This window comes from Plectropomus leopardus, chromosome 5, assembly GCF_008729295.1.
Source record: "Plectropomus leopardus isolate mb chromosome 5, YSFRI_Pleo_2.0, whole genome shotgun sequence".
Classification (NCBI taxonomy): domain Eukaryota; kingdom Metazoa; phylum Chordata; class Actinopteri; order Perciformes; family Serranidae; genus Plectropomus; species Plectropomus leopardus.
This window is the reverse complement of record NC_056467.1, coordinates 31,136,097-31,208,185: the sequence shown is the minus strand read 5'-3', so window position 1 is coordinate 31,208,185 and position 72,089 is coordinate 31,136,097. Positions and strand designations below refer to the sequence as shown.

General features: G+C 39.9%; 3 protein-coding genes across 3 annotated transcripts; 2 read left to right on the top strand and 1 right to left on the bottom strand.

The window, feature by feature from the left end:
• Positions 1–29,125: 29,125 nt before the first annotated feature.
• On the bottom strand, positions 29,126–32,539 carry polr1g (RNA polymerase I subunit G). Its single transcript, XM_042486450.1, has 3 exons — positions 32,354–32,539; positions 31,710–31,854; positions 29,126–30,383 (listed from the first exon to the last, which is right to left on the bottom strand). The coding sequence occupies exons 1-3, from the start codon at positions 32,436–32,438 to the stop codon at positions 29,708–29,710; spliced, it is 906 nt and encodes a 301-aa protein (XP_042342384.1). The 5' UTR covers positions 32,439–32,539; the 3' UTR covers positions 29,126–29,707.
• Positions 32,540–32,696: 157 nt separating this feature from the next.
• On the top strand, positions 32,697–37,833 carry irf2bp1 (interferon regulatory factor 2 binding protein 1). The gene is made up of 3 exons (XM_042486448.1): positions 32,697–33,991; positions 35,084–35,430; positions 35,855–37,833. Exons 1-2 carry the CDS (start codon positions 32,976–32,978, stop codon positions 35,388–35,390), a joined length of 1,323 nt encoding a protein of 440 aa, XP_042342382.1. The 5' UTR covers positions 32,697–32,975; the 3' UTR covers positions 35,391–35,430; positions 35,855–37,833.
• A 7,868-nt stretch (positions 37,834–45,701) lies between these two features.
• foxa3 (forkhead box A3) lies at positions 45,702–50,138 on the top strand. Its single transcript, XM_042486689.1, has 2 exons — positions 45,702–46,133; positions 47,455–50,138. Exons 1-2 carry the CDS (start codon positions 46,062–46,064, stop codon positions 48,769–48,771), a joined length of 1,389 nt encoding a protein of 462 aa, XP_042342623.1. The 5' UTR covers positions 45,702–46,061; the 3' UTR covers positions 48,772–50,138.
• The last annotated feature ends 21,951 nt before the right edge of the window (positions 50,139–72,089 follow it).

Sequence of the window (72,089 nt, the reverse complement as noted above, 5' to 3'; positions counted from 1 at the left end):
GACAATATCCACAAGAATACACATTGCATCTTTGACGGATCCTATCTTAACATAACTCCATGAACGGACAAAATTGGACCTTATGGTAGTATGGGTATTGGAACGCACAGACAGCTTATGGTGAAAACCAAAAAGAACTGAAGTCTTAATTGCTTGAAGCGCTCACTATGTAGCAGCTCCATCTCTCTGACATCACTCTACAATTATTGACATGCCCACAGGTCCTGTGTGTTAATGTGTGTATTTTTGGTGTATCTGTGTATGTAAGTATTACAAGAGTGAAAAAAATGAATTTCCCCATTGAGGGATTAATAATTACAAATACATTATTGTATCAATATTGATTCAAGCTAAGAAATATAGAAGCATAACAGATGGTCATGGCACGGCGGCCATACAAGATGATTCCAAGTGATAAGTCATCAGCGGCCAACCAAAACACAGATTTTAAGAAAATTAAAACTCTATATTATCTTGTGCGAGAGGCAAGAGAGATGAGACACTGTAGGGTGATATATGGAGGGACTAAACAGACATGTCAGCACGCCAGCCATGACAGATAACTAAACAGATCGGTTCGGCAAGGCGGTCAACCAAAAACACAACACAAACATGAGGAAAGAAAGGCACTTACTTTTTGTAGACCTTGCTGGGTGGCGATAGCTCAGTCTGCAGGGACTTGACATGGAAAATGGAGGATGGTGCCCTTGAGCAAGGCACTAAAGCTCTAACTGCTTGGAGCTCTGAGTATGTGTCAGCTCCATCAGTCTAACATCTCCCTGCAACTAATGCATGTCTATAGGTCCCGAGTGTGCATGTGTGTATGTGTGTGTAATAAAAAATAATAACAGAGTGTAACATTTTGACAATTATTGTATCATATAGATCTAAACTAACAGATCCAAGCAGATAGTCATGGCATGGGGGCCATGACAGGCAATCAAACCACCCAAACACAACACAAATAGCTACCTTAGCATTATGAGGTATTAACACACTGCAAGGTGTTTCATAACAGTTATATGTATTTTGAGACAAAAAAGAAAAAGAAAAAAAGATTCTTATAATTTTTGCAATTATGAATGCAAAACTTTGAAGCTCAATATCTCAAAACTGCTCAGAAAGCAGAAAGAAACTCATAATTCTAAGGCGGCAAAATGTGAATGACGCTTATATCTCACAGCAGATAGAGAAGATATAGAGAGATAGTCAGGGCATGGCGACCATATAGATAAAGAGGGATGAGGAATAGAGATCAACAGCGAGATAGAGAGGTAAAACCAGAGATAAGGGATAGTTCCAGAGATGAGAGATGGGTAGTCATGGTCTGACGGCCACGATCAATAACCAAACCAAACCAAAATCACAACACAGACTTAAAGAAAATAAAAATGGCCCTTACTATTTGTAGTAGCTCAGTCTGGTGTGGAAACCGAAGGGTGCAGGGTTGGAGTCCAAAAGTTCCGCGCGGACCACGTTACAGGATGTGGACTGGTGAAAAGACAAAGAATAAGGAGATATAGAGGGATAGTCATGGCACAGCGGCCAAAAACACAACACTGACATAAGGCCCATTTGCATGGACTGTTATTGCCTCGGGACCTCATGTTATGTCAAAATTGCCCCACCTCTACATCTGTGTTCCACAGGACAAGCAAAGGCTGTGTTTTTTGTGTTGAAATACTCACCAAATGCAAAGGATTAGAATTATTGCTGTATTTAAATTAGGACAAAAACAGAAAGTCTAAACAACCTAATTTTTAACATTTATTTTTGGGCTACATAAGGACCAAGTCAGACAGTCTAAACATGGACGAATTTTCAATGTCTTTTTTGTGGGCTGAATTAGGACAAAAAGAAATAGTCTAAACATAGACCAATTTTCAACTTCTTTTTTTGGGCTAAATTAGGACCAAGTATCAAAGTACTGTAATTTATTGTATTCCCTTCTGTGAGGTATTTCTATAGGCCCAGTTAAGTTTCTAACTTTTTTAATGGTGCTAATAAATAACTAAAATAGAAAATAAAATAAATGTCAGAATCTAAACACAGCCCAGTTGTTAACGTCTATTCTTGGGCTAAATTAGGTAAAAGTCACATCAGTATTTAAAGTCTTTTGGGGGTCTAAATTAAGCTGACCAGATTTAGCCAAAAAATGTTTAAAAAAGTCTAAATGACATATGGCTCTCGATGGGTAGTCCTGTGTGAAAAGGGCTTTAGAGAAAATAAAAATGACACTTACTCTTTGTAGATCTCGCTGGACGGCAGTAGCTCAGCTGTCATGGCATGGAATCCCCCAGCTCACTTTTCAGCCATCTGTAGGTTAGAGATGAAAAGAACTTCTTTTAATTGAAGATGAGCATTTGAATGGATGTATTCATGAATTATACAACAGTTAGTTACAACTAAGTAATTTGATTGGTCGAGAGGCATTCCATGAGTGCTGATATAGGAGTACAACATCACTGGGCCTGTTAACTTTTAACTCTGCATGTATCACTCCGCTTCACGGGTGTTCAAAATCTGTTAGTGTAAGAGTGTAAGTGGGATATGTTTATAGCATGGTGTAAGCTTAGGTTCAAACAGCTAGTTGGCGCTGTTCACGTAGCATTAGAGTTACTAAAAGTTATGAGGAAGCCCAGGAGGGGGCAGCTGTGACGTACAGGTTTTGGTGAAGTGGGAGTAAACCAGCTGTCACAGATGTTACAAGGGTGTGCAGTGAAACAGGGACACACTTGTCAGACACTAACCGCAGCCCGAGAGACGCCGACACACACATGCTGTCTGTTACTGGACTTGAGGTGACAGAGATCACAGCAGTGAGTGGACACACACTGCAGCGACGAACTGTTTGATCAAACTAACTCATCAAAATCACACAGGCGGCCAAAGTGTCTGTTAACAGACTGATTTCACTGAAAATAGAGATAAATGTTCATGATACTAAGCAGCTGGTCTGTGCATAACATGAAGACCAAGCTAACACACATTAGCAAGCAGCATGCAGGAAAATGTTTATATGTTGCTAGGCAACAGTTGTCATGTCCAGCACTTGCAGAACTATTTGTGCCGGTGGATCGAAAAACATCATTAATTCAACAAACAATTATAATCTGTTGTCACTTGTTACTATTAACACATAAAACATGCTGGCAGAACTGTTGTATAAAAGCAATATCACACTCGAGGTCATGTGTTGTACTGTATGTGATGATATACAGCACAACACATGACCTCGAGTGTGATATTGCTTAAATATACAGTATGACTGTATATGGACAATATCCAGGAACATATGCAACAGATGCGATATTTTCCAGATATCTATGGATATGTGAAAGATAAAATTGTATACCACTGGATCTTTCTGGCTATCTGTAAACTCCTTTTTCTTTGTAAGATTTTTGGTGTAAGGTACACCTAACTTTGTATTTCCAACAGATTATACTATAGATAAATATTACAACATTAGCATCTTTGACAAATTAATTTAATGTTAAACAAGTAATCCCTAACATGCTTGTGTAACGATCTATACTCGAACACAGATGATCTGATTTTTTGGCTGAGAAAGTATTGCAGATCCGTGAATATGTCCATCAGATTTCTTTGCATCTGCAGTTGCCTGAAAGATGGTATTTTTCCAGATTTGCAAATGAATATGTCACAGATATCATATACGGAAAACATCATATTTATGGATCTGCTACAGATCAGATCTTCCAGGATGACATATTAAGCTTAAGTTTTGTGCAAATTTCTGATGAAAACCCACCCAGTGTTTTTTTAAAAACAAAAATCATTTGAAAGATGTTATAACAAGTTTAAAGTATTGTGCAGCCTTGCTGGAGTTACTGGCTCTCAGAGTTTTCTAGTTTAACCATGTTTAGTGAAAAGAGAGTTTTTTTACTACATTGGATGAGATAAACTCCATGGAGGTTTAAGTACTAAAGCCCAGTTTAGTACAAATAGAAATATAAACAACTAAGCCCAATAGTATCCTGATAGTCAGACTACAGAATTTATTTTCTCATTTGGTAAGTTTTTATGACCAGAAGAACCACTCACGGGTAGCTTACAGAGTCATTTTTAATCACAGTGTACCAGCCTCTCGATACGTTCAGCTCTGCCCAGCGGGGCGGACTATCCACCTGTCTTTGAGACCCCCAAAGCATCACGCCAACCTTGTCGGGAGACATTAGACTTTCCATGCTATGTGGAAGTCAGCCAGAGAACAGAGAAGCCACAGCAGATTGTCCTGACCGCCCCAGGCTGCTACACATCACAGTCACAGAGGAACAGCAAAACACACACAAGTCACTTCTTTCTCTCACAGTTACTTCTTGTTTTGTTTTATCATTAGTGTTGTGATCATTTCTTTTCCCATCTGCCACTGAGGGACAAACAACACCTAACATTAATGGACCCAAGTATGTATGTTGTATGTTTTTCATCTACATCCATCTCAGTGCTGCATTTTGGCATTTTCTGCTTTTAATTGTTTGTCAGTTTGACTCATACAAATATAAAGCCTTCAGGGTTAAAAAAAAAAAAAAAAGGGGGGGTCAACACAAGGATGACAAGTTTCTCGGCTCTAAGGGAGCCTACACTGATCCTGAAAGATGACATGTTTAATGTTAACACAAGTGGGGAGTAGATAGGCGGTTTGGGAGCACAATGTTACATCCACGGATGATGTAAAACTGAAGAACAATAAGGGGCATTAAATGAATAGCTAAAAAAAAAACAAAAAAAAAACGAGCACTTAGGTCAACAGTGCAAGCAGTTTATTAGCACACATGCTTATGTTTACTGTAAGATGGCACCCTCTAGTGGCTGCAGTAATCATTACAGGAGCAGAGAGGGAAGTGACATGACGCAGCATAAAAAAGGTTTGCGTGATGTACAAATACTGAAGAAGCCACAATATGGGTAGAAGGGAGTGGTGGTTGAAGAGTCAAACAAACACAGGACTTTCACCCAGAAGACCAGTGTTTACATCCTTAAGTCAACATTGACTTCTTTTAATAAAAATGTAGACTAGTATGTAAGTATGTGTTTCATGCTACACAAGTGACATATATGACACGTGTTGTATGGTGTTGTTTGTCACTACTTACTTTAGTGAAAATGTGACTTATTTAATGCATAACCATTATATTTTTCTAAGGAAAGTATTTCATTGCTGAACTGATTTTTTTTCATAAAAGAAGGATGTCTTGTGCTGTAAAAAGTCGCTAATACTTTTGAAATTGGTGTCCAGAGAAAAAGGAAACCTCTTGCTGGTCCACAACCAGTATCATGTACTACACATAAATGGTAAGCTAAAACATGTTTCAGATAACATTTGAGGCGAGAAATGCCCAACTCAGTGCATAAATCTTATATAATATATTTAATCAGTGCTGCTAAGTTTTACCGTTTAAACTCTTTTTTTCTAACCTTCGTTTTCACAGTGTAAGAAGCAGTATGGTGTCCACTTTCTGCTGATAAATTCTGGCTATTACAGATAAACAGGACATTCAAATATGTCTTTAAAACATTTTTGGTGAGAAATAGCCGGTGCAGTAACATTCGGTCCAAGTTTGGGGGGGTTGGTATGTCTCTCGGTGAACCTTTAAACTCTTTCTGACCGTGGTAGAATCATGGGTGGCAGGAAAAAATGAAAATGTGGCACTACAGCCTGTAGTTGAGTAACAATCCTGAGTGCCAGAGAAACTCTGCTGAATTACATGTTTTACATCAATCTGTGTCAACCATTTGCCACGGGGGGGATATGGGATATCTAGGCATGAGTTGGATGGAGGGAAGTTTACCATAGTTCATCTACACATATTACATACATTATTTTTTCATACAAAACTGGTTGAAAATGAAGTATCCCTTTAACCCTTACCATGTAATTTTCTTGTCTAAATGTAATTAGGAAGTTTTGGGTTGGAACTGAAACCATTTCATGACATTAAGGACGTATTTAAAAGTGAGTCGGAGGGGTAATCTCTTATTTTGGGACCGGTCATACAAGTTGTTTTAGAAGTCAGTGGAAATCTACCTGTTGTTTAGGTATAAGAAAGCATTGGATCCCAACTTAAATATGAAATTAAGCCGACAAATGGCATGAGAACACTGGAGGAGCGACAGTAAGAAAAGTCAGGTTATAATAAAAAGTAACTTCCTGTTGCTTTTCTCACTTCCTTACCACTTTCTTACCTTTCTTCTTCTTTACTTCTTTTCTTCGTCTTCCTCTTCCTTCTACCCCCTTATGTCCTTCCTAATAATGGACAAAGGAGGACAACAGAAGACGCAGAATGAATGTCAGGACTCAGTGGGATTCAAGACAGATTTAGTGATTTGGTGACCTTGACGTAACCTTGTATGTTTGCATTCCTCCGCTCTGCTTTTAAATTATTACGGTCCAGGGTCATTTCATAACTGAATCATAATCTGATCAGGCTAAGTGCTTAGAAATAAAGAGGATGAAATGCAGTTTTCTTTATTCCTTTCGGCCAGACGGACAGTTTAGGGGTTTCAATCCAAAATGCAATGAAACAAATTTCATTGGGAAAATTCATCGCTTGTTAGATTGAGAAATAAAAATTCAGCCACAGAAATGTCCGGAAAAGTAGGCAAGGTCTTTTACTAGCTTGCAACTTAAATGGTCTATATCAGTGTTTCCTAAATATCTCTTGTACCCCTTGTCTTGCATGTTTTATACCTCTTCCTGGTTGATACCAAAAGAGCGAGTCGGACGCCAGTTTGTGAAAGTGTCTCTCCTTTTTACCAAAGTGTGGCCAAACAACTGCTCCTTTGATCGGAACACATACCCTTGATTAAAAATTATTAATGGAAATGATCTTTAGACTATCTGATAGTCTAAAGATCATTTCCATTAATAATTTTTTTAAATTGGATCCTCTGCCTCGGACAATTTGGGAAATACCACACTCATGCAGCATCATTCTTTTAAATTTATCTTAATTTTTTTGGTAAGAGAATATAAGAGAAATCAACTCCCCATGCAACAAATGCTCTTAACCACCCAAAAGGCTATAAGAAGAACTTTTTTTTAGGTGTTAAGTAATCTTAAACAAAGTAAATGTGATTTCAGGGAATTGTATTGAAGTATTAAAAGTAAAAATAACACATGCACAAGGGTTAACATGACTTTAATAAATCAAAATAATGAAAATAATCAGAAGTCCTCATACATACAGTGTATATGAGAAGCTGGAACCATTAAAAAAATGCAAGAAAAATGACTTACACAATTACAAAATTAGTTGCTAATTAATTCTCTAATGAATCAACTGATTATTTCCCCTGCACTATGTGTACTTTCATATTTTTGGTTTGTACGCAAAATACTTAACGAGTAATGAGCTAGTAATATTAGTCAGTCACTCAATCAATCAGTTTTATTTATACAGCACCTTTCAAAAAAATCAAATGCAATTCAAATTGTTTTACAGTTTGAAGAAACAAAAACTAGAACAAAATAAATAAGCAAAAATGGATCTTAAAAAATAGAATAAGTAAAAAACATAAAATGTTGACAGAGCGACACTCCATAAAAGCTAGACTAAAAATATAGGTTTTTAGTTGATGTTTAGTGGAGTAAAAAGTACAACATTTTCCTCTTAAATTTCGTGGATTGAAAGTCGAAAGTGGCATGAGATTAAAAGTAGCCTCAGATTTGTATTTAAGTACAGTACTTGAGTAAATGTACTTATTTGCATTCCATCACTGGTGAACAGGAGGATGCAGTAATTTGATCAATGTAGCCTGACTAAACCTGACTAAAGGAAACCAATTCTATCCACCAGGACCTCTAAAGCTCATTAGCTGACTGTAACAGCTGTTGTGTGTGTGTCACGTAACACAGTTAGGACTCAAATACAGACAGTGCGAGCTGACTGGTAGGGTTTAGCTATCTATTGCAGCAGACATATAATGACTTACCAAATTGTGAGGCAAGGGTCAACACCAGGCAGGTAGTCCAAACAGGCAAACAAATCCAGTGGAGCAGACAGGCGGGAGGGCTAAATCCAGAGCAAGTGACAGGAAATAAAACAGGAAGAGTTTAGATTCAGATACAAATACTGTGCATATGGTTGGAACTCAAGTCATGAGGCACAACTTTGATGCAAAAGCAAGCAGTGTGTGGCAAAGGGCCAGTTACAAACTGGAGGGCTGACTGGGGAAAGTGGGAACAGGTGGAAGAGTAGGTAGAGAAGGTCAAGGCTACATTCAGCACCAACAAAACGTAGCAAAGCATTTATCGCTACTGCCCAGACTCCAGCTCTCAATGGCATCACCATCACAAGATGGCAATGCCAGTATTGCAGATATTTTAACCTCACTTACGCATAGCAGGGTATATCGGGGCTTGTCATCCATCTTTATTTTTAATCTATGATGGAAAGGCAGTCATCTCACAATTATGTTTTATTACCATTTAGAAAATATTGCTTAAGTTTTGCACAGATCTGTAATGGAAACCCGTGTAATGATTGAGAAATAAATTAACTAAAATCTGAATTAAGTTCGGCAAACATTGTCATTTAGTTGCCTGAAGTTAAGGCACATTCAACATTTTTTGACAAGACAACCCTGTTTCTTTGCCATAGTCCTATGTGTTAGGACCCCAACTAATACCACAGAGTAATCTCATTAAAAAACAAATAATCAACTGGAACAACTGAGGCCAACACAGAGTGTTTTCGGGTGTAAATCCTTGGTGTGAACTCAGCAGTGTCTTCATGTTGTTCAGTGTCTGCTTCCAGCCCAATTCTTTAATCTCAAAGCTTCCACTGCCTCCTTCTGTTCTGTTTTGGGCCCCTGCCTGTGTAAAATGCCCGTGCAGAGTCCTGGAACGTGGACAGCTGGCTGGGCAGCACTCAAGAAAAATGAAATCATGTCAGGTCAGGCGGGGTCACTTGTTGTCGAGGTCAGGGGTCGAGTGAATGTACATGAAAACGGAAGCTTGGAGGAGCGGGAGAGTTTTCGGGATGGACAGTTGGAATACAAAGGGACTATTTATGCAACATACTGAGCGTCAGCTTATCCCTTTTACATAAGTCAGCTTATGGAGCAACAGATCTTCTCAAAGAGGTTCAGCTGACAAAACTGGAGTGCACTGTCATTATAAAAGAGGAACAGAGTACACCGGTGCAGGTAAATAACATTAAATACGTTTTATTCTACCATATTGCCTCTATAAAATCGTTTCATATCTTCCGACTGTTACACAAACAATTATGTTACTGTGCTGAAAGTCTTTTGAAATAAAGGGAAAGGAAGATATTACTTACTGTATGAAAGTGAGCGACACTATTACTGTTATGCTGACCCATTTCTGTGAGTTACATAACATATAGAACACAGTCCCTTTTTGGATAACTGCAGACAGCACATGATTTTTTTTCATGTGCGAAGATAGATGGAGGTCAGAAAAAGGGGGGGGGAGTACTTTTAAAGCTGTTTTATACACATTTTATTATCTAATTTGTTCTTCCTTATTTTGATTTAAAGGTAATTTGATGCAAAAGTGAACCCTTTTAAAAATCTCAGTTAAATGTATTACACAAATAAGCAGTACCACAGCACAAACTCAAGTGAGATATTGCTTTCATACAATACTTCAGTAAGCGTGATTTATTAGTTATCAATAATAAACAACAACATGATTATGATTTGTTTTTTCATGTAATGATTTTTTTGGCTCCACCGACACAAATAGTTCTGCAACCGCTGGAAGTGACAGCTGTTGCCTAGCAACACTTTTTTCCCCTGCAAATTAGCTTGCTACTTTGTGTTAACTAGGTCTACATTTTATGTGCAGACCAGTATCATGACCAATTATCTGTGTGTTTCCAGTGAAATGGGAGTCTGCTAACTGTAACAGACTGTAGTATATTGTGTGTACCTCTTTAGTTGCAAGAAGAAAGGACCACCAGCCTGTAACTGCCTCACCCAGCTGAGGAAACTCAAACATTCCCCTGCCGGATTTAAAAGGCTCCTCCTCTTCGTGCCACATGTTTGTAACGTAGCTGTGCACAGTCTTGAAGCACCATGCAGGGTGTAACAAGCCTGCAATGCAGCTAGCTATATAGCTAGCCAGCATAGCTAGCTAGCCCGCTGAGCTAAAAACAACAGCAGTGGTAACAGTTCCACATGTACACAGAAAAGCCCTCACAGCGGCTTGTTGAAGAACACCGCTGCCAACTATGAGGAGTGCACTGGGTTGACCTAACTGGATAATTCATAAAACAATAAATGGGACAGAAGACGATGTAAAACTTCCTTCAGATAACTACTGACCTTTTTGTGGGCCTAATTAACCATTTAGAACAGCTGTGAAGCGGAGTAATACATGCAGAGTTAGTCTCTTTGATGTTGTACTGTATATCAGCGCTCATGGAATGCCTCACAACCAACCAAATTGCTTGGTCGGAACTAACTGTTCTATAATTTGCTTTAATCTCAATGATTTGATGAAAAAAACTGCAGCACAACAATGTAGGAGGCGCAGAAGATAAAGTTAATATATATAGTGAGTAAGATATAGTGAAGGTGGCGCCAGACTGTTTCACACTTTACAATTCCTTTTAAATGATGTGAGAAAAATTGATGGAACAACTTTATTAATTAACTTAATTAACTTCAAATGTGTTTATAAATATGGTAATTAAAGAGCACTTTCGTTTCGAATTTCGTTTCGAAAGAATTTCGTTTCGATAATGTGGAAAACTTACATTTTAACTAAGCTTAAAAACGTGCATTCATAATTATGCTATAATACAATAATAACAAATTCTAAACTCGACAAGAAGTCTGTGGAAGTAGGCCAATACTTTCTTCTTACAGTTATAAGACTCGCGGCTGCATTTTGTACTGACAGGCAAGAAAGAGATAACAGTTTGGATCCTGACTTGCTGAGGCGGAGTCTATTCCTGCAAAACAGATTTGGAGGTCCTGGAAACAGGGAGAAGTTATGCTGCATTCATGTGCTCCTTGGAAATATCATATATACAAGTTACAAGCATATGAACGACCATCTAAAGTTGATATTACAAGTGGGAAATTGGGAAATGGGAAATTTCAATGAGTTGCTGAGTTGTGACGTTAGTGTGATGTTCCAGGGTGGCAGCAATTGGAGGAAAGCATGGAAAAAGTGTCAACAGTTGACATTAAAAATCGTTATTTTGTTCCTTGCAGCTATCTTTTACTTTTTGTAGTTGGACAATTTAGTTTATGCATCTATTAGCTGTAGCAAGCATGCAAACTTTTAATTATAAAGCATGCCAGGCAAGTATGCTAACATTGATAACAAGTTGCCAACTTGACGTCATAAATGCATAAATGCATAAACATAAACAACACATTATAAGTCAATGTTCGGTCAATGGTAAGACACATTTTGTTAATTCACATATTAAATATCCATTTTTGATCACATGTGAGGTGCATTATGGTATTAATGTTAACTGCTGTCCGTGTAGAGTGACCTACATTAAATATAAAAATACATACAAAATAAGATAATATATAAGAATATAAATAAACTGGGGACAGCTATTGACCTCTTGTTTGAATGTTCTTAGCATTAAAATGCAACCCGTCATCTTTGTAGCTTCAATGCAGGTCTCACTTTATCACCTCAAAGCACATGAACACAACAAAGTCAGAAGTACTTCCAAACTAAGAAACTCCAACTTCCTACATCTCATGAACACAGCAATATCCAAAAAGGGCAGGTCCATGGATCAGTAGCACCCTTTCAGCCAATTATGTAGTTGTTGGACTTTCATGTCATGTTTATAACATAGAGCAGGCACTGGACCTGAAATGATGCAGTGCCTGCTGAAGTCCCAGAGAGTTTCAATCAATGTCATGAGCTTCTCTTTCAATTTTTCTGATTTCTGAGCAGCAATGATGTCAACTAACAAAAGAGGCAGAGCTGTGACGACAGAAGAGTGCTGGCTGGGAAACAGGAATTAATGTCCAGAGCTTGTGCACAAGGACTGCAGATGGTTTTGGAAGAGCCATGGAAGAGCCCACAGTGAGAACTGAGGAATCACTTCTGCAAGAGGAAAAAAGCAGGTGGCAGATCCAGGCAACTGGGCGGCAAGGGGTGATCGTCTCCCCAAGCAATTATGCTGTTCCAGAGAGGCTGCCACAACTTGATCCTGGAGAACAGGTCTAATGTCCCTCACCAACCCCTGGAATCTGTTCTTGTTTGATGGTCTCAGGAGGATAAGTGGAAGCCTTCTGTGGGTGGTTTTGGAGAAATCCCATTTGAGAAATCCCATTTTTCGCCTGTGACATGGTGCCAGGGCTGAGATGCAGCTGTGTAGAACAAGCCAGGTTCTCAGGTTTGGCAGTCAAATGCAGCCAGAAATCATCTCCATTTTTGGTAACAACAACGCTATCAATTTCTCATCACCTCATTGATTTGGTGGAGGATTACAGTTTTTTTCTCTATGTCAGCGATCTTCTGAGTGATGCTGGTGAGACTCGGCCAATCTGTGAATTGAGTGGTGATACACTAAGTTTATAGTTTATCTAAGACCTAAAATGTGTTCTCAAGTGTTTCTTTTTTTTTTTTTTTTTTTTTGTTTTGTTTTTTTTTTGTTTATCGTCAAATTTCGTCTTCTTTTTTTTAAACCCTCTATCCACCACTTAGTGCATACATATAACCAAATACCAAGTCAACAAAATTATGATATGGGATTGGATAGTGGATAGAAGTCAGAAAGGAACAATCATAATGAACATAAAGATACTTGAAAAAAAAGAAAAGAAAAACAAACAAAATGAATACAAATTAACAAATAAAATGTTGATTTCTTGGGTTTAGTTACAGTTACATTTTCATGTACCCTTTTTCTTTTTTCATCTTCTGCTTTCCTCAATTCCTTTCCCTTCCCTAGCCACGAAGTTGTGTTTTCATTTATAAATGTACTGTGGCATCAGCTCACCGGCAATGTGATGGAGCTGAGAATAGTTTTAATATATTTTTGGAGTTATTTAAGATGGTTTTTCTGTAGAGCTTATTGTTTTTCAAGTGATATCTCTTGAGTTACGAGATCTAACCATTGTGAAATATTTTTTTCTTGTTTTTTCCAGTGTAGTGATACTTTGTTCCCAAGTCTGATTTAGTCAGACAAGATGATGATAAAATGATCTCACGTCTTAGTGAGAGAGAGTGTTGTTAATCCACTTTGCGGGCCATAACCGTTTCCCATGAACCATCCTACTCAGCCAAACCCCCGGTCTCGAGGACTCTGGGCAGAAGGACTCGTCTGCCTCAACCCGCAGACAGATGGCTGCTCAGCAGGACTTCAGGGCCAGCGACAGCCCTCCTTCCTCGGCCAACTCATCTCTGATCCAGCGGCATGAACTCTGACCGAAGTCTAAATGAGGGCTTGCATACACAACACTCTGGGAAGGCGGCCCTGAGAGTCATCAGGACATGAGAAAGGAGAGGAGAGACGTGGACACACATGTTTACTGTCCAGTGGGCTTTTAGGAAAGGACACTGTCGGGGTGAGACCTAGCGCCGGGAATAATCCTGGTCTGGATGTGGAAATCACCTCTTAGATAAAGGAGGAAGTCGGTCCTGAACCTACGTCAAAGATTCCCGCAAATATGGAGAAACAGACGGTTAAAACTGTAAGCATAAAAAACAGAACATTGCTCTTGGTCTTTCTGGAGTTTTTTTTTTTTTTTTTTTGCACAGAGTTAGAGTATAATTTAGTTTCATTGGCATTTCTGAATTTTAGTTTACAGTAACTGACAGAAAATGTGTTGTCATGTATAAGTCACCTGTATAGAAATACAGTAAGTATATATACACCTAATGGAAAACATCAATCTCCCCATTTAGCACAAAAAAGTTTTTATGCTCCCGTGAGGTGTAATTTCAGGTAATTCAAAAAAGCCATATTTCAGAAAATTTCAAAAACTTTGCAAAACACTTTGTCACTTTTATAGGTCACATGATGCTATGGCATGATGCAGCAGGTGCTAGTGGGTGGTGCTATTGCATCGCAACTCTTCAAAAGTTGAGCGGATCATCCAGAAGTTTTGAATCCAGGACTCTGTGAAATCGTGGCTATCACCTCCCAGAAATCCCTCACATGTGGTCACTCCCACGTATAAGGGGCTTGCCTTTCCATTATCACTTGCATAACATGCCTACGTGGCCTTGGATTGGAAATAATTACTGTTAGTGTGGTGGCTGCAATAGAAATAAAGCTGCTCATGTTTTGAACATCGATCGCCATGCTTCTTGGAAAGTTTATCGCAAAAGGGGAAGTCTCATAAGGAGGAAAAGACTCAAGACACTATCTTTAAACCAAAGTCTCAGATGAAAGCAAAGCCACAGTCTCTTGATAAAGTTCTATCCTACAAACACATCAGAATTGAGAATATGAGGAGGTAGGAGCAACCCAAACCCAAAACAGGTTAGACAGTTTGCAGATGCAGGCTGGTTTTAAGACCTGTAGCCTGAAAAAAGGTAGCCTATGCTCAGCATCTGCTATTCACCATACAGTTATATCAAGCACTATGGTTAACAATGAACATCTGCACTACTCTGACTGAGATGAGGATCCTCACTGCACTGCAGGCATTGCACAGCCAGGGTGTACGTTTACTTTTAATTACCTTTGTTTTGACAGTCCTCTGACAACTGCAAATAACTGAGCTTGGATGCAGAACCAGTTTGCCAAAGTTTGCCTTTATTTCCTCCTTCTGCTGACTGTGTGTTCATGCCACCTCTGTACCAGCTCACTCACAGTGAGATAGACCTCCAGCAGTGGTCTGTGCAGCTCCCTGGGCACCCACCTCAACCAGCAGGGTGACAAACCGTGGCCACCTACAACTCCCTTGTTAACCAAGGAGAGCACTATTCAGCGCAAAGCAGCGTGAGCTTTTAGCATAAAAACATAGCAACTGAAAATAATATTTAACACTTTGAAACCTGACTAAAAATTGGCTTGATTTCTTACAAAACCATGTGAAGAGAGATAAAATTAATTAAAATTATTATTATATTATATTATTATTATTATATATATTATATATATATATTATATTATATTAAAATTATATTAATAATAATGAGAAAGTAAAAAAAACAAAAACAACAAATTGGAAATGAAAAAAGTGAAATGAAAAGTGCTTAAAAATTATAATAATTCAGTATAAGAAAGATGGCTCCAGGTTTCAAGGGGTTAAGAAAGGAGACTTTACAGGTCTGAGAGCAAGCACTTGCCAGCTGAAACTTGCTAAGATTAATACAGTTTACACTTTACTGCACTGCAAACTGCAGATTATAGAGTGGCCTTTGTGGTATGTGTGTTATGATGCAGTTCAATCAGCATCTTGATATGCCACACCTGTCAGCTGAGGGGTTATCTTGGAAAGAAAGAAGTACGCGCTAACATGGATTTTAACAATTATGCAACTAAAAACTGTGAGAAATAAGTCTTTTTTTCAGTTCATAAAACAATCTTAAATCTTAAACCTGAAAAAATAGGACCGAAGACAAAAGCATGAGTTTAAATGTTTGTTCAGTGTAATTAATACCAAATTACATCGCTCTTTCTGGGAAACTATCTCGGGAATTATTTGGAATTTATTTGGATTGGAGAGCCTGTGAAATAAAGTGTTTTGTGTGTGTGTGTGTGTGTGTGTGTGTGTGTGTGTGTGTGTGTGTGTGCGTGTGCGTGTGCATTGAAAGAGAGCACTTCATTGTAACTTTAATGTTAATAATTATTAATTTACCTCTGAATTATTAAAATGCATCAAATCCCAAGGGAAGGTGGGCTTTTATGGTACCAGGTGTTGATTCTGAAGAAGATTTAAGGATTAAAAGTACTTTGGCTACTTAAAAAAGAATAAATTTATCCTACCTAGCAAAAACAACAAGACAAATTAAGATCTTTATTCATCTCTTGTTTATTTTCTCATAAATCCCTCACAGCTGTGGTAACAGAAAGCAGCACAGACTCAGTCCGTGTCTTTATCTACTGTGAAGGTCAACTGAAGGACGTCTTCCTTTGTCACTGCCTCTGAAAAAGACTGAAGTTGCTCAAACACACACACACACACACACACACACACACACAAACACACACACACAGGTATGCATCATTGAGTATGTGCACACATGCAGTCACAAACTGAGATACTCATGTACACAAACATCCTGCACCTACACACACGTACAGAATTATATTATTCATTTGTGCAAAAATATGCACACATAAGTACTAAATATATATGTACACATCAACCAAACCCAGCTCTCATTGTTGGTCCTCCAGGCTTTAATAAACCAGGACTCTGAAAAAGCTTTCGGGATATCGAGCGGTCCAAACAATGGGGGGAAATGGCATTGAGGTTTCCATGGCAACTGCTGCAAGCTGCTAAGAGGGCTGCTTTGAAAACATATGTCAGACTTGACTGGTCTGTTCACAGTGAGCCTAGCAACAGATTCTCTGTGCAGCCTATCACACTGTCTCGCACAGCGTTCACTGTTCTAACATTTGACTTGCTGTCTGTCAGCGGTCTGAAACGAATCAGGCAAAGAAAACTCCCATTACCGAGAAAAAAAAAGGAGAAGACAAGTTTGGGCTTCCTTGCTGAAAGGCAGACATGTATGTTAGACCAAATTAATTGGTGAAAAGATCATGTTTTCCTTTTTCAAACTCCGTCTTTTAAAGATTTCACTGACGCAAAAAGACAGAAAGAGCAACGGAGCCCCAAATCCTAAAATCCATAACGGCTAATCTCTGCCTCCGAAAAGCAAACGCTCAACATTCACTGGGCACCAAAATTTTAGCTCCAGCTTCCTTATATTGGGTAACAGACATCTCACTTCCCTAAAGGCAAAGTAATCCATGTCTCATCTGTCTCCTCTCATCTTTCTTTCATACCTACGGAGGATTTAAGAGGTGTGAGTCAGGGAGCTTTCACCTTGATTCAGCTGTACAAGCACAGATCCCTTATGCAATACACAGAACAGAGATGATTAGTGGATTAATTGGTCAATAGATCAACAGAAAATTAACAATTCAACAACTCAATCTTCAAGTAAAGCTGCCACACATTCATCCGTTCCATGCTTCTCTAATGTGACGATGTTCTGTTTATATTGTTTTAAATATATTTTTGGTATATATAGAAAAACAAAAGCATTTTGTTTTTTTCAAACACTTTAAATAACCTATGTTTTCAGTTTTGTGTCCTACCCAGTTGTATGGCTGAGCAACTGACTTGAGCTGCATTCGGTCTTGTTTCCACTTCCGATCAAAATGCATTCCAATGCCTGTGTTAGGGAAAACATGGATACTCGCAGGAAACTCATGTTTGATTGGCTAGTCTCTGAGCATCAGAAGCATGCACTGAGGACCTATATGAGCTACCGCAGCACCATCAGTGAAGTGAAACAGTTTATGTAGTACAGTGAGCTCCATGCAGATTCATTGATATAGCTAAAAGGTAGAAGAAGTAGGCTACTACATCCTCAAAGATCTCTATCACACACAAATCAGCTGAATGAAAATGGAAATGCCACTGCGAAGTTGTTACAGCACATTTCACAACACAAACACGACATAAGAGTACAAATTGGCGAACAGGTAATTCTGCTTTCCTTTAACCGTCTATGCTGACTTGGTCAGCATGGACATTGCCCGAATTTCTGGTTTGGAATTCTGACTTGAATGGCCATTCCATAGCACTTTTTTGAGTGGGAGGTAGTTTTTTCCTGTGTTCCAAGTACAATGCAACATAGCATTTTACTCTGCAGAGCTGCCCTCATCTCATCTCCATTCAACAGTCAATGTTGGTTTCTTTAAAGCTCCATTATGTGATTTTTGGCCACTTGGGGGCAACAGAAACAAGCCGCAAACAAAACACCAACATATTAAGTTCAATGGCTAATGTGTCAGCCTCCAAACCTCTCCTCGAGTACTTGTCCTGCATGTTTTTGATCTCTCCCTGCTGCCACACAGCTGAATCAAATGATTAGCCCGTCATCAAGCAGCTTCAGGAGGTCACAATGGGTTGATTATTTGAATGAACTGTGTTACAGCAGGGAGAGATCCAAAACATGCAGGACAAGTGTTACTTGAGGAGAGGTTTGGGGAAACTCTATGTTAAGCTTGGTATATGCTGTGTGATTTTGGGCAGTCCCAGACAAAAGTTGACCATAATGACAGAAACATGGCGATATCTTTGGTCATGGCTCTAAAACAGTGGTCCTATGTCGCAGTGAGAGAAGTTCAAGGATGGCCATTGTCATGGATCAAAGACAGCAGAGTTAGAAATTTGGGATAATCATTTCATTGTGTTACCACTTTTACAACCTATGTCTACTAACCAACCAAAACAAATGCAGCATTAAATGACGCACTGATCTTTACCACACTGCTAAATATTAAAAGCTAGTAGATACAAATACTTAATCCGAGGTCTCTTGGCAATGCAAGTTGACCTCTTTTCCCCAGCCACAACTGCATCCACATTCCCCTCCTCCTCCTCTTCTTCAGGCTTTTTACTGACACACATAAATACCACTATAGTGGGGGCTCGATTTGTTTGTTTACACTTTGCTCTTACCACTACAGTGGCGTGGATTGATGATGCATGACGATGACATTTTTGCTCATGCATATGAACGTCAATGGACTTAGGTTGTAGCCTGCTATTCAGTAGGTGATGTCATCGCACATACTGCATATATCAAACTTGATGTCATACCCAAGTTTATAAGATCCATGTTGAAGTGTCGCTAGACTAAACTTAAAAGATTGCAAAAAACTCAGTCTGCAGGAGGCTTCAGCCAAACAGAGGGACTAACCATTGTTACAACAGCCCAAATTTTTTAATGCAGTGTCTGAAAATTGTCCCATTGGACCAAAACCCATTTCTCCGACAACCAGTAATCCCAAAAACAATCACCCTCTTAAGTCCTGTTGCTTCAAAAAGACACTCTCCCTGCGATTAAACAACCCAGTTGCCAGAAAAAAATGTTTGTATTTTATGTTTCTGTGAACCATGAATATGTAACATTTGTCAACAACGCTGATGTGAAAGTGGTGGTTAGGTTTAAACACAGGAAAAGGAAAAAATCATGGAAAAGATCATGTTTTGGCTTTAAAAACACCCATCCTTGAGTGGCACCAAAAGTTGCAGGAAAAGCAGGGTTGGGTCAGTGAAAAACACCCAGGTTCAAAGGCTTATATGCCGCTGGGAAACTGTAACTAACTGCAGGGAGTGACTTCAGAGCAATGGCTTTTTGTTTTTGGGATAATGGGCTGTTGGAGAAATGGGCTTTCAGTCTAATAGGACATATTTTGGACTAATGGGCCTTTTTGGGCTGTCTAAACAATGGGAGAGCATTGCAAACAACTGCCTATGGACACATGCAGCAAATAAAAAACAGCATATAATTCATTTGGTTTTGCATTTATGGCCACCTGATAAATATAAGTTTAATATTGACTCTTAACTTTGTTTTGCCCTCCACCCACACTTGAAGGAAAGATCTGCAGCTAAAGGCTCCACTACTATACATTCACTTCGTCTGTCTGCTGGCTGACATGACTCAGGTATCATACAGCCGGTTTATGGAACTTTTACCACGGAAAACACCTGTCTGCTGCAGCCAAGCGCAAAGTGAACCCAAACAGTTACCAATTTGTGGGCCTGTGAGCCAAAACAATGAGCTTAAAGGTGTTTAAAAAAAGAACCAACCAGACATGAATCATAACCAAGTGGCAACTTCAAAATTGCTCCAATGAATAATTTTTTAACTGGCCGTTTGATTTTGGAAAACACTGATAATGTGCTCCTGCCACAATGTTATGGAGCTTTGAGTGCCTGTTCTTTTTTTCTCTCTAAGAACAATCTATTAAAAAATCTTCAAAATAAAAAATATTGATATAATAATATGAATATTGACTAGTTTAGGTCAGATCTGCCCGTAAAATCCATAAACACCGTTCTTATTGCTACCTGTACACATTTTTCTTCCCGTATGTCCCATGTCCTTACATTTGTGTTTGTCGCTGTAGCGGTGGTGGGTGGGTTGTACCAGCAGCAGCTCAGTGCCATATCACTGCCACACAATGTGAAGAGCAAGGTGGGAGGGAGGGAAAGAAGAAAGAAAGAGAGAGACATATGAAAATAGATGGGAGGGGGGAGGGACAGAGGGGAGATATGGGCAGGGGAAGGAATTGGAAAAACAGGAAAGGAGGCTGATTAGGGGGGAGGAAGAGAAGAGAGAGATGCGTCATACCAAAACATTAGTATGCAATCAAGTTGCTGGTGCAGTAAGGATTGTCGTTGTCTGTCGACAGCTGCCGCAGCCTTTCAAATCTGCACTGCAATGTCACACACACACACACATACACACACACACGCACACGCACACACACACACACACACACACACACACACACACATACACTTACACACACACACTTGCCCAGTGACACCCCACTAACAACAGCACTTCTACTCCCTCCATTGTCTGAGAGAAAATAATGGAAAAGAAAAGAATTAGCATTTTCATGTCAGTTTGTGCAGAAGAGATTCATATATCTGGTTATTGATCCATGTCACACTTTCAGTTTCAGCAGAGGGGCTTATTAGAGGGCTGGAGCTGGAAATGAGCCAGTGCTGCATGCACACGCACACACACGCACACACACACACACACACAATCCATGACTCCCTGTTCTTACAATAGACTGATTTTTTTGGGGAAGATGGAAGAGAAATAAAAGGTTCATGTAAAGGAATGAAGAAGATATGCAGTGAAAGGAGGATAGATAAGCCTAATGTGGATGGATAGTGGATTTATTGGGTTTTTTCAAAATAAAAGCGAATCTGTGTGAAGATGGAGAGTACGAGGGGTTGGAAGGAATTCATTGTTTGTTTATTCAGTTCTGGCGTAAACAGAAGCTGTTGAGGTGTTTGATTATTGAGGAGAAGTAAAGTAAAATGTAAAAATGTGTGGAGCAGGAAGGGAAGTGAGGAGCCGCAACCGAGTTTTGGTTTCTCTGCGGCAGATTTCAGGCTCGAGCCCTTTGTGATGTTTGTTCTTTCAACAGCATGCCTGAAGTGTGTGTGTGTGTGTGTGTGTGTGTGTGTGTGTGTGTGTGTGTGTGTGTGTGTTTGGTGGGGGAAGAACAGGGGGGTGGACTCTAAGACATTGATGAGCTGCACCCCTTCTCTCTCTCTCTTGCTCTCTCTTTCTCTCTTTTTCTCTCCATCTCCGTGGTCCTTGGCAGGTCCACGTTACCATGGCAACGCTCACATTGCCGCAGGCTGGCTGGAGCGAGGCGCGCTAGTTGAAAAAGACAGCAAGAGAGAGAAAGAGAGTGAGCAAGAGAGAGAGAGATCACTGCAGAGGGAGGGGAGGGCAGGCGAGTATTGGTTCTCTAATTCATTACCCCTACACCCCCCACTACACACACACACACCAGCACACCCCCATCCCATCTCTCCCTCCCTTCCCCCCCAAATCTTATCATTGGCATTGGCTTGGCTGGGCCGTGGAAAGGCCTCTGCTCTGCTCAGTAGTCTGAACACGTTGGATCCAAACTTCAGACTGCATTTATTATTCATCCTTCCTCCTCGGCAGGCAGCACCGCAGCCTAACGCCCAGCGACACACACACACACACACACACACACACACACACACACACACACACAGAACCTGCGCTAAAACCAGACAGAGAAAAGCTAACGCATATGCACACACGAATTATTACACACAGCGTTATATTGCATCATTCTATTACCTTTGGATGGTCTAATGCACTACAGCGGAGACATGGCAGGTGTAAGATTACTGTCTGGTGGAGGTTACGGTGACTTACAGGAACTAAAGACGCCTTGCAGTCTCAGCTCACATTTGACCTCTGTGACCTTTTAGTTGAGCCTCTGTATTGTGGGTAACTGACCAGTACAGAGGCGATGAAATTTTGGTAAAATGTTGCTCTTGTCTGTCAAGATCAGGAAGTGGTCCTCTTTGAGGCAGAACGTTTCTTAATTCTTATCTTCGAGTTTTGGCAGATTTTCCCTGAAATATAATTTTTTTCTTTTTTTCTCCAAATTTTACATTTCCACACATTTGAAAATCGAAAAAATTGTTTTCTCAGCTCAAAAAAAGACACTCATCAGTTTACAGCAGAAGAGATCCTTTGGTCGATGACAGCTCTGAATATTCATCATGCAGTAACAAGACAAGAAAAAAATAGGGAAAAAACACATGAAAAAAACGGATATGTGCAGTTCCTTTACAATGACAAGTGTTTGCACTGCAAATGGTATTTTATCATCAGATTTTCACCCAAAACTCATTTATGTTCTTAAAAATGTACTGATTTCTATTTTATAAATACAAGCAGAAAGGCATCTTCACAGTTAAATCTCAGTCCAGCTGCAGCGCCTCTCCTGCCTCACTGCCCGAGCTGAGCTTTGACCTCCTGACCCATCAGCAGCGATGGTGAGCTGTGACAGTGGTGCATTCAAGGGGACTGACACGATCAGTCGGGGTTGCTAAGATACAGTATGGCTGATAAGGTCTGGAGCTGAATCCCACCTTGAACTTCATAACCAGATCCTCCCGACCTGATACTATTTCTCTTTCCTGCTGTCTCAGTGAAAGGATCAAGACAATCTACATCCTCAACCTTTAAAAAATGCGAAGACTTGTTGCTTGAGGCTGCTAATTTTAGATGTATAAGTACTGTCACAGTTGCACAATGATCAGAACAACGGATCAGTCATGAGCCTCCCCTGAGAGAAGCACTGCACCTGTAGTACTACATTACTGTTGTGTCCTCCACTGCTTCTCCACAAAAGACACATCCGGAATAATGATGCATTTACGGCTGCGACAGAGGCAGAATGGATGGGTATAAGTTAAGAATATACAACACAATTTGACAATATGAGTGGATAAAATCCAAATAGCAGATGATGCAGGCGCAGTATGAGTATAGTTATGTTAAAATTAGGTAAAATTGTCCTAAAATCAGCGCTATTTGACGAGTTCTGAATGAGAACAGGTTGGGTTGTCCAGTCCCCGCTAGCTGCCCCTCTTTTAACTCTATTCGTGGTCTATTTAAAGGTGATGAAATTGGACAATATGCAGATATACCACCAAGAAAAGGCAACAATCAATAACTGTTGAACTGGAGGTTAACTTCATTGTCAGACCTTGGCAAGCCTCACTATTTCAGAGGTCAAAGTTCAGTCTGGTTGGACTCTTTATCCGACATACAGTATATGCATGCATTTATAAAGAATGTGCCATTTATTTTACAGCATGCACATGTTGTTTTAAGGATGTTGAGCCTTTGCAAGGAAACAACACATAATGTGACACGACAGCCCGGTGAGAGAAGTGTCTGTTGGCATCCACAGTGATGTCTGCTCCATCTTTACAGAGGAAAGTTTACCTGTTTGTTTACACACCTCACTGAAACACAGAGCGTCCTCCACGGCTGGTGTGTGTGTGACTCCATGTGAAGTGCCACTGCAGTGAAGTTCTGGAAGGGAGGGACTACAGTCATTCATCTTACATAATCTGGTTGATATGATTAGATGTCTCCCTCCCCGTCTACTGCTGCACTCAGGGGCTAATTCTTTGCATGATTTTAATATGATTTTTCCTTTTTCCTTTAAACAGGTGAACATTCACACCTGAAGGTTGCATGATACAATTGCATTCTATTGGAGAAGTATGGGGTTAAGTGTCCGGCTCAAGGGACTTCAGTAAACATTAGCCACTTTCACACTGCCTGTTCAAAGCGTGAAATATCACGCTGTTATGCCACTTCACCATTCTGTATAAAAGGTATGATCACAGGATGGGGGGGACAGAGTCGTCTCACCTTTAAGCTGCCATGAGAGGTAGTAACCGCGCCGAAATGGTCCCTGTATCAACACAACAGCCAGCAGTGTGGGATCATGCACGGTATGGGTGTTACGTTTTGACAAAGTGTTGTGTGTGCACTGCAAGAGATTTTAAAAGCTGCAGTTAACATTTAATACACTTCAAATGTGCAATAGGATTTTTAAGGTGCAACAATTGTTCATATCACTGTCTTGACAGCAACAGCCCTGTGCAGTTATTCAAATGTGCAATATTCTTCCAACTCTTGAATGTAGGCTATATTTAACATGTGACACATATTGTTATTGTTATTCTTACTTATGTGTATCTGTGTTGTTTATTGTAGTATTACACACATATTTATATTGTATATTTATAACTTACATACTAACATTATAAATTACATTGTAGCATAAGGCACAGTTTTATATTTTACACACTTAACACACTCAGCACATTATACATATAATAATTTAAATATTCACATACTTGTGCTAATTGTCTATTATTGTATTTATTTCCATTTATATTTTTACAGACTTGACATACTTAGCACATTATATATATTTTTATTTTAAAATATTTACATACTCACGCTATTACTGTATTTCTATTTTATATTTTCACATACTTGTACTGGTACTTATTTTTACTTGCTATAATTCTCTATGCTTGGAATCAGAAAGACTATAACAAACTACAATTTCCTACCGGGGATTAATGAAGTATTTCTGATTCTGATTTTTATTAGCAGCCAACTGAAAGAAGAACAGCGGTCTTAAAGGTCCACATATTGGGAAAACAACTAGATTCGGGAGCTCCTTATATTCCATGCGGAGGGCAAGATCAGCCACCATATAACAGATTGTCTATATTTTATAAAGCGCTGCCGACATATATGTTATGTGTCAAATGAGAGGTCGACACTGTTACGTTAAATGTCACACCCATCAAGCCTCTTTTGGTTGCACAATGCCGGATGCCATTAAAATCTAACATTGGAGCAGCATGATGCCACCATTGTTTGGTTATGTCTAAAAAAAAGCAAACGAGGCATGAAAAAGGGACTTAGTAGTGGCTCAGCTGCACAATCTCTTTGTAAAATGGCTATTGTTAAAAACGCAGAGACCGATTCACTCCCCTACCTGCTCATAATTTCCCCAGCAGGTGTGTATATTTGAACCTGCTTGTTATCAACTTTCTTTTCTGAAAGAGAACCTAATTATTTTTTTGTTCCAAATGTAGTGAAAGAGGTGTAATAGCAACTCAGTCAGAGCTCCTGTCAGCAGCAAAGAGAAACAAACACAAAAAGAAAGGCAGCAATGGCTGTGAGAGCAGATATACACAGGGAAATTTAAATTCTGGTGACTGGTGTGTTTCAGATGAAATTTGGCTGAAAGTGAACTCTAAATGTGACGGAAATGAAAATCTGTTGCATCCTGTTGACCACACTGCCATGCACACGCACACACACACACACACACACACACACACACAGAGTGAGACTCCTGATGCAACCTTGATGAAATACTCAGAAAATGGCAGAAATGCGTAACAACATGCAGAAGTGTTGTTCAGAGCTGGCTCATTCATACAGTGTAGCTGTGAGTGAGGGTTGTTTTATACTGCCTGACATACTGTGTAATGGTCATCGTGTAGTCCTCAGGGGGTTGATAGAGACACAGTATTTGCAGATGAGATCAGATATACAAAACTTTACGTAGGAAAGGTGGATACACGTTTACAAAACAGGAGCATGTAGAATCTCACTGCACCAGAATCAGTGGAAACATCTCTCGGTTTCTTCCTTGCTCGTAATTATGAGGATTAATGTCTCATTGTGATGTCCCCTCCTGTTTCTCTGCTCTGCCTGGCGTGCTGGTGCTTTCTCCTCCCGTTGCAGGTAGCGCATAGGCAGTGCAGGTTATAGAGAGCTTACAAAGCCAGCTAGTTCAGTCCGCCTGACTCTCCTGCAGTTCTCTTGGCTCCCACATGGTCCTTTGGTTTGGCTGATGTGTTTGTCTTTTCTTTTAGTGTGCAACACTTTTATACACCACTTTACGCTCACTTTAGCTCTCATACAAAACACTGATGTTACTGATTGCTCACACCTTAAACCCATTCAGAACCCAGTTATGATCCAAACACAAATAAAATATTGTACTGTTTCTATTTTAAATGAGTCGAATCCAAGCAAATTGCCAGCATTTGAGTGCTTGTTACTTTTTGAACTGACAAGAAGCAAAACTATTGTCATCACTGCCAAATGTCTCATCCATTGCTTGTTAGCTCCACCCTTTTGTCTAAATTAGGATTTTCTGGCTCTAAGATAAATGTGGTTTTTATACAGTCTATTGGGCATGAATTGGATCTTTTAAAAACAATGTAAACCAATCAGGTGGAGAAGTGCATTTTATTTAATAGAGGGTATGGGTTGTCATTACTTCCCCCCTGGCACGCGCCCCCTCTCAGTCAGACTGAGTGGCAAAACATCCATCAACCTGGCGCAAGTTAGCAGTGAAAACAGCCAAACTGGGAGTTAACCAAGATGGTCTACTCAAATTGAGGCAGTTGGACTTAACAATGATCCTTACGGCGTACTGAAGAACCAGTGGTTCATGGACATTGACATGTGGCCAAGAATCGGATATCTTGACATTTATATGTACCTGATTTTGATGCCGGGAAAACACACAATGCAAAGCCTGAAAGCATGCAAAAGCCTTGACGCACAAACATTTTAAAATGTATTTATTTAATCAGCCATTAGATTAAAAAACAATATTAACTGAATGCTTGTTGAATCTATGTCTAGTCAATCGCACAACAGCTCTTTCCTTTTTTAGATGTGGTTTTTGTGTTTTGGCGGCATTCAAGCTAAGGCTGCCACCATGGAAGTATTGCTGCCACTCCTCTTTCCGCCACTTGGTGGGTGCATGGATCTATTATAAATGGGTGGGCGTAACCGCAGTGACTTCCGTGTGCTGTGACGTCACGTGCATACCCTCTGTAGTTGAAAAAAATGTCAGACTTGTAGTTTTGTTGTGTTCTTACAGGTTTAACATGAAGTGTCCAGCACAGATACAATTTTCAAATCAGGAAAAAAGATACGTTAAAAACCCAAAAACATAATTTTGTATTTGCAGGAGGTATAGAGCACAGAGTAAGAACCATTTTTCATTCCACCGACTTTAAGATCAGGCAGCTGCACACACACACGCACACACTCACTCTTTTGGTTACACTCATGCGCTGAAGCCTGCAGACTGTGAAGCAGACGGTCGCGCACACATTCAACATACCTGTGAGGATACACAGAAATCTGGCATTAGATGTGACTCAAGGGGAAACGCTTGATCCATCATCTGACATCTGTGGCTCTCATGCTTTAATGGCTGCCTGCTAACCCCCAAAACTAGACATCATGATGGTTACACGTCTAATGCAGTGAGAACAATTTAAAAAATGATCTGTGATATGTTACATTTTTCAACTCTAACAAGGTTTGTTCATTTTGTGTCCGCTGAATGTTTTAAATGAGTAAAAAAATATGAATGCACACGAGGCTAGATCGATAAAGCCTCGCAGCGTGTGCAGAGGGTTACTACAGATGGTGAGAGTGTGATAGCGCCAGAGGTGCCTGAGCTCATTAAGAAACAGGACCATACTCCGGTGCAGAGCAGGGAGAGGGGAGCAGTGAGGAGGGGAGGGAGGAGGGGAGGATGCAGAGCCTGAGCTGAGATTTTTCACCTGAGTGTCACTCAGATCTACTGATTTGCTGCCGTCGGGAAAAGGAAAAAATATAAATCCTTTCTTTGTGTGCGTCTGGATAGCAACAGAAGATCTGTGTTACATTAGTGAAAATAAATGGTAGCACGTAAATAACAGGCTCAGAGGTTGTTCTGAGGCTGCAGGCGGCTCCTAGCAGGATACAGGCTGGAGTGTGGCGCCATCTCCCTGTCAGGCCTGCTGCTGTCTCTGCTGCTTTTAATTGAAAGGCATATCTGCTGGCCATGGATACGCAGAGATTTATAGACTTGGTATCCATCAACCAGTTTAGGTTCTGATGCCAATATTTTATGCCGACATGCAATATTATTTAAGTATGACCTCTGATGTGCCAACAGTTTTAGCCATGAAGAGTTTCCTGCAGTTATAGCACGGTCGTGGCAGAGTTGAAAAGCCACCAGATAGATCATAAAGATCATCATGAAACTCTGCACTAGACCTAGTAAATAGGTGGTCATGGCCCAAAACGCTTCACTGATTTTAATGTGCAAAGAAAATATAATTTAATCTGATTTTCAAACTTTTTTATAGCTGTGTTCACTGGGAAACTTTCATTGCATCAGAGGTGGTAACATAACAATCTGATTTTTACTAAAAGAGCATTTTTTTCCCCAATAAATGAATATGAACCTACTATCAACAGTGCCGTTTACTGCCAAACATGCCACTCCTTGCTGTTATTTAGAAAATTATTGTTTATTTTTAATATTTCATTTTTGCTGTTTTATACTTTTGTCAGTTATTTGCATTGGTTTTACTGCATATAAATCTATGGTTTAAATAAAATGACATATTTATATATAATGACATATTTCTTTATTTTTGTAGTTTCATATTTGTTGTCAGTTTGTTGTTGATTTGCTTTAGTTTATTTACTGCATAGAAAACTGGAAAATAAAGAAATTCAAATATCTGTCCACAGAACAGACTCTGTTATTTACTAAATGCAATTTTTTTTTACCATTTCCAATGACATGACTTCTTTAAACATGTTGCATATTGTTTTTGTTTTTCTTAATTATTATTGGTTTTGCTGTTTTCTTTGTTTTGTCATTGTTAATGATTTGCCATAATTTGTGTACTGTTTTTAAAAAAAACTATTTTTACTTAACTTAAATATAAGTCCACAGAACAGAATCTCCGTGGTTTAATAAATGCAAACTTTCCAAGAGGACCTGACTTCCACCAGAAACTTCAATCATTGGAAAACTGCAGATCTGTACATTGGGCCATGTCTTCTTACTGCACAATTTAAAATCTGCAGTCTGAGTTACAATATGAGTTCATGCTTCATGCCTTCTGGATGAAATCACAGCTCTACCACGACATGAGAGGAAAATGTTGGACCGCTCGCACGAGACGATTGCGGGACAAAAACACAAACATGTTTTTTTCATTTCCTTTAATCACTTTTGGAGTATATTTTAAAAACACGTGTTCTCCAATACATGTGACTTAGATCATTTCATAACAAAAAAACTAACAGCGAGACGTGACATTAAACAATTAAAATGTCCTTATTTCACCTCTGGTTTTCTGAGCCTGCTGCCAAACCAGTGACGTTACCAGCCTGGTTGTGTAAATATGTACACAAATGCAGCAAAACAGTGTGAGCATAATCCCATAAAGTCTACCACAACTTGACAGAGACTGGCAGGAATCGCAGATGTTCCCCCCATGTACACTCGTATTTCCCGTGTACTCATAGATGCCTGCGGCTGCACACATTATCTGTGTGTAAAACTGTCACTTTCTGAGCAAAAAATGAGAGGGAACGCTGGCCCTAAATATGCTTGGATGAATGCATTTTATAATTTGTCTAAGTGTTCGACTGATTCAGGATGTGTTTTTTTTTCCTGGCTGCAATGGTTTGCCAAAGCAAGGCTTTCATTATGCAATCATCCAATACGCTGGGATGAATTAGGAGTAAAATGGCTCCTTGTCAGGTTCATGAGGTCAAACATAAACAAAACTACAAAGTCAAGGCAGACTACTCGTCATCAGTTTTGCTTTTCTTCTTCTTTTTCTTCTTCTTTCCCGAGCCCTCCACTAAATCACCATACAAAGTGTCTATTGGTTCACATTTCACTGTCACCTCTTCCTCCTTCACCCTGACACTGGGCTCCAGGCCCTCCTCCACCTCCTCTCGCTCCCTGTCTCTCTTTTTCTTCTTCTTTTTCCTCTTCTCCTCTGAAACTTCACCCTCTTGGAGGGGGAGCTCCGTCATCACTTTGTCCTGAGTTTCCGCCGCAGGTTCCTGTTTCACTCTCACCACCTCCTCTTCCTGCTCTGTCTTTATTCGCTTCTCTTTCTTTTTCTTCTTCTTCTTTTTCTTCCCGTCTTCCTCCTCTTCCTCCCGCCATGTTTCTTCTACGAGTCTTTTGGCCACCGAGGGCGCTGGAGCTGCAGGGATGACCTGAGGGGCCTGGTTGGTGCTGCTGTCTCCATAGCTCTCACACACATTCAACAGGCCTGAAAACATGGGGCCAAAAACCATGCTGTCTGATGACTGCTTGTCGCTGGTGAGCAGGCGGAGCTCTGAGGTGCCATGGGTGGAGGCCAGGACGCTGTAAATCTGCTGGCTGCTCCCGGTCTTTGCTCCGCCTGCAGCAGCAGGAACCTTCAGGGTCTGAAGACCTGAGAGGGGCACCTTGATACCACTGAAACTGGACGGAGGGAGAAGAGTCGAGGTTAGGCATCATTCACATAGAGTCTACCTTGACAGTTTACTCAACTTGACAAGTTTAAACCAAAGTGCATCATTTTCTACTACTGGATTTGGGGAACTCTGTGGAGCTTCAGCATGAAGCCCATCTGCAGCTCCACCTGCTGGACCCAACATACACAATCTGAATGACCTCTTATATTTTCACAAAAATTGCTACAGACATGTTTAAAGTGAGAGTATAGAACTTTAGAAAGAAGAATTCTCACATTTTCCCCAATTACAAACAAAATTTTGAATTCATAAGCAATAAAAATGAGCTAATACAGCCTAATTTGTTAGCTTATAATGGCTGATGTTAACAAACATTAGCAAACTTTAAAGGTGATGTCTGCAATTCTGGATAAAGATGGTTTATATCTGAACTCTGGGAGAGGGAAAATCGATAAGTTGTTAGTGCTAAGGTATAACACCACGCGTCACCAGTCCCAGCTGTGGAGACACTGGTGTAGTTGTCTCTTTGTTGGCATTGATTGAACTATGTTTATGACTTGATTTTACTTTATTTATTGTATGTGATGTTTTGTCTTTTAATTTTTTTTATATGGACCCTGAGTCTGGAATAAATGACTGATTGATTGATTGACTGATACAGCTAAGTATTGCAATATTTCTGCACTGATACATTGACAGGCATTGACAGAAGTATAGATTTTTTATTATATAAACTGAAATTATAAAATACAAATAAAGGTTTTGGCTCTAGAATAATAAAATCAATTGCCTTTTGTTCCCACTGGATACTTTTCTACTTTTTGCTGTAGTTAAAATGACTTAAAGGAGATGAACAGACTGAAAACTGTATCTTATTTAAGAAAAAAAAAACATTGAAAATGTTCATTGTCATTTTCAAATGTCATTTTCATTTATGAAAGGTAATAAATCCGAATATATGTTACAGCATTACTCAGCATTTTAAAAAATTTTAATGTGGCGCCTCTGGAGACAGTAATAACTCTACTATTATGTGTGTGTGTGTGTGTGTGTGTGTGTGTGTGTGTGTGTGTAAATTTGTTATGTGGTGACTCTTTTCTATGACATGTAAACAGATTTATTATTCAGCTTGACAGATGGAGGCAGATAAAAGTGTAGTTACTGGCTTAAATTTTGCATATATACTTTAGAGGGTTGATGCATGCAAAATTTATGATTAACTGCCCACTAAATGTATACAAAGAAAGGCTGCCCCTGAATTACTTATCGTAAACCTGACTGTACATCAAGACAGAGACAAGGAAACGGGCGAAATGGGTGAGAGTGTACCCACCACTCTGGGTCGAAGCTGGCAGGCGCTTTAATGAGCCACAACTCATTCTTGTTGTTCTTCAGACTCTCGGTGAGAGTGCTGCTGCAGGGCTTGTGCTGGAAAGACACAAAGTCAGCAGGACACTGGTACCTGCTGGCCTTCTTATCTGTGGATCCAAACAACAGCACGCCTCCATCAGTTCATGAATAAAATAACACAGAGCATAAGAAATACGCAGAACAGCCCTGAGAAAGAACACCTGAATAAATCAAAGCTGAGTGAGCTCGTGTTTTATTGGATTTCTTTGGGGCCAAATAGTTACATAGTAATGAAACACTGATTATTTTTTAATGATTAGTAAGACTTTAATGTTGTCTCTTCTTGGCTTCATTATTCGAAGACACACAGCCAAGGCTTAAACAAATGCAGAACATAATTTTGAGTCACATCTAGACTACGACACTTTTTTTTTTACTAATAATATAAAGAGACTTATCACAAGACAATATTTTATGTTTTAATATGTCAAAAATAGAGGCGTTAAAACTAAACATATGAGGCTAAGACAGTCAAAGCCTAATGTGCTATGCATTTACTTGCTTGCAATGTCTTCCTCCCTGAAAAAGCACTCATGAAGCTGGTATCACCAATATGTGTACACTTACCGCTTTCTTTTTCCTTTAAAGGCGATTTTGTGGTATTATTATCCTCCTCGTCTTCGCTTGAAGACGACGATATGTCTCTTGGCATTTTTGTTTTATTTCAAATAACCAAAAACTGAAAAAATCAAAAGTTTTCTGCCTCAAAACGCATGGCTACGGCGGACGCACATGTGTTGACACCAAATGAACTCTGACCTTTAATGACTTCATTTCCGTGCCAGTTTTGCTTGTAGTTCTCAAACCAGGCAGGGTAAATTGGTTTGCATTGGCAAAACTGGGTGAGAAAACTCAAACACCCACAATGCAGCTCACAAGGTTACGTAACGTTGTAGCATCCGTCGGGGAAGCAGTTGACAGCAGCCCAGAGCAGGCCGGAGTGGGTAAACAAAACAAACACATGAAAAAGGAGCTGCAGAAACCCAAAACTTTGAGATACTTTATACCTGTAGGATGTGTAACATTTTTCTAAAGCGGTCTGAAGTATTTTAACGCAGAAACTTTGTAGCAAAAAAAGGGCGTGCACCTGTCAAAGCTAAATAGGTTAACAAAGCTAACGTGTGCTAGCAGGTTAGCACGCTAGCTGGCTCGTTGAACCCGCTCAGGTTAGCTCGCTAGCCGGCCAGCCATGTCGTCCCCGTCCTCCTCCAGGCGCCAGTGGTGCTACCTATGCGACCTGCCGAAGATGCCGTGGACTGTGGTGTGGGACTTCAGCGAGGTAGTGTGCCGCGGCTGCGTGAACTACGAGGGAGCTAACCAGATTGAGTTCCTTATAGCCAGTGCCCGACAGCTAAAACGGACTCACGGGATGCAGGACGGTAACGTCAGGTCACCTGGTCCTTCGTCCAATAAACACGGCACATCTGGCAGAGGGGATGCTGCAGCGGACGGAGGCAGGCCGCACACGGACCGCCTCGAAAGGGGAGGAAGAGGAGAGAGCACCGTGTCGGCTATTCGTGTGCCGCCTAACGGGCTGCACCGTGACGGCCAGCCGCCGCAAGAGGTGAACCGTCAGAGCCCCAGCGGCAGCAGGAGACCCATGTTAGGAGCTGCCATCCCTCCTAGTCTGGTAACTCAAAGTATCGCAGGGATTCCCCATGGGCTTCTTGCGGGCATGCCGGCGGGTCTGACCGCCAGGACAGCCCCCATGAGCAGCCCCATGATCTTCCCCGCCCCGGTACTGGCCGAGATGAGCCGCAGACAGCTGGGGATAGGGATGGGCATCGCCCCTTTCATCACTCCGGAGCTGGAGCGAGAGCTCAGCTCATCCCAGAATCAGCCCAAGATACAAACACAGGTCCACACTGCTTTGGCTGGCGGCAGCTCCAGCAAAAGCACGGGCCTCCCTTCTTCGTCCTCGACTCTGGCAGGAGGTGTGAGCCAGACCAGCCCCAAGCCTGCCTCATCTCCAGCCAGGCAGCCGCGCCCCCTCACCGCGAGGTCCGGAGGGGAGCCTCTGGGATCCAGCACCTCCGCAGAGGCTGCCACCACAGCTGCAGCGTTACCCCACAGTGGTGCCTCTGAGCTGGGATCAGCGTCTGGCAGCAACACACATTCAACCGGAAACACTCTATCCTGCACCTTGTGCCATGAGAGGCTGGAAGACACACACTTTGTTCAGTGTCCATCAGTGCCAGGGCATAGGTTTGTGTGTCTGTTATTTTTCTTTATATTGTTAGGTAGCATTTTATAGTATGGGTTGACCAATATTAATTTATCAGGGCTGATACCAGTACAGATTATTAGTAGTTAATGAGATCGAAAACCTATACTTGGAAATGATATGCATTTACAATAAAAGTGAAAATCCTTCTGTCAATATTTAGAATTTGGAATATAACAAACTCCAACACAAAACTTTGTTTTAATGCCTTCAGCAATGTTTAATCAAAACTGAAACTTTCATCATCATACACACCAAGTTCCCAGCAATGTTTTTGTAAAGACAAGTGAACAGTTACATAGAAATTAATAAATAAAGATAGTTGCCTGAGGTTTGACAAAGTAAAAGTTCCTCTCATCCTGACCCTTTTTTGTACTTTTTAATTAATTAATTTTATTGGAGATCATTAAAATAAAACCCTGACATAAATAATCTGCAAAATGCCAAATATCAGCCCCAAAAAACAGACCAAGCTGTGACCCCTATTTTACGGTTTATAGCCTGAAGCATGTAGATTTTAGATTCTTTTTTCTGGTTATATAGTCTGACCAAGTAAGCAATTTCACTCTTTAGGCTCTTGTCATTTAATATACATTTTTAGTTGACTTTTACTGAAATATTAAGTAATTAATTATTTTCTGCCGATATCCAAAATGCTGATATATAACCACTAATTTGGCTGATATGGATATTAATATATGCCCTTTTTCCCCCACCTAATTTTAGTGATCATTAAGTCTCTTCTGTAGTGTAATTAACATGATATTATGCATACTCTATCATTATGGCCTTCAAGCAGATGGAGACAAAATAAAGGGCTTTTCAATGTGTGTTCATTGTGCAAATTAAGAAAAATACTCAAATATAGGGTTGATGTTTTGTACATGTTCACTTTGTCAATAAAAAAAAATATATATATCACTTTGTAATCTATGCAGAAATCAGGATGTTGGCTGATTCCAGACGTGATATTATCATGCATCCCTAGAAATAATCATTACAGTTTTTGTCAACTCTGCTAGTTATGTCTCACTGGTATATTTAATAACATCTTCTCTTTCCACCAAATTTAGGTTCTGCTTCCCCTGCACCAGAGTGTACATCCAGAACCGGCGGGGCGATGGGGAGGTGTACTGCCCCAGCGGAGAGCGCTGTCCGTTGGACAACTCTCCCAACAGTCCCCCTTGGGCCTTTATGCAGGGAGAAGTCTCCACCATCCTGGGCACCGCTGGAGCAGGACCTGCATCAGCGTCTGCATCTGGAGCCGGAAATGGGCCCGGTCCTGGAGCGGCATCTGCTTCTGGGACTGGGAGTGGAGCCACCAGTGGAGCCGGAACTGCCAGTGGAGATGTCACCGTAAAGAAAGAGAGAGAGACGTGATGATGATTTCCATGGAAACAAGGACCCAACACAGCAACAGGCAAGTCCACAGACATCTGACTACCTCTATTCTGAAGTCTGACTGAATTTTGCATTGTGAGAACATTTTACGGAAAGCATGTTTTTGTCAGGCCTTTCTGACGATAGCAAGAGGTTCCTAGAAGGATTTTTTGTGGTCATTTTTGTTAAATACACAAATAATTTTAACTTGCACTGAACAGACATTTGTATTATTATTTCCCCAATAATTTAGTCTCGAATTATCGAGACTCTTTGGGATATTGGAATAACAAATGTGAAGAAACAAATTGCTTAAGAATTAAGAGTATTGAAAAAGTGTTGCAACTGTATTTATTTATGTCCCATTTGATTTACCTACTCTAGGCCACACAGTTTTGATACCGTGGGATGTTACTCTTTGTAATTTCATGTTGCATATTTGTGTCTGCTTTTTGTCACTCCAGAGTCGTATCACATACCAGGAGAAGACGTCTGCAATGGATCTCTGAGAGATTCAGAAGAGAAGCAACACAGCAACCCACAGTTCAGCAAGCCTCCATTACACAGGTTTTGACTCCAGCTCCCCACACCACCCAATTTTATCAACATTATCGGACCCAAAATTGCCTTTATGATGTACTGTTGGAATTAGAAATTCAGGGCCAATCAGCAGCTGAATAGTGGCTACTTTTTGTCGAGTTAGTAGTTAGAAACAAGTGATCAAGCCCACATTAGCACTGCCAGCTCACTACTTTTAGCGGCTGGAAACAAAGAGACTGAAGTAACACATGGACAACACCAGTTCTCAACAGATTGTCTTATTTTTCTACAAACAAAAATGTATACCACCTTTGCAATAATTTGGGGGGAGTACGGGGAGTACAGCACCTGCCCAGTTGGCATGAGCTAATACAGCAGCAGCTTGCCACACTTCATCACTAATCAGTCCCAAATAAACCCATGCAGACTCCAAAACAGCTCAACTCTGTCGTTGAACACATTTATAACTGTTAGGTAATGATAGCATGTGATGCTAACAGTTAGCCCTGTTAACGTGTTTGTGTAGGGCAGGTGGACTCTCACCAACTGTCCCACTGGCAGAGCTCACAGTAGCAGTAGTCTCCTAGCGCAGGTGGAGGCACTGCAGGGATCTCATCATAATTAAGCCTCTTTCTCACTGCACAAAATCTCACTAACATCTGGATTTTTAATGCAATGACAATGCGTACAATCGACATTCTTACCCAGGTCAAATGACTCTGCACTAAACACGGGTTTTTATCACCTCCGGCTCCAGTAGGCATTAATGGGAACACAACGCATGGTTAAACGTGCTAATTTCAGTAACCAGAAATATGCAATGATGTTCTGACGCTAATTACTCTCCGTCTCCTACTAAACAGTGCTAAAACATAAAAGTTAGTCTGTACAAAGTTAAAAGAGATGTCTAAAGAGAAGGAACCATTGAAAAGTTTTAACAGACCTCTGTTCCTGCTGGAGTCTACTGTTTACCTGATCTCCAGCCTGTCAGTGACGTTGCATGGACACGCTAACAAAACAACACACGCACACACACAAGCTGACAGAAAGGCAGACCCATGTGCTGCCGCGCTGTGTTCACTGACAGTGGGAATGCAGTATATCGCCTATAGCTGGGGGGGGGGGGTTACACCTTCAAGAAGAACCAGTGTAAACTGGACGACAGAAATATCCATTTCTCTATATGGCCATCACTGTATTAATTTATCATTGTCCTGGGTTTTTTGTGGTATACCATTGCAGATCCATTATAAGAATGAATAACCTTTGCAAACTCACAGAAAGTAGCCACAGTCCAGTGTTTATTTTAACAGTACACTCAATATTGTGTTTGCACGGGAAAAGCACAAAAGCTAGTTTTTGATCGATCCAACACAAATGTTTAAAGACTAAAGCAGTGGCCACGGTTGTTCCGTATCTTTCTTGTTGATCAGTAAACTGTTGGTCGGCAGCATGCAGCAGGTTGTCAGATATCAGACTGTTTGCAGAAAAATACAGGCTGCTCTGAGTCGAAACAAGTTGGAACTTATCTGTCTGGGACAAAACGCCATTTTTGCTGCCAGCTCATGGTCTTAATGATATTTATGCTTCTACAAATACTTTTTTCAATAACAACTGACATGAAATTGACAGTTATGATGAAAAAATGAACCTTAAATTTGACATACAGATTTATTAATTTTTACTGTATTATGACTGAATCTGTTTCCTGGCGCACAATCATATTTTTTTTTTTTTTTTTTGGAAACAAATAGAAAAAAAATCTATACCTATAATACACCTAAACCTATAATACACCTGAACATGCAAACCAACATGAGATTTGGACAGAATGCCAGTAGTATCATTTTTTTGTGTATTTGTTTTTTAATGGCTTTAAATAAAGCTGACTGACTCAGAGAAAGGAGAGCGTGTAGAAACAACCAGTTTATCTGTCAAAGCATAGGCCAGCCACAGAGACTCTTTGTTTAACTGTATTTAAATGTTGCTTTCATACAAGATCCAGCCCAGCCTACGCTTTACCCTGAATGTATATGAAAAGATATCTATTGATAGGCCTAGGACTATATTTTATACTAGAATGTTAAATGTTATATACTGTATAGATCTATAATAGTATGTGCAATCCTTAGTCATAGTATATGCAACAGTTTGGAATATGTAATTAAAAGCGATTGTGTATCATTTCTTAAACCTTTTGTGTTTAAAGTGAGAATCCACCTAAAAGCAGAAATGTTGCTCTGTAACCCCTGAAAGGTTTTAAAATATTCTTATTGATTTGTTTCTCCCAAAAGTAAAGACAAGACTTCTTTTGACCTGACACACTTCATCGAGAGGAAACTTGTTACAGTTAAAGTATATTTTCAGTTTGCAGATGATGACTTCAGTCTTTACCTAACAGTTTGTTGAATTTGCTTTGCATTCATATCTTGCGCATTCATGTCAGTGGAACAAATATGGAGGACGATACACACTGTAGCCTGGCAAAACCCTCCTGATGATGTGAGCTCAACTTGTGTTTCTCTCTCTGTATCAGTCTGGACTCACTCAGTACACTTACGTGCACAGTTTAGCGGAGCTATGGTTATAGCGTGACTAGGCCATTAAATTGGACTACTGTCCTTGTCGCAGTATACAAGCACTGGGGGAGAATCCATTTATTGACAGAAGTATGTCAGACTTTGCCAAGGTAGGTGACAATATGCTCCTTTTCAGCTAGTTGCTATTGGACCGTCTTCCAGTTGACCCATTACATCACAGACCAAACAAGTTAGCAAGCGGCAAACAGGTTGCATGTCGACCGGTGACAACATGGGTAACTTTTCGGTGCTGTACATTTTGTACGTACTCTGTGCTTTACTTTTAGTAGTGATTAGTGATTTGTAGTGTTTAGTTTTTTTTTTCTTCCCTTCTTGTTCTTTTGTTTTTCCTGGATTTCTACTACGAATTTATGCTGTTTGACTTCTGGGTCAAAGCCCAGCGTGGGGAGTGTGGAGCATGCATAGAACATGAGTTCAGGTTCAGGTCTGAATGAGGCATATATATGCCAGAGTTAAATGACCCCCAACTGCATTATCTAGGTATGTTAATCCAACTTTGACAAATTCGACTTATTATGATTTCAGTCGGACTAAAATGTTAACATGTATTTTAAAAATCCAAGTTTAGTCGGACTGACATAGTAATTCAATTTTTTCTAACATCATGTAAATGTACTGATTGGAAACAACGATGAACATGGATTTGTACAGGGGAATATCATCCCCAATGGAGCCAGTTGATAAATCAAGCTTTTGCCAAATCCAGACCGCAAAAAAGTATTTTCCTCTGAAAACTCTGAGTGCATCCTCTTGTTCTTTTTAAATTGTTGTTAGACTCTTTTTGTACAATAACTTAACTTATTGCTGTGTTTACTAACGTTAGAGTTAGCAATTGGTGCTTACCATTTTGCCAACATTTTACATCGTCAGCTACAGCGCAGTCCCTGATTGTCTGCTTACATTGTCAGCTATGGTGTAGATCCCAGATTGGCCCCGATTAGATTTTAATTTCTGGAAAGTGCTTTGGGGCGGCAGTAAGGCCAGAGAGATGCAAAGAGTGAAAGAGAATGCTGAGCTTACATCATCAGGATGGTCTTACCAGGCTATACCTACCACATTAAACAATCCAACATTAGAATGATCACACATGAAATCAAATTAGTTTTTCAGTGGATTCTCTCTTTATGTGCAGCATGTACTTGTCAGTACAGACGCACAGACAAACCAAAGGTCATTTTATGCCCAAACTGATGTTTCTGGATGTAAATGTTTCATGGGGGAGAAAAATATTGCTATATTTTTTTGACCAGGTCTCAACTGGCTTTCTTCATCAAGCCATTACAGTTTACAGGCCCATGTGGTCTACTGTACTTCTGGGATATGATATATAGTCAAGGCCTATAGTATGCAGAAAATACTTCTGTAGGCCTTCTATACCGAGAGAATATCCACAGATCAGGTCTGTTGTGGAGAAATGTCTTTGAAGAAGGGGAATTTAAGTTTAATATGCACTGATACATCATGCAATCCCTTGTTAAGTGCCTTTTTCAAATGTTTACCGTCTGTTTGTGTGTCTGGGAACCTCAGGGCCGTCGGAGTGCAATGGCTTTTTTTATTGTCTAGTCAATGATTAACCTGAATCTGTTTCCCTTCAATCGCCATCAGACGGCTTTTGCTTTCATCCGAAGCCTTTGTAAAGTCGACCAGCCATTCATTGTCTCGATACGGTCTCTCTCTGCGTCGCTCTTCTTTTCATTTTTGTGTCACCTGTAGATCTGTTGGTTTTATTGCAGCTTCATGTACAAAATAGAAAGCAGGAATAAAACGGGGTGGAAACTTAAACTTCTTTTTCTGTTTCTTGAGTATTACGACTGAGATTTCATCATTTTGTTTGTGAGAAAAACTTAATCAAATGTGACCAACCAGACCCTAATATTAAAACTGAAAAACTTTTCATGACTTTCTAATTATACAAACTTTCCTACAACCTGTTTTCTGAAAATTGCTTAATTAATCCAGGGTAACATGTTGTTATTTACAGCTGATTATTCAAACTTCAGTAGAGGATTAATTTTGTAGTTCTGTACACTGAACAAAAAATGTAAACACAACACTTTTTTTCTCAATTTTTCACAGGTTTGATTTCAAGACTTTTTTAAGCACTCAGTAGATTTATTTTTCCTAAAATTTAGTTGCAAATCTGTTAAAATCTGTTCACTTCTCCTTTTCCAAATTAATCCATCCACTTGACAGGTGTGGCATATCGAGATGTTGATTAAACAGCATCATGAGCACACAGGTGTGCCTTAAGGAGATCAAAATAACAGACACTGTAAAATGTACAGTTTGATCGCACAGCACTTTTCCACAGATAAACTGAGCTCACCTTGTTTCTACACCTTGACAGGAATCCACCTATAATTTTAAATGATTGGTAATAGAATATAGGCACAATATGATCAAAAATACTTTTTTTCCAACACTTTTGTAGATCATTTTCTTTTTATTATATATATATATATATATATATATATATATATATATGTGTGTGTGTGTGTGTGTATTTTTTTTTTTTTTTTAAGGTTATTTTCTCAATTTTTTTAACTAATTTTGCGACTTTATGTTACTCATTGCCTTCTCCCCACCTTTTGAACGAAATCGAATCATTTTGCTCAGGTTTCAATGGGTTAATATTCTGTTGTGTTTTGGACTTGGTTTTAGGCTTTTCTCTTTGTGTTTTTTCTTTTTTTTCATGTTTTCATCATGATCAGTCCATTTCCTGATTTAGTTTGCAGGTTACCCCCTCATGAATCATGTCTTGTGTTATTTTCTGCCTTTGTCCATTTCCCGCCTGTTTTTCTTTAACAGCTGTCTTACATCAGCCTCATTAGTCCTTCCTGCTCCTCACTTTCTTCCAATCAGCTCGCTGCCTGCTCCTCTGCCTCATCACCCTTTCCCTCACCTGAGCTTCTCTGCTCTTTTTCCTCCACCTGCATGTCATGTTTTTGTCAGTCTAGTTTGTATTTAAGTGCTAGTTTTCCTTTCAGTCTTTGTTGGATCCTTGATTTGGTTGTGTGATGTTCAGTTGCTGTTCCTTTGGCTTACAAAGTGATCTAATGAGTTCCATTTGCCTCCTACATTTGGGTCTACCTACTCTGCTTTACGTGACATCAAGAAAGCATATTATATTACATTTCTGCCAGTGTATCCCTCTAAGTCCTACACACTGGAGCTTTTAAAACTGAGCAAACTGGCTTGATTTCTTTCAAAAACATAGGGAGAAAAGGCAGTGACCGACTTGGCAAGAAGTGTACCACAAATTGCATGTAAATAAGTAAAAGGCGTTTTGTCTTGAAAATTAGTTTTACAAAAGGAGGAGATATATTAGAAAATTATCCCAAAAAAAGGGGAAAATGTTAGAAAAAGAAAACTATAAAATAATAATTATAATTATATTTTTTAAATTATTTGACAGAAAAAAATACACATACATACATACATTTCTGCACTTAGGGGGTAATTTTATTGTTTGTTTGATTTTACTTTTTTTCTTATTTTCTGGGGATTGTCTTGTAACTTTTCACTAATTTATTGCATTTAACTTAATTTAATTTGCTTTTGAAATCTGCTCAGTTAAAAATCAGCCTCACAGACTTAGAGACTCAAACAACTGAACAAACCTCCCAAACCTTTTCATGCAAGTCGTCTCTTGTTTTCTATGGCCAGGAGATGGCGCTGTAATGCTTCTGAGCTTCAGTTTGCCTGAAAGAACACGGGCTGTTTGGAGCCCACAGAAGCAAAGTGATGAACTCTTTTAGTGATGAAGCTGCTCGTCTTATTGTGAAGAAGAAGAGGGAGGAAGGAGGGGGGCCGATCTGTCGTTTCCTCCATTAGTATCAGCTATTGTTAAACCAATTATAGAGGTGTTAATGGACGATGGAGAAGGCTTTGGAATGAAGAACCCTGCAGAGAGAGGACATGGCTAAATGTGCGTTGGAGTGAAAATAGGACCTTAAAGGAGCATTACACCAATCAAAGATGCTTATTAAGAGACAGGGTTAAAGCTTGATGTTTCAGAGCATCAGTATAGGCTAAATATATGCTTGATATTATTGGCTTGCTAAGAGATAACAGGCGATCATTGAAAATAAGTGTAGATGGGCACAGTCACTGCGAAACATGAATCTGATGCAGTGTGGAGAATTGGGGACATCACATTTCCCACTTGCACCAGAAGGCAACAAAATTATTGTATAACCCTTTGAACCCTGAGCATATTTCAGGGAAACTTTGGGAAAAGGCAACAAGCAAGAAATGTAACTCAAATTGCAGGAAATTAGTTAATTGGAAAAATTATTTTTTTTAAAAGTTTATTTTATTCGTTTATTTTCACTAAATTTCTGTTTTTTTCCCAGTTTTTTTCTAATTTATTTGTAATACCCTCTGAAGTTGCTCATTGCCTTCTTCCCATTTTTTTTTTTGAAAGAAATCAAGCCAATTAGCCCAGTTTGAAATGGTTAATGCACTTACTATAAGTTGCTTGGGATCAAAACATCATCTAAATAAATTTCATGTAATGTAACTACAGTAAGTAACTTAAGGAACAATCCCACAAATGAATCACCAGTCAAAATCCTTATACATGGGCCTCTGGTGGTAAAGTATCGTCATATTTATTATGAATCTTTAGATCTGAAAATTTATGGATGATGTTTTGTTTGCTCTTTGGATAAAAACCTTTTTGGCTCTTTGCCATGTTGCCTCTGTCAGACTGGAAGAAGTAGTTCAAAGCAGGAAAAAAGATACTGGATTAGGTACAGCCCTGGGGTGAAAATTCTTTAATAACTGTTTCTATCTCCCTTTTCAGATTTTTTAAATTATATATGAATAAACAACAAACTAGCTTTTATTTTAGAAATATACTTTACAGCACAAGTGATCCCTCTCTCCAGCCAGACTGTCAATTTTTGATTCTGACAGTGTTCTGAAAATGGTACAATGCGATGTTTTAGTATTGTTTTCAGTGGCAAGTTTTCTTTCAGTTCCCAGAATGATCTTCTAAAAGTTAGAGTAACATCCTCTATAAACATCAAACATTGTAAAATATATTTATCTGTTAACATATCACATAAATTTACATTTTCATAAAAAATGGTCTGTAATATCAGGCCTCAATAACATGCTCATGCTGTTTTGACATTGTTCTTCGTTTGTTTTCATGTAACATTGTAGAAACGTTTTATGAAAGAACAGTCTGCTCTCAGAATGTTGCAGTCATACATCTTAGTCAGTATTTAACCTTATAGGAACATTATGTGAGATGATAAACATCCCCAAAACGTTTTTTGAACATTAGATTTAAAAAAAAAAAATCTTTAACACAGTATTGCAACTTATAGGTAACGTTAGCCGCCATGTTGTGGGAACGTTCCTTGCTAGCTAGGTTAATAATTGGTTGTACTGTTCCTTTTTTTTTCTTCAGTTATTAAGTTATTATGATCAGAGGCTGCGGTCACAGTTTACTAACCGTTTTATCTTCAGTTATATGACCGCCAGATGAAAAAAAAAAGCTCATCTCTTTCAGGCTTAATTACATCATTACAGACACTGAGGTGTGAGCTCATTCCATGTGTTAATCGATCTGACAGCGTTTTGCAAACAGGCGATAATCGCCGGGTCCTTACGGGTGATGGCGTACAGAGTCTGATTGAGCTGGAATATGATGATAGGAAACATGATGGCAGCCTGATAATTTAATTGTATAATCATCAGTGTTTTTGGATAGATGAGGTAGGATGCTGGAGATCCACTATGCACATCACGCCAAACTCTACAGATATGAAATGTGACACTGGATCTGACATTTTTGGCATTTTCTGTGTTTTGGTGCATCTCATGCACCTTCTTGTGATTTCTTGTTTCCTCGGGATCTTTTCTCACAGTCTAATCCAGTTGGCCTCCCGCCTGCGCATCAATTACATCTCCATTGAGCGGCCATTAGGCAGAGGCATTGACATTCACAGGCCTCCGTCTGCACCGAGGCCGATGTGTATTCCACAACACAGAAGTCCGGCCCTATGCATTACACCAGGATCACATTATTTATTGTTTTTCTCTGTTGCGTCAGGCCCTGAGTGCTTCTTTGAATACTAATTTAAAAAAAAATACATACCCAGAGAAAGAGGGTTTAGTACTGTCTTTAGTACCTTTACGTTTTAGTATTAAGAATATAAATCTCACTTTGTCCTTATGGTTTTCTTTGGGTGTGGCGATTGCATTCCAATTTGTGGCAAATAAATAAATAAATAAATAAATAATCACGTAAAAATCCGCTTTAATTAGTCTGGTTTCTCAGTGAGGTGGTGGGAACGTGAGGGGGTTCGGTGTTCTGTCTGTGATTAGGATCTCTGATATTCTGATTACTCTTTTGATAGTCAAATATCCTGATTGTCGTGATTTTTTTTGCATGACATCAAGTAAAATATTTGACTATCTGTAACATATTTGACTACAAGCATAATATTTGACTATCAGCAGAATATCTGACTATCAAAACCCAGAATCTGAATCAAGTCATGCGGCGGTTGCTACAATTAAACCCTCAACGAATGTGTTAATTCGTGGCTTCATAGCCTCGGAGAAGTGATAGCCGAGGGAATTAACGACTTTCACACCCCTCGCCCCCACCGCCCCAGCCGCGTTTCAACAATTTTGTCTCCAGACTGCAGAAAAAAAAGACGTTTTTCAAGACAGAAAATGAATTTGTAGTAGTTGTAATGAATTTGAAGTTGTTTTGAGTTGAGAAAAAGCGACATTTCTTTTTCTTTTTCTTTTTTTTTTTTAACAAAATCATCCATCTATTTCTTTTATATCCTATTTGATAATCAACTTTAGAGCATATTAACGCCTCACATATCTCACTGCCATATTTTTAAAAATAAAATAAAAAAAAAAATAAAATAAAATAAAATAAAATAAAATAAATAAAATAAAATAAAATAAAATAATCCACTCAGCTCTGTCACTGAAGGATTAAGGAGCAGTCAGTCGTCCGGGTGGCCCCTGTGCAGCCGCCGGCCAATATACAGCACGCCAGGGGGCCACATCGGCCTTTCTGCGGGGCCCTTCCTGGATCCTAACACGGTATTCAAATGTCATGAGCGGGGCGGGACGCGCCGGCACCTTATAAGACGACGCCATCCAAGTTTCTCTACTGTATTTGCGCGCTGAACCTCCGCCTGCCTGCTGCGTCCCGGGGCCCTCCGTGGACAGAAAAAAAACGGGCCAGAAGAAGAAGTCAATATCTGCTGAGCCATAACACGATTATTGTTATGAAACAATGGATGATTGACAAATAAGAAATATTTACTTTACTATCTACAGGAGCACAGCCTCACAGCATTCTTTTCTTTACCCTCTCTCATTTTTGTCTCAAATTTTTCCCCCTGTTTTGGGCACAAAAAAAAGGAGACAACTTACTATTTGGATTTTTCCCCGAAAACTTTGCGACGGATTTTATATTTATATATTTTGATTTTTTTTTTAATCCGATCATATATACGTCTTTCTCCTCTAAAGACTTGAGTTGGGGATGTTGAGCTCTGTGAAGATGGAGGCACATGATCTACCAGAGTGGAATACTTTCTACAGCGAGGCCAGTGAGGTAAAGACACGATGATAAAATAACAATAATAACAGAAAATAAATCAAACTGTTTTGATTTCACGTTGTAAACAGCGGGGTGACTAAGTTTTGTTCTTTTTTACTGTAAGTGAAAGAGAGGAGACCGCATTTTATTTGTACAGATTTTCAGAAGGACTCCGAACGAAAAACAGTTAATACTTTGACGCAAGCTAAAAAGGAAAATTACTAAAGACTTTGCAATAAAATCTTGAACTCATATATAAATATTGTTGGAGTTCTGCAAGATTAAAATCAATTTGAGTAGGATCGATTTTATAGGCACACATTATGATAAATAGTAAGAAATAGAGAAAGGGGAATAAGAATTAGAGAAAAAAATGCCCAAATAAAGAACCAAAAAGAATCCGTGCATTTTTCTTCTGTAAAAATCCAAAAAGAAACATTCATTAAGTATTATTGGTAATAGCTACAGGTAACCTATTTTTACAATCAATCAAACTATTATTTCGATTTTAAAATTTAAATTTGAGTATTTCCGGCCTAAATATAAATATTCAAGTTTACTTTTGTTTACTTTTTTTTTTTTTTTAAATTCTTTGCTCATTAACAGACTTTCTTCCTTTGTGCCCCCGCAGCCGCATACGAGTTGCGATAATTCAGGTGTAAATGTAATGAGACCGTTGTTTTCTCACTAATTCAATTAAAGTTAATTCCATCAGCAGCCTCAGTTCTCACCTCGACCTGATAAAATTACCGAGAAGAGAGAGCCTGATAATATTTAACCAGCGATCAGTAAACGGGCCGAGATATCCCCTGTCCCCCGTAGGGTTTATTAGAAATACTTTTGACTTTTGACACACACACATACAAAATATTTTCATTTTTGACAAACACAAAAAAAGAACAGATAATAATTAATCCAACTGCATAATGAACATCAGGTTTACTTGGGGCTTTTTTGTCCACGGAAGCAGCGGAGGAGGCCGTCTGAACCGAGAGGCACCATGACGCGCTTTTTACGCATTTTCAGGTTAACATCGCGGTGTGAAATCCATGTCCTCTCTGCGCGCACTGAGAGCTTCATTGTGCATTGATAAGGAGTCACTTTTCAAATGGAGTCAAACCGCTTTACTTTCACATTTAAACATTCCCTTTAGTGCACCAATCTAAATAAATATCACATTAATCCTGCAGAAATGTTAATATTATTTGTTTTGTAAATGAACAAAAAAAGAAAATAAAAAGGAGATTAATTAAAAATATTTAATATTTACACTTGCTGTTCCACTTGTGTTTTCTTGATAATAATGTTGTGATGTTGTTTTCTCCTCCTCCTCCAGATGTATTCCTCTCCCAGCACCATGAACTCTGGTCTGGGCTCCATGGGCTCCATGGGCACCATCAACAGCTACATCAACCTGAACCCGGCCACCGCCTCTCCTGCAGGCATGAACATGGCGTACCCAAGCTCCAGCCTCAGCAGCTCCCCGCTGGCCTCCATGGGCTCAGGGCCCAGTCACATGTCCCTCTCCCCAGTGGCCTCCTCCCTCAGCTCAGGCCCTCTTACCCAGCTGGGTCCCGCTGCTCCAGGCTCCCTGGGCTCCTTGTCCCACTACCAGAACATGGGCCAGTCCATGAGCCAGCTGGGATACACCTCCACTGCATCCCTGAGCCGGGCTGGGCCCAAGGAGATTCCCCCAAAGCCCTACCGACGCTCTCTGACGCACGCCAAGCCGCCATACTCCTACATCTCCCTCATCACCATGGCGATCCAGCAGAGTGGCAGCAAGATGCTCACCCTGAACGAGATCTACCAGTGGATCATGGAGCTGTTCCCGTACTACCGTGAGAACCAGCAGCGCTGGCAGAACTCCATCCGCCACTCGCTCTCATTCAACGACTGCTTTGTGAAGGTGGCTCGCTCGCCGGACAAGCCGGGGAAAGGCTCGTACTGGACTCTGCACCCGCAGTCAGGCAACATGTTCGAGAACGGCTGCTACCTGAGGCGCCAGAAGCGCTTCAAGATCGAGGAGAAGCTGTCAAAGAAAGGAGGCAAGAACCAGGAGGGGGGCTCGGGGAAAGGAGGTCACAGTGGAGATCATCTGGTGGAGGATCACAGCCCCACAGGAGGATCAGAAGGAGCTGACTCCACTCACTCAGACAACTCCCACCCTGGCTCCTCAGATGACCAGCCGCATCCACGAAACTCCCTGGTTCAGCTAGACTGCCCTCCGCTGTCCTCCTCGCACCTCCACAGCCCGCCCGTTTCCCTGCCGCCCTCCTCCTCCACCTCGTCCTCCCTGTCCCTCTCAGCCACCACCTCCTCCAACCCGCTCCTCCACTCCCAGTCTTTAGTGGGGAGCGCCCACCTCCTGCCAAGCACCATGCAGCAGCACATGGACCTACAGAGCGACGCCCTCAAGTCCCTTGACCCCCACTACAACTTCAACCATCCCTTCTCCATCACCAACCTCATGTCCAACGAGCAGAAGATGGACCTCAAGTCCTACCAGGACCAGGTGATGGCCTACAACAGCTACACCAGCGGCTCTCCTGTCGGTGCCAAGCAGATCTACGACAGCCCAGGGCCCGCCACCATGGACTCAGGCGCTTACTACCAAACTCTGTACAGCCGCTCAGTGCTCAACGCCTCCTAATGTGGACACTCATCCTCTCCCCAACACATACACACACACACCTGTCTCTAGAGGTGAGCCAAGATGGAGACTTCTCTTTTTCTCTGCCTTTCCTAAAATGGACCCCAGCTCTCTTTATCTTCCTCTTTCTCTCCCGCTCTGGCTCACGTCCACCGGCTGCATAAAAGGGACCCACATCTAAAATAGCTGCCGTGTTTTAGGGACCAAAGAACAGTTTGTATTTACCAACTATGAAGACCATGGAGGCAGGTTGGTTACATGGAGGACAGAAAAATGTAGCAGGATGATAAAATGTCAGAAATGAAGACATTTGACTGGTCTGTGTGTGAGTCAGATGGCGTCGTTGCCTGTCTCAGGAGCACTGCAGGTGGTCAAATCAGCTTTGTACAAAATGTAAATAGACGTAATGTGAGGGGAAAAGGATATTTGCATTTATTTATGAAGGGAATAAATTTTAATATATCTTGTATAGCGCTCTGTTGACCAGTTACAACTCAAATGTGAGTTTTTTTGTTTTGTTTTTTAAATCCAAAGACGGAGATGAGGCGAGTTTCAGGTTACTGCTTCAGGCAGGTGTTACTGCAGCGGGAGACAGTTGGTGTTTTTTTCTTTTTGTGTGTGTGTGTGTTACAACATTTCACAGTATGTCCATCATTTCTGTCCTATCTGTACTTTCAAAGAAAAAAAAAATCTTATTTTGGTTGATATGAAGAAGCCATTTTGTCCTCGCTGGAGCACAGAGGAAACAGAAGCTAAATTCTGCAGCCAGAAGGAACGAGGCAAAGTAACTGTGGTAAAAAAAAAAAAAACAAAAAAAAAACACATTTATGTTTTTGTTACCTACACGAGAGCATTTAAAGCAAATGCTCCTCGACAGACTGTAACATTCTGAATAACAGACAGCTGGTGCAGTGCATGGGGGAGTTCAGTCAGTTACTATTACAGTGGAGGGGTGGAGAGATGCACTATGGGAGGATTTACATACAGTACTTTGCACTATGGAGCTCCCACGGGCCAGGTAGTGTGTGTGTTTGTGTGTGTTACAACAATACTTAGAAACGCCCCCTCACAAAGTCAGTGCATCAGCTCAGTGGGATCAGTGTAACAGTGTCAAAGGGTGTCAAATAACCCTCGCCGTCCAAAAAAAAGTGCCTTTTCTTCAAATGACTACTGATCTAATCAGAGATCAATGTATCAACGATCTATTGAAGGATTATTCTGATAAACAGCAGAGGACGCAGAAGTTTCAGGTCACACGGTGTCCTTTGTGGAGCATATTTTAGTTTCAGAGAGAAATGTCTTATTTAAGCTATGTTGCTTTTCAAACTTTTGAAAGTGTGCTGATATAATATATTGTTTTTTTTTCCTGTTGTTATTTCTGTTGGTTTTAAATGTGATTGAAATGATTCATGTTTCATTTTTTTCTTATTAAAAAGGCAAAAATTGTGGGGAGAAATGCTGCGTTTGTTTTTCTTTTCCATGAATGATATTACAGGTGTTTGTTTATAAAATCTCTAATTTTTGTTGTTGTTTATGTTTCCAAATGCTTTCCAGAAATTCCATAAAATAATAATAAAAAAAGATACCAGCTCTTTTTGGATTTCAGATGAAAAAAATTTGAATTATTCTTCAACATTTTGAAAGTCAAAAAATGTATCTAAATTACATAGCATTGCTGACAGGACCTCAGTGACTCGTTCGGCTCAATCAATCAATCTCAACTCTATTTTTTCCACCTGTCTGGAGAGGCACAGCTGCAGGAATAGCAGTGTCTTGTTGAAACAGCTCCTGACCAAATGACTGTGGTGTGCGACATGTCAGACCGGTAGACTAAACACGGCTGGATCACACTGAGAGCCTCAAAGCAGACCTCTGCGCAGGCCATGGGCCCGGGCGGCACACACACACACACACAACACACACACACACACACACACACACACACACACACACAGCAAGACCTGGGCCGCTCCAAAAATGACTGACCTGCCTCTGACCCGGCACTAGAAAAACTATCAGCAAATCAACAAAACAAAGATGGGGAGAAAGTAGAAGCAGAATATTTTTGCTCTTTAATCTTTACAGTGTCTGCTCGGCTTTAGCAGCTCCCACTTTTCTGTTTATCCCAAACAATCATCACTTCCTGTGCAAACCAGAGGAGTTCCCTAAATAGCAGCTAAAGTATAAAAACCTGCTGACTCATCAATGTGTAATATCAAGAGAATCAGACGGAGTATGAGCTGATTATGACTTTGATGCTGTTCAGCTCACTTATAAAATGACGTGTTGATGGTTCCATCTCTTTGCATCTGCAGGAAAATCTAAAGTTCACTTATTGATCTTCCTGCAGCCGCCTCTCCCTGGCCTCCTGCTCTGTCGCCAGGCCTCCTGTCTACCTGTCTGTCTGCATGTCTCTGTCTCTCTGTTGGCTTGCTCAACCGGCCCTGTGTTGTCAGAGTTGTCACGTATTTGTCGCTGCCTTTTCTTCTCTGTCACGTCAAGCCCAGCAGCCATGAGCCCAGAGGCTGCAAAATTATAGACTGCAGCAACACACACATGCACGATCACACGTGTGCTATAAGTCTCTATGTTTAACTTCAGTTTCGATCGGAGAGTCACAAAGCTAGAGAACACATAATGGCACCTGTTGCTGCAGAAACTCGAACATTTTTCTGATATGTTTACCTTTTTTATGATACAGCATCAATATCTTTGATGTTTAAATGAGCACAACACACACAGACACACACACACACCACACACACACACACACACACACACAAACACACACACAGGAATCTATGGGAGTGTTCGTCACCTTGCATACACAATAGTCCCTTCAGAGCAGTTGGCTTGATAAGATAGGCGAGCACCCACCTGATATGGTCTCCACAACTACAAAGATGCACACACACCACAACACACACACACACACACACACACACACTAGGCTGCTCCAGGTATGACTAACCTGGCTGACTCTAAAATGTCACTCTGATACGTCCCCTCGCAGTAATCAGGTGACCGCGCTGATAGTGCTCACATTCAGTCCAGGCTTCTCATGAAGGAAAAACAGATTAGAGTCGATCCCCAGATAACACACTGTGACTTGAGGTTTTAAAAGGAGCAACAATGCAGCAGTCAGAGTGGAACAATTTCAGCAACAAAAAGAGGGGGGGGGGGCGCTAAAGTGTGACCCTCACATTTGTAACCTTCTGTTGTAATCTGTAAACCTCAGCTGACCCAGTTTCCAAACGCAAGACTCTTAGAAAATAGATAGCGGCTGTTGATAATGGTCTGGATGTCACAAATGGCCGTAATAGTTTGAGCTGAAGATATGATTTTGTTTAAGGTTTCTGGGATTTGCGCTCTGTGCAGGAATCACTCACAAATGTAAAGATGAAAATCCTTAAATCAACATGTTGGAGCAGAAGTAACACAGTCTTTGTTAGTGTGGGAAGAAAGAATGCAGACACTTGTTTTCGGAAAATTAAGGGTGCTGCTTTTCCACATCAACATCACATTTTAAAACATATATAAAGTTGTTTAAAGGTATAAAATCCTTGTGTAAAAGAGTTCAGGAACACATGGGGAAGAAAAACCTCTGCAAACTTTTTGAAGTCAGATGTTATTGCTCTATTGACAGGAAAATAAAATATTTTTCTAACTTGATGGTTAAAATTTGGTTAGGCCTATGAAAAAAAGAGGGGAAAAAAGGCTTGCTTAGGCTTCCTTGGTTATGTTGTCTGAACATTGGTATTGGATCTAAATTGTGAGGTTGGATTCCTGGGGAAACTGGGCTGCACTCCTGGCACTGGCTCCAGTGTATCCACATGCAACAGTCCATATGATATCTAATGAACTAGCAATAACATACATAACCTTAAGTTATTACTGTAAAGTTTCTTTGGTTAGGCTAAGAAAGAGAAGCATGGTGACAAAGTACCTCAGAGGTCACATGGTTTCACATGATTTTGACCCCTCCACCACCCCAAACCTCTTATGTGGATAACTTTTTTCTTCACTTCCATCAGCACATTGATCACTTGATTGCAGTCTTCCTGATTACATGGGTTATAAAGGAAACATGGTGCATCCATTTTTGTAGGTATTTTTATGAATAGTGCATGAGAGCAGTCTTAATTCTGGGGGGGATACTGGGCTGCTGTCCTGGCACTGGTTCTTTATGAATGGTCAAACTGAACCGGAAACAAAAGCGACCAGTAAACACTGCCTCTTAAATTTAAGTCTGAAACTTCTGAACTTATTTTGTCAGGTTACACATCTGTATTGAATTACTTGTGTAATTCTCCCAATTTAAAAGAAACCCTTAAGTTGATTCATCTCATATAAAGAGTAACGAGTTGAAACAAAGCACTAATTTTTTACAATGATGTTTTTTTTTCAGCCAGCTCATTAGATGACAGATAAAGGTGTGACACAGTCTGGAGTGAAAGAAAAAAGTTTTGGTGCGAAAGGCTTCCCATGGATAAGATCTTATCACAGACTGAATCGGTCTGTGTCACGTTTTGCATAATTAGAGGTGTCTTTTGAGGTGTGAATGAAGCTTTTAAGAGAGTTAATGTGGCCCTCAGATCCGTGCGAGGGTGATGCTGTTGTCATTTTAACTAGAATGTATATTTGTCTCCTGAGGTGCAACAGTCTCTCAGTGCGCCCTGTTGAGCACTTGATGACAGCCGCCCTCGGGCTGTACTGCTGGTGACAGCGTGCAGCCTACGGGCACGCACACCTGTACAAAGAGCGTCTGTGCTCAAAGGAAAGAGTCTGCTGCTGCTGTAGTTTATGTCTAACCTTTATTTCATTATGTTACAGCAACTCTGTGATACTTAAAAATGCTGCACACTCCGTGACAAACTGACTCAAACTGTGTTTCAGCAAAGAAATATTAGAGAAACTGATTACCTGCTCTGAAAGTCTAAATTGACAACCCAGCTAGCAGGGCACGTTACCTAGTTGCAATAATGTTTTAGAGAGAACATGTTGATCTAATGTTCAAAGAATGTTTCAAGGATGTTCATCACTTCAAATAATGTTCCTTTAAGGTTAAATGTTGATTGAGACATAACGTTATAACTGCAACACTCTGAGTAAGTTTTGGTGATGCTGAGAGGTGACAGATGATAGAATGCTCTTTAATAAAACATTCCCACAATGTTACATGAGAACAAAGGAAGAACATTTTCAAAGCAACATTCAGAGCATGTTATTGAGGCCTGAGATTACAGAACATTCTTTAACGAAAATGTTATGTAATGTGATATTTTAACAGCTAAAAAAACAAACAATTTTAAACATTTTTTGACGTTTATAGAGAATGTTACCCCAACTTTAAGAAGAGCGTTCTGAGAACTAAAAGAGAACTTGCAGCTGAAAACGTTGCATTGTACCATTCTCTGAACTAAAAATTGCTAGCTGGGAAAGGGAGGTTCGTGTGTTTCACTGTGCATCAGTGTAGTTGGGATTTGTAGCAGGTGTTTGACTGCAAAGCTGATTGATACAAGAAAGAAAGAAAGAAAGAAAGAAAGAAAGAAAGAAAGAAAGAAAGGAGAGGCAAGAACAGGGTGGTGCGTGTTTTCAAGATGTTCCATGCAAATGAGGCCGTGCATCCTGGATCCTGTTAGGTGGATGTACTGTTTACACTTGTTATTGCCTGAGGAGAGGGAGGGAACGAAGGGAGAGAGAGAGGGAGAGAGAGAAAGATGGGAGCACTTACAGTTCAGCCCGCAGGCTATACTCTCCCTTTTTGGAAAAATAAATGTGTTAGATGACAGACGGGTCAGTTAAGTCGGGAGTGGGACAGTCAGTCAAGATCTGAGCCTGATCTCACAGCAGATTTGCATTTTCTACAAAAAAGTCTGTTATTCAGATAGGACTTCTGCATGGAAACTGTGGAGTATTTGTGTAGCACCTGGAATAAGTTATATTCAACTTTAAAGGTCTTTGTAAGACAAACATAAAACACACACAACAAATTATTAATATTATAATTAAAATGGTCAGTGAGCCATTGAGACATTCATTAAACAATCAGATGGAGCTGTAGCTAAAAAAAAAAAAAAAAAAAAACACTGAGGATGTGAGACTCTTAACACTTTGAAACCTGAGCAAATTGGTTTGATTTCTTGCAAAAATAGGGGTAGTGGCCATTAGCACCTAAATAAGACATGGCCCAAAAATAAGCAAGGAACTGTGAAAGGCTACAAAGGAATTACCTGAAAATAAGCACATACAAAAGAGTACTGAAAGTTGGAGAAAAACAAGTTTTTTTTTTCTTCTGCCACATAATTTTGTATATAAAGCTGAAATAATTATGAATAGAATTTTCTTTCCAGGTCTTTTAAAATATATATTTTATTTCCCCTAAAACAAAGATTATTTTTCAAGTCTTTTTCTGGTCATCTTGTGTGGTACATTCCCTGCCAAGTTGCTCACTGCCTTTTTCCACATGTTTTTGAAAGAAATCAAATCATTTTGCTCTGATTTCAAAGGGTTAACCAGACAGGAAGGCAGACAGACATACAGAAGTTCAGTGAGACAGATGTCATTTTGACTGCTAAAACTGAAGCTTGGAAAGACGGAGACAAAGAGGAGACAGTTGTGAAGTCTGATCACACAACAAATGTATGCTTTCTAGTATAAAAGGTTTTCAAACTTAAATTTGAAGGCTCAACCAGGCAATATGAAACAATCTGTCAAATGTCATTTTTCAAACATAAATGCATTTCCCTGGTTCCAGCCTCCAGCCTGACAGTATTGATTTAATTTTTTTTTCAATTGTAAATATGATAAACTGTAAATATGTTGTGCTTAGTGTTTTACTGTTCGTAGTCACTTTTCCAAGGACTACAATCCCCTTTATGTCTTGCTACTCAGAACTCAGTGATTGATGCAGGTGTTCTGCATTAAGGCTCATCAAGTGATGTTCTCCCAGCCATTTATGCTGCTCATTCCACGTTTTACCTGTTTTGAAGGTTGTTTCTGCTTTGAAGAAGGTGTCTGACCAAAAGCTTGCATAGTAAACATGATTTTTGCATGGATTTGAATATGCAGATTTGCCTTTTTTCCCCACTGGTTCCAACCTCTCAAATGAGCAGATTTGCAGAATTTCTCAAATTTATTGGCCCCAAAATTCATTAATTAGGGTTCTCGTGGATCCTTAAAAAAGTAACAGTGTAAGAATTGTTTTGTTTTTCTGATGTCAAACTAATTGGTAGCATCTTCTATTTTTTATTTCTATTTTTTTTACTACCATTTGCCAGCCCCCTCTTGCAATAATGTCACACAGATCAGGATAGCAGAAACAACAATACTCATATCTTGTTTCTGGATGCTGTCACTGTTTCACTGGCATGGTTGAAACAGTGACAACCATGCCATGCAAACAAGGTTCTTTTTTTTAATGCAAACACAAAAGCAAAGTGGAATTCCACATGCAGTGAAAGAAACACAAAATAGCCCCCCAAAAAAGGCCTTTACCAACAAAATGTAAGGTATTTGAAACAACACCTGGGGTCTGTCTGTGCACATGCCTGTTTTATTTGTATAAAAAAGTTCCCACAGTCTGTAGGACAGTCAGAGCTGTGTAGCTAATAAAGATGAAGAACTGTAAATGTAAAAGACAGAGAGACATTCAGACAAGTAGAGCTGCAGCTAGTAAAGAAGACAGAGAGACAGTCAGTGTGTCATTCAGAGAGACAGACAGACAGACAGACAGACAGACTGAGCACCGCTGACCAGCAGAGACACAGATAAGCTGTTGGACTTTGCTCCATTGGCTGTGGGTGTTGCAAAGAGGCCCGAGATAAAACCGCTGGCCTGAGAGACGAACACAGAGGAGGCGGCTGATCGTGTGTGTGTGTGTGTATGTGTGTGTGTGTGTGTGTGTGTGTGTGTGTGTGTGTGTGTGTGTGTGGGGATGAACAGGGAGGACAGTATCGATCAGAACAGGACCACTGACAGATGCATGGCAGGGAAAAAAAGAGAGCATGCAGCCTCTGCTCAGTCCAGCAGCAGGTCAAAGGTCAGGGGAGCAGCTTTCTAGAAAAGGTTGCTGGTTCTAATTCCTTAGTAGCTGGCTCAGATAATGCTCTTTTCTTGATTTAGAACTTTGAGATTAAGCTCAAATAATTAGGCAATATTTATATGATCTCTCCATTTGTTGAATTTTCACTGTTTTTTGGTTATTTTACCTCTTCCTGTTGTATTTTTCATGATTAATTTGGATTTCTCTTCACTGCATCCTGTTTCTGTTTGCACTGACCCAGTTCCCCTTCAAGTGTCATTAAAGTTTCACCTTATCTTATCTTAATTTCCGTGAGTAACATTGTCTCTGTTATGATTACACACAGAGCACCTGCAGGGTTTGTCAAATCCGCTTTGTAACATGAGACAGTGTGGATTTCAAAATAAAAGTCCATTGTTTGGCTTAGGGTCTGCTCATATGAACTGTCAGGTGGATCTGAAGGTGAGAAGTTGTGTCATATCAGAGGATGATATTCTGGCAGTGTTAAAGGCCAGACTCCTGTTTCTCCTCTGTAGTTTCAGGATGTTTGGATATGCAGCGTTAGGAGGTGTGAAGAACAATATCCTTGGGACTTTATGCTGCTCTTTCCTCCTTGTACAAGCCTCTGGTTGGATTTTTACGATGTGGAGTGCAGCGCTCAGCCAGCAGCGACGCAGGGGAAACCCCTGTGCAGCTTGTTTGTTTCGCTTAAATAAACCGTGATCCACAAAATCACCTTCACTTCCTGTGGGATATCACACAGGATATCTAAATGATAAATCCAATCAAACATGCAAACTTACTCTAATCGCCGTCATTTTACCCCGGGTGAAACTAGTGCTGCTAGAAACCCCATGGCACTGGCAGACTGCTGAAACATCAAGAGCATCTATAATTACACTGCTGAGGGTCCAAACCAGACACCTCAGCCTGTAATTATCAATCTGAAGCAGGACTTTACTGGAAAGAAAAAACATGTTCGTTTGACTTTATCAAGATTAATAAAGGTTTACAACTGTGTGTTAACCCTTTCAAACCTGGAACGACATCAGTTTTCTTGTGCTGTGTTCAAACCTCTGAAGCCTGAGAAAAATTGGTTTGATTTCTTTTAAAAGACACACGGAGCACGTCACATTTCTCGCCAAGATGCAAAGAGCAACTTGGCGAGAAATGTCCCGCAAATTACAAAACAAGGGAAAATTTATTGGAAAATGATATCTACAAATAAATAAATATATAATGTAATTATATATATAAATAAATCTTATAATTATATCCTTTTTAAAAAATATGTTTTTCTCTTTCTTTTCTTTTTCTTTTTTGTTTTCTTTTGTTTGTTATCTGTAATAAACAGTATCTATTTTAACTTGAACCAGGGCTTAAAGTTCAAATACAATATCATTTCTTTTTGACACTGGAAACTCAGGTCTCTGCTCGAATTTTTTACTAAAGAACCTGTGTACTAGTGAGGTTGTGTATTCTCTGGGTGAAATTGCCAGGGTGGCGTTGTCGGGTTCACATAGTCTGGGGTCTCTTGCGAGTGCCCTCACACTTATATTTTATTTTATTCTCCTATTTCATTTGACATGTTCAAAATAAAGATCTAACCAACCAACCAACCATGACATGCCACACAATGGCATCAGGTCGAATTGCTGCTGGTAACAAACAACAAACAAACCCCATCTTTCATCAGGTGTTTGCTGCCCATGTGAATGTGCTTGTTATTTTATCTACACCTTAACATGTGCCTTTTTTGCCTTAACCTAACCATCTGTGCCAGCATGTGCCAGTTTGTTGACATCCAAGCGTTGGTTGCCATGTGCTGTTATGCCCTAAACTTAAACACACGCAGCATCATCCCATCATGTGTTTGTGTTGACATCACAGAACATCAACAGCAGACGCACAAGGATACCTAGAGTGTAATATGTAGACGTAGAGGTCCACTGCAAAGCCACAATATGTGACCTGGGATAAAAACATGTTGCTCAGCACTGAAAGAAGTTCTTTTTTTAAATTTACTGGATATTTTAAATTAATCAATGGTCTGCAAATTTCATAACATGGTCTAAAAAAGACTGTGAATAGGCCTTTTATCCCATGGATATTAATAATCAACACATGTCACACACTGCCTTGGGAAAAATCACTTTAAGGGATTATTATTCTGATCTCTCTGATTATCTCTGCCTATCTACTCTTTACTTGCCCTTATTTAAATTCATGCAAATAAATCTTTGGCAAAAAGCTGTTCCAAAGTTCAGACTTGCCCGCCTGGTGCTTGTTTCTTCTTCTCTTCATCTGAATCCGTTTTTATGAACCACGGCAAAACTGGCAGGCTCCTAAATGTCACAGGAAAAGCTGGCAGGACCTCGCACGGAAGAAATGCAAGTTTTACACAACTTAGCATTTCATGTGCTCCGATACAGGGATAAAAAAACAAACAAACAAACATGAAAACTGAACAAATAAAGTGAAAACTGACTCAATGGAGAAATCCGAGTCCAAACAATTGGTTTTGAGCTGAGAATCAAAGGCCCAAACCTCCATTGTAAAGTTGGGTTTGGGTGTCGGAGTGGAGCCAGATTCAACAGAGCAGTCTGACACATCGCTCCATCACGTCCTGTCATTTGGCAAAGGATGGACGCCCTGTCTTCATCCATCTTTGAGACGGAGACAAACACAGCCTGTGACGTGCTCCGTGTGTCTTTATGCGTGTGTGTGTGCAGACATTTGTATGTATGTCTCAATGTCTGTGATTTACAAGGCAGCGGATGGTAGTGGCTGTCATGTCAATTCAAGTAGTGTTGTCTTAAAGTCTAGCCAGTAGCTCTCTCACTCACACACACACACACACACACACACACACACACACACACACACACACACACATACACACACTATCGGTGTGTGTTTTGACCCAACACATGCTCTCCAGATGTTGGTGAACATTCCTGAAGGTCTCATCACACTTGTGGACATTTTATGTCTCCTCACAGCGTCCCGACAGTGTCACAGTCCAGTTCTTGTTTTTTTCAGATTGAAAGCAGCGATGAAGAAACAAGACGTCCACTCTGCTTCAGCACTGAAACACAGGCCCAAAATTCTTAATTTCTTTGTCTAAAAGCATGAAAATTTGTGGCTGGATGTAAAATTTGGGGTAATCAAACGCTCCTGCTGCCAACTGTCAAAAAAGTGCCTACAAGACAATTATTCGACAGGTCATGCAAATGGTCAAAACAAATTTTGACTTTGTGAATATCGTAACTGTTTGGAACTGACGTCAGACACTTTTTTTTTATCACCAGCAGCTCCTTCAAAACTTCAGCTTGGAGAGAATTTGGAGCATGTTTGGTAATTTCCGGGCACTATAGAAGAGAGTCACTGTAGTCCTTTACAGTGATTATTTTAAACTGTATGTTATAATGCTACAGGGGGGTGGAGTTGTGATCAGTATATTACTGGGTAGACTCCAAAACCTGTGAAACCCTGTGCAGGTAATTTCTGCCTTGTGTCATCAAGTTTCATCAAGAATTTTCTCAGTTTTAGGATTCTTTGTTCACTGTGAAGGCATGCAAGAAAAACAACGCTTTTTTTTCACAAAATCATCAGAACACTTGGTAAGTAATTAATATTAAATGGTTGTTTTGTGGGTTAAGTACACTGCCATCCCGAATCAAATAAAGGCAAAAATCCCAAACAAACGATAAAAAAATCTAAAGAAAAAAAGAAGAAAAATGGCTCTGTTTTTATCAGTCCCCTGATTTCTCTATGCTGAAACTCAAATGATTATCCTTAGTCTAAGAGGATGATCTTGGGCTTTCTGTTGTTACAAGTAAAAACAGGAAAGAAAGGTTTATTTTAGACCCTCTTCTGAGGTAGTAAGCACTTCAAGTAATATAATACTTCATATATAGTTCAAATATAAAAAAATTCTGCAATACAGCAATGTGCAGAACATTCATTATATAAACACATATAGCTAAATGTATTCTATTAGAAAGATTTTGAGCAGCTCAGGTGCTCCTCTAATGTGGCTTTAGGGCAACATTCAACTCTTGATAATTCTTGATATTGACACACAGCATTTACAGAGACCGATCCTTCATTTTATCCACTCAAGTAAACCAAAAACTTGGCCTTGACTTGATGTGTGTGGATGTAGCAGAGCGGCGACGAGGACAGCCATGACTTAGCAAATATGATCATGACACTGATTATTTGCTGCAAATATTTGCTGCTCATCAGAGAATTAATCTTTGTTTACAGCACAGACAATCTCTGAATGTTTAATATTCTACAAGCTGAAATCCATATTTGCTTTGAGAGACTTTTTATCTGTGTATCATACAGTCGAGGAGCGATAAAACTCCTCCTGCGGGTGACGGCCCCCGAGGCAGACAGCGCAGTTTGTCTTCACATGTAAGAGCAAAAGAAAATATGACACATACACTTAGATATTATACAGTACACTGGTGCATGATAGTGTGTGTAAGTGTGTGTAAGTGTGTGTGTGTGCATGAGTGTGACCACCACACACACTAATGATGCCCTGCAGTTATCTTATCAGTCATCACAGGTGTGCATGTTAAAGGGACCCCGCCCATTACCGGTTCCCTGCTAGGACTAGAAGCTTATGTGCATGTTTTTTTGTGCAAGTGTGTGTGTGTGCGTGCGTGTGTGTGTGTGTGTGTGTGTGTGTGTGTGTGTGTGTGTGTGTGTGTGTCTGCTTGTTTTGTGACCTATGTACATGAACATTGTGTGTATACATTTCTATCCACCTGTGTGTCTCCTGTGTGTTTGTTTATTTGAAGGTTCAGAGCAGTGCTGAAAATTACAGTGGAAAAATTAAACAAATGTACATTTCTGATGAAAGTCAAAAATAGTGATTAACAAATGTAAATATAAGCCTCCGGACTTGTGAACCAGATGACGATTTTGATGAAACACACCTTAAATCTACCTTTTTGATTTGATAACAGGGAGTGTTTCAATACTCCAACATAATGTTTACACCCAAAAGAGGTCTTAACTCCTTGTTGAAGAAACTGCAATAAAATAGGAATAACAGATATCCAAACTCACTAATTTGGGAGGGTAGTGCTGTGTAAAAAAAGTACTGCCGTTAATTACAGATATTGTGCAGATACATTGTATTTGAACCAAGATTCATAACAAAAGGCTACAGACAAACAGAAGATGCATTTTTTCTATCATTAGTCACGTCATTTTTTCAAAATAACACCTGTAAGCGATTTCTGATGTATCAGTCAAATAGCACAAAGTTAGCTTTGTCGTTTGACCTGTTAAAGGGGACTGAAAAGGAACTTTAAGCTTAAAAATGACTTATGCAGTCTTAGGGGCTTTTTTTACAGCAATAGTTCTTGTGAATATGGCGTAATCTTTTGAAAACGCCACCCCTTCTGTCACAGTTTAAAGTTACACCACCAACTACTGTTCTGGCATGCATATTACAGCGTTTTCAGTTGTTTTTTTAAATGCAAAGGAAAGACTTCTTCATTCTTGTCAACACGTGACCTTAGGGTCCTGACTCAGTTGGCTGTAAGTCAACGTCAGGGCATCAGAAAGCATCTGTTGTAGTTTTCACCTGCTTTTTGGCCTATTTAGTATGTTGAATTTGCATTGGAGCAATCTGATTGGCAGTTCATTGCAGTGCTTGGGATGACAAACAGAGGTGAGGAAAAAAAAGAAAAAAAACAAAATCAAACGGGTGTGACATCAAAACATACTTGTTACATTAGGTAAGATTATTTTTCTTAAATGTTTGCTTAACAGGCACATGGTAAATATTCTTTGTTCTTTCAACATTGTGTGGTGTGTTTATGTGCTGACTAGCGTCTTGAATCTGTCCTGTCGGTTTTAGGGTTTTGAATGACAAATGAAAACTATCGCCACCCGCTGCTAATGGTGGTATTGCCTCTCACACAGGCGCAGAGCGTATGTGCAAGTTGGCCGTTGGCTCTAGTGTTCAAGTACAACTTTTTGCTCGAGATAAATGTGACATGAGGCAGCGCAACAGTTTAAGATTATATATCTTCCTGGAACGTCTTGTGATCCTCGAGGAGTTACATCTTAGAAAAGATGGATGGATGGATGAGAATGAATGAGAAACTGGAGGATTCTATTGATGGCAACAGGGTCAGTGCACTTATTGCAGAGCAGCATTACAGAGTGAAGTCTCTTTTTCTTGCAATTAATTTGCTCAGAACAGACACCAGTAGTTTAATTTTGGTTTTTGATCAATTTACTCAGAGAAGTAATGTTAATTAGCTGCAGCTGATATCATCTGCTGACGACAACATTTTGCTCTCACCCAGCAAAAGTTGCATTTAAAAATGAAAAGCCTGCTCCATGAATGTTTCATGCATTGCTTTTTGCAAATAGAAGCTGAAACTAGATCTAAAGTGGAAGTGTCTATGCACTTTCTCATTTTAGATAATTTCTTACTGTTTGAATCTGTTCTCTCCTGATCACTGCTTCAGAGCAGGATTAACTCAAATTGAGCCTTTTGTGGCCTTTGACTGAAGCCACAGAGACACTCGCACCACTGTGACAACTGCAGCCGGGCACTTAGAGTTCATTAGCTGTGTGTGTGTACAGCTGGACACACAAAAACACACACATGTAAGTAGGGACAATATAACAGCTGCGGCCACGGCTGTATGGCTGTGGAGGCGAAAGTGGCCGAGAAGTTAGAGAAGTCGGTTTGAAACCCAGCTTGGAGAATGAGGGTCATTCTCTTCTCCCTCAGCGACTGCTGTTGACGTGCCTTTGAGCAAGATGCAACAATCAGCAGATGTCCAGTGTCCAACAACAGAAGGACAGAAAGCAAAAGCATCTTGGTGAGAATGTAGAATACCGAATCAGAATCAGAATCAGAATCAGAATCAGAATCAGAAAAGATTTATTGCCAGGTATAGTTAACACAATACGAGGAATTTGTTCTGGTGGTTTGGTGCAACATAAATATAGAAAAAAAGAAAACAGATAAAATAGAAGATACAAATATAAAATATAAAATATAACAATATAAAAGGTACAAGTCTAGTATTGATATTTACATTGAAATTCACATTTATACAGGTTTGAGTGCAACTTTCTGCACAGGCATTGATATCAACATTAATATCATTACGAATCCAGTTTGCAGGACATTTAAAACATAAAGCAAAGTGGTGAATTCATTTGTTTCCATTAACCCTCAAATTGTGCAAATTCAACTTGTGAATATAAAATACGTATAATGGAATCACATCAATTAAAAAAAAAAATCAGTTTATTGCAAAAAACAGTTTTTATGCTCACATGGTGATTCGAAAAAGCTATATTTCACAAAACTTTAATGGAAACACTGCTTTTATAGGTCACATGATGCTATAGCTATGCGCTTGTTGGTAGGAACTGTCTCCCTCATGATGCAGCAGGAGCTAGAAGAGGTTATTGCATTACATAACTCTTCAAAAGTTGAGCAAATCATCCAAAGGTTTTGAATCCACAATTCCTCTGTGAAATCGTGGACTATCACCTCCTAGCAATCCCTCATCTATGGCTGCTTCAACATATAAGGAGCTTGTCTTTCCATTATCGCTCACATAACACGCCTATGTCGCCTTGGATTGGAAATAATGACGAATAGTGTGGTGACTGCAATAGAAATAAAGCTGATAATGTTTTGAACATCCATCGCCATGATTCTTGGAATGTTATCGCGAGAGGAATAGTTGCAGAACATCACCCAGTGGAAACGCAGTCATCTCGCAACTGTGTTTTATTGACTTTTCGAAAATAACGCTTAAAGTTTATGGAAATCCACCTACTGTAAAAGTGTTACAGATCTGCACAGGTGTGCAGGGCACCTGTCAAGTAATTTAGGGTGGGTGCTCCTTACAGGACTGTCTGAGGGTGAGTAGACAATGCTTGATTGGCTGCTGTTTCTTTTACCTGCAGGGGCGGGACAACTCACACCTTTATGACTCTTTGGACTCAATGCAGTTCGATGTCAGGAGGAAATTAATTGCATGGCTTTGCCAACATCAACTAAGAATGAGCCAAAACAAACAGAAACACCTCTGTAGTTGGAGCAGAGTGAGCGGAGGAGGAGTTGGTGTTTTCTTTATTTATTTTTTATTAATTTGTTAATTCAAGTATCTAAATAGAAGCTGTGTTTAAGTCTTTGAATAAACATAATTTTACTCATGCACATGGTTTTAAATGGCTGCGATTGCTCCTACAGGACATGAAAAAGTACTCTTCAAGGAAGAATTGATCTGTTTTCATTTTTTGTGTAACAAGAGAAATGCTTTCTTAACCACTTCCTAGGAAGTTTTCTAACTTATAACTACTTGTTTTGATACTAATTACAGTATAAATTGTAGCCTCCTACAAAAAAAATTGAAATCATTTTCAGTGTACACCATTTTTGAATATTTGACAGTTGATGGAGGCAGTGGTAGATCAGCACCTCTGCTGTTCACTGGTGTTTTTCTTAATGGAGTCTGGTGGGTTTTTTTTTTTATATAATGGCTTCAAATTCCCATTGGTAAGGGCTGTTTTATGGCAAGGTCAAATGGTGAAGGTATTCTAAATGCCAGGCTACACTTAAAGTGATATTTTTTGCTCAGCGCCGTTTGATTATATGTTTTGCGGCTGTTTTCTACCCCAAAGTTATTGTAAATCAACAGTTATAATAGTGATTCGGTCTATATCATAGACGTATAAATAATATAGGTCTATTGCAACTGGCTGAAAGGGAGAATATCTCCACCAGACATACTTCATCAATCAATGGATCGTCCCTCAGTGCTTGTATACTGGGCCAAAGACAGCAGTCCAATTAAATGGCCTGAATGAGTTGTAGCCATAGCTTGACAAAACCTGTGCATGTAAACACATTGACTTTTGTAAGGCTTTCAGACCATGGTCAGTATCTCTGGGTGAGGGATGACTGACAGGAGGATGACCCCCTCCTCCTCCACACACTGACATGCTACAGAGAAATCTGAAGGTCTCTCTCACTTTCACCGACTCGTTGCAGCTGATCTGTTTTCCCACCGCCTGCAATCACAGGCCCCCTGGCCAGCACCAATTAACAACAACACACACATCCAGTGAGAGGCTGCTGCAGCACCCAGCTGGGGCAGATTAGTGGCCCTCCAGCCTCCCATTGTGCTGCCACATTATCAGGGCGTCAAAGTTAACACCTACCCATGAGAGAGGAGAGAAGAATACCTCCTTTACTGTTTCTGTTGTCTCCGTAGAAGAGCCCACGTTACCTGTACTGGCTCCCGAGCTAGTTTAGCACAAAGATGACACTGTTGATATGGGAGAGTAAGAACAGACTTTAGTGACCTAACACCTTTTCCATCAAAAATGTGTGTGTATGCATGGGTTTTTGAACGTGGGAAAACTCAATTAAAATAGGTAATAGACTGCTTTCCCATTGCCAGTAGATCAGAGCTCTGTTGTGCTATGCCATTGCTCCAGACCAAAATTCCAAAGCCCCATTATTCAACAAAATGCCCCATTGGACCATCCCATTGTCCTGAAAATGCCCATTGGTCTGAAGTCCCATTGCTGTCCTTGTTTTAAGACAAAACATGATCGATTCCAAATTATAGCCAAGTGTGTTCATTTGCATAAACCTAACAACACAATCATCATCATCCCAATCAAGGTTTACATGGCATACAGAAAAGTACAATGCAAACATTTTTTTCTGGCGGTTGAGTTGTCTAGACACTGGACTGGGGCAATGGGCATTCGTTTTTGGGAAAACAGGGTGTTGGATAAATGGGCTTTCAGTCCAAATGGGACATTTTTCAGACTAAAGAGGCTTCAGGATTTGGGCTGTAGGAGCAACGAGTGGTCGCTAGCAGCGTAACTGTACAAACCTGTTGTTGACTCTATGGACAATGGAGTGATCGTTTTTAAAGGAATGTGAATCAGCAGCAGTGATACTGACCTACAGCTGAAGACCACTAAGTACCTCTCAGTTCTAAACTTTGTAAAGTTTCCATCTCTGCAGGGATCTTCTTATTTTATTTATTTTCTGGACTTCCTTGGGAAGGTCAGAGGTCAGTGTCTTGCTTGAGGATGCAAAGGTTGAACCAGTCCTTGAAACCCAAAGAGATGATGCCTTAAATCACTTTTACAAATACACCTTGTCCTAAGCACTGTTGTGTGTGATGCAGCAGTGTGTCCTTTCCACTGAAAACCGAGAAAAACAAGGCCGGACTGTGGAGACAGATCGGCGGTGGACACAGGCTAATATGGTTTGGCTCGTGCCGGTGTCTTTAATGGGCCAAGTTGTGTTATGGATGTATCCATTCTGTCCGTTCATCCGTCAGACTGTTTTTCTACCTTCCCAAACCCCAAAATGGACGTGGTCTGAGGAGGGGGATGATGAAAAAGAGGGGGAGGACGAGGAGAGTGGAGGGGGGAAAAAAGCAGGGGGAAGGATTGAAGGCCAGCGGTGGGGGAGGGAGGGAGGGAGGAGGTGGCTGCCAGAGGATGAATGAGTGCTACTATGTCTGCTGGCCCCGGACTCTGTGTGCGTGTGCATGTGTGTGTGTGCGTGTGTGTGTGTGTGTGTGTGTGTGTGTGTGTGTGTGTGTGTGTGTGTGTGTGTGTGTGTGTTTTCAGCGTGTGTATGGCTGAACGGGGCTCCTTTAGGAGAGCCTGACAGCCTCTCACGCTCAGGTAGACAAGCTCCTCTTATTTTCTCAGCACAGGCTGAAAACACGCAGCCGCACAGTTTGGGCCACTGCAGACACAGTAGAAATGTATCAGGTCCATTGTAGATATTGATTTTTCAGTTCAGTAGTCAGAGACTCTGCACTTTTAGATCAGGTGCAGAGCTTATTGTTTTCTCTACTAGTATAATGCTGCATTCATGTGATGTCAGAAGGTTGTAGTTTCTGAGTTGCAAAGTCGTTCTTCTGATTTTGTTGCATTCATGTGCTTTGAGGTTATAAAGTAGGAACAATGTGGAAGCTACAAAGAAGATGCATCTGCATTTTAAAGCTAATAGAGTTTAAACAAGATGTTAATCACTGATTCCATTTTATTTATATTTTTATATAATCTATTTTTTATATATTTTTCTGTTTTATATATTATATTTTTCATATTTTTTTTATATTTAATCTATGTCACTCTACATGGACAGCAATTGACATTAATACCATATTACACTTGCCATGTGATCAAAAATGTATATCTAATACGTGAATTAATAAAAAAGTTTCTTAACATTGACCAAACATTGACTCTTGCCCGAAATATTTATGCTTGTCAAGTCAGCAGCTCTTGTTATAAGATAATGTTGTTATCTATGTTAGTATACTTGCTGGCATGTTTTATAGTTAAAAGTTTGCTTGCTTGCTACAGCTAAGAGATGCAGATACTGAAATGTAGAACTACTGAAAGTAAATGATAGCTCCTAGGAACAAAATAACCAAATATTTAATTTTTCACGATTGTTGACACTGTTTACATGTTTTCTGTCATGTTACTGCCCTGAAATGTTACAACTTGGTTACTCGACTGTCATCGAAATTTGTCAATTTCCCACCTGTAATTAGGACTTTGGAGGGCCATTCATGTGCTCATAACTCGTAAATATGGTAAATACAACATTTCTGTACATGAAGTACATGAAGGCAGCGTAAGTGATCAAGGTGCCTTTCTCTCATTTGCTCTTCCACACTCCTGCTCTGCATCAGCCTCGTTAGTCCTCTTCTTCTCCAGAGCGTCTCCCAGCCAATCTGCTCTCGCTGTTCTTCTGCTTGGTCACTTTATTCTCCTCACCTGAGCTTCACTGCACTTCATCCCTTCGTCAGTGTAGAGTGTATGTAAATGCTGGTGTTAAATCCGGCCTTTGTTGGATCAATAGTTTAGTTATGTGACCTTCAGGTTTTGGTTTTTCTGCTCAAATCTTGAACAAAAAGCAATTCATTTCCAGTCACCTGTTCCACACCACAGGAAAATCCGATGAAGCAGATTAGACTTGTTGAGTTTTAAACTTTTACTGAATAGAACCTAAGGATATTTCTTTCTTGAATTATTGGTCATTTAACCCTTTGGAACCTGAGCACAGTGTCGTGGTTTCTTTCAAAAACTTTGGGAAGTTACAAGTTATGAGTTACAAGAAAATAACCTAAAATCTGACCAAAAGAGAAAAACAAAGAAAAAGGTAAAAAACAGAAAAAAACCCACCACCAAAAACAAAATAATGAATAAATATATAAATATAATAGTTAATAATGATTATTACAATAATAAATATAGTTTTCTCAACATTTTTCCTATGTTCTAATTTTTTTTTTCTCTCTTTTGAAACTAATTTTCAGCCCAGTTCCTTTTTCAACTGTCTTGTAATTTGTGGGACATTTCTTGTGAGGCTGCTCAGTCTTTTATAGCAATGTTTTCAAAAGAAAACAATCCAATTTGCTCAGGTTTCAATAGTTTAAATGCATGTGAAAGATGTCTGAAACAAGAAACAAGAAAACTGATGTTGTTCCAGGTTTCAGAGGGTTAATAGTGAAAAATTAGTGTTATGGAAGAAAAAAAAAACATAGCCATCAGTGTATGAAAACTTGTGTTTTTATGAAATCTCACGCATATCTTTTTTGCTTTTTCTTATTTTTTTTTCAAGAATGCAGATTTTGTGTTCTCTACACATCAGCCCCAAAGGTACAAGACAAGACCAGCAAAAAACAAAAGAAACAAACTTACACTTGTCCGACAATGCATAAGGTTTCCTTAAAAGTCCCACATTGCTGCTGTTTAATGATCCAACACTGCTGCCTTTGGGTACCTTTACATGCACATTAATATTCCACTATTATTACAAATATGACAATATTTTAAAATTTGGCACAGGCCATATACACATCATTGTTTGTTTTCTGATTCAGATTTTATGAATTAGGGCTTTTTCCAAATTTAGCATTTTCCAGTTAAGATGTTTGGGATATGCTGATATTATTTGGTTTTTAACATCACAATGTCGACTTTTCATCAATATTGTCTTTTTTAAATGAATATTTTGGGGCAAAAAAAAATTATTTTCTGTATGTAAATGTGATTGATGTGTTTTGCAGCATTATAATACTAGCCTACAAGGGACACATTTAAAGAGTATTTAAGTTTTGCTGATCAGCAGCAGTCAAAATTTTATATTCGGCACATCCCAGAGCCAAACTAACAAAGGCAATCTCTCATGGCAGAGCAGAAACAAACCTCCAAACTGCACCCATAACAGAGTTAAAATGCAGAAAATGTTTTTGAAGTATAAAATAAATCAAAGATAAATGTCAGCTTTTGAGATTGGTCAAAGTTATTGGAAATAAACAGTTATGATTGTGATTTAGCCTATAGCATAGGCTGTATAAACACTGTAGCTCAACTAAACTGTGCATGTAAACATGCTGACTTATATAGAAAATACATTTAGAGCATTAGACCTGTCTGTGTAAGAAAATTCCCTAAACTTATCTGATGATCTGCCCACTAAATGCCCGAAAATCCACCTTTTCGTAGGAAAAAAAAAAAAAAAACTGCCGGTGTATTCGTGCAACTGTGTCCTTGACAGCAGAGCAGGATCAGTTAGCCCCCTGGGCCATCCTACAGTCTATTTGAATAGTCACCAAGACCTGGAGCCATCTTTATTGTCCTGTCTCCCCTCCACCCCACCCATCAGTCACCTCAGTTATTGAGCAAGGCGCAGAGTAAACTATCTGAGTCAGAATACATGTTCCTTGTCCCTCCAGGTCAAAATATTTGCATATTTGCATTGAAATCTACCCTAAAGAAAAAAAAAGAAAGAAAAAGTGGCTGTAAAACATGTCTTTCTCTCTGTCTCTCTTGCCTCACTGGAACTTTGTTTTTGGAAGTGAAGGAATGTCCGAGCCTGAAATACTCTGACCTTCTCCACTGTGTCTCTTTCTTTCTTTCTCTCATCTCTCCATTTCTGTCTCCCTCTGTATCCCCTCCCTCCTCCCCACCTGCCCCCCTCCACTCTCGCTCCCTCCTGTCAAAATAAACACATTGAGAGCTGCCCTTCTTTTCATTCAGACGCTCTGAACCGACAGCCTCATTTAGGGCCCCGCTGTCCTCCTGTGTGTGTCCTGTGTCCCCTTAATGTGTGTGTGTCTAAGTATTTATAACACACATTGAAAAGCAGCTTTTTTTTACACTCCCTCCTCCCACTCCGGCGTGGTATCTGACATAACCGGCGCTGGGTTTCTCTCCGCGGCCCTGCGTTCCTGGCAGATAGAGGGGCCGCCGACCGCCGCTGGGGGAACTTTCCTGGCTTGGGGAAGCTGTGGGACAATCACACCTTTCATGGCCCGGAGAGAACGCTGCCCGTCCAGCGGCTCCTAGGCCACGGCACGGGGAATTTCTCTCTCTCCCTGGACCCTCTCTCTCTTTTTCTGTTTCTGTCTCTATCTTGTGTTCAGTGCCACTTGTTCATCTCTGTCACCAACTTGCTATGCGTTCATGACAGTTTGAACTTTGTTGCTGTTTCTTGTTGGTCTTTGGTGCGGCATCACTGCAATTTGAGGGTGATTGGGCTTTTTAAAAAACTTTTTTGGCATATTTTCTTTTAACTGAGCAAACATAGAGGGGGGTGACATGAAAGAAATGTCCAGGCCTGGATTCAAACCAGGCACAGTGCAGGTATACTTTATGAATTTTAATCCTGTGCTCGCAATAAAAGTGGGGTTCTTATTACTAGTGTATTTGATGGAAGCAAAACATCCAGATGAAAATGTCACAAGCTGCTTTTACACTGCCTGCTCAAGGCGGGAATATCACGCTGTTATGCCACCACTCCATTCTGTATATAATATGTGATTTCAGAAAGGGAGGACAGAGTTGTCTTGCCTCTGAGCCTGGAGTGGAGGTAATAACAGCTCGAAAGCAAGGTCTGTGTAAGATGTAGAGATGTGAGCGTGGGAGTCTCATTTATCCCTCTGTATGTTCAGTGCTTCCTAAACACATGCTTTTTCACTAAAACATTACAATTCTAAGTGTTTTATGCTGTAATGTTTTCGCAAAAATGCATGTGTTGATGAAGTGTTGGGGATATGACTGGATATATGACATTTGGATCATACTGCAGGAGTTGTGTGAGAGTTTTTAAAAAGATGTTTTGATATAATTTTGCTGTTGTTAAACACGGACCCCAATGAATTCCATTCATGAAGAATGTTAATAAAATAAAATAAAGAATACCTGCCTTTTTTATAATTTCAAGTCAAAGTAG

Excerpts from the sequence above, each read along its gene's own strand:
- polr1g (XM_042486450.1), bottom strand. The coding sequence starts at position 32,438 with ATGCCAAGAGACATATCGTCGTCTTCAAGCGAAGACGAGGAGGATAAT. Across the intron at positions 31,855-32,353 it reads TTTAAAGGAAAAAGAAAGCG|ATAAGAAGGCCAGCAGGTAC; the intron begins GTAAGTGTACAC and ends TTGGATCCACAG. Across the intron at positions 30,384-31,709 it reads GCCAGCTTCGACCCAGAGTG|TTTCAGTGGTATCAAGGTGC; the intron begins GTGGGTACACTC and ends CCCTCCGTCCAG.
- irf2bp1 (XM_042486448.1), top strand. The coding sequence starts at position 32,976 with ATGTCGTCCCCGTCCTCCTCCAGGCGCCAGTGGTGCTACCTATGCGAC. Across the intron at positions 33,992-35,083 it reads CCATCAGTGCCAGGGCATAG|GTTCTGCTTCCCCTGCACCA; the intron begins GTTTGTGTGTCT and ends CACCAAATTTAG.
- foxa3 (XM_042486689.1), top strand. The coding sequence starts at position 46,062 with ATGTTGAGCTCTGTGAAGATGGAGGCACATGATCTACCAGAGTGGAAT. Across the intron at positions 46,134-47,454 it reads TCTACAGCGAGGCCAGTGAG|ATGTATTCCTCTCCCAGCAC; the intron begins GTAAAGACACGA and ends CTCCTCCTCCAG.